General features: G+C 44.2%; 1 protein-coding gene and 1 pseudogene across 1 annotated transcript; both read left to right on the top strand.

Moving 5' to 3' along the window:
• Window positions 1-521: 521 nt before the first annotated feature.
• On the top strand, window positions 522-5979 carry LOC142776213 (uncharacterized). The gene is made up of 3 exons (XM_075879463.1): window positions 522-778; window positions 2228-2321; window positions 3362-5979. Exons 1-3 carry the CDS (start codon window positions 626-628, stop codon window positions 5782-5784), a joined length of 2670 nt encoding a protein of 889 aa, XP_075735578.1. The 5' UTR covers window positions 522-625; the 3' UTR covers window positions 5785-5979.
• Window positions 5980-40576: 34597 nt separating this feature from the next.
• LOC119162126 (eukaryotic translation initiation factor 4E-like) lies at window positions 40577-57199 on the top strand (annotated as a pseudogene).
• Window positions 57200-72089: the final 14890 nt, after the last annotated feature.

Raw genomic sequence — 72089 nt, 5'->3', positions numbered from 1 at the left:
CTGCTTTCTGCGCACGGCATTCCTATTCCTATCTCCTCGGGGGATATAAAATAATCTTACTCCTTTCTCTGACCTGCTGCTGCACTGATACGCGCAACAGCCAGGCATTGCCACGAAAAACGAAGCTCACGATTCTACGCAAAAAAAAAAAAAAACACACGTTCAGAGCGGCAGGGCTGGCGTGGCACCTTGAGGGTTCATGGCGTGCGTGATTGACGAAGAGCGCGCGAAGTTTGCTTGCGCGCGCTTTTCGTGACGTCAGGGTCACCTGACTGGGCGGTATCGCCCGCCGCAGCCATTCAGCGCTTGGGATGCGCGGGCTCCGCGAAAGAGGGGGTCAAAAAAGAGGAGGTTGCCGGCGCGCCGAGAGAGTGCCGGCGTGGATAAAGGAGCGTCGCTACTTTCCAACATCTAGGGGCTTTAGGGAGACTTAGAGTGCCTCGATGCGCGCGCCCCCTCTTAGAGTGGTGTCAGCTTTTGCAAGGGCAGATGCCGCCACCTCGGCTTCGGCGCCAGCGCGACCGCCATTTTGGCGCCTCCGGCCGGTAGTTCGTGCTTGGCGTGTGAGGTGTTGTTGGGCAGTGTTCATTCCCTTACAGTTTTATGCACCCATCTCCGCATCACCATGCCCGGCTGCTGCGTGCCGCAGTGCTCGAATCACTCGAGAAACGGATGGAAGTTGTACCGGTTTCCAAGAGACCCAAAAAGAAGGCTTCTTTGGACCGTTAAAATCAAACGAGACAAGTGGCAACCGACTGATACGTCGCACGTATGCAGCGTAAGTAAACATTTTTTTTTTAGTGCGCCGTATTCTGACTGGTCAGCATTATTTAGGGCGCCGTTGTTTTTTATTTAGGTGCGCAATGTAAACGCAGGACAGCCAAACGTCGTGCAGGGTACTGTGCGGCGTGCTCGTGTTAAAAGATCACGCTTTAAGAAAATGCGTCAAGTACGGGGGCTTCGGAAGCCCCCGTGTCGATAACATTTCATGCTGGTTCAAGGGCCTCGAGTGTGCTACTACATTCATAGGAATTGCGACTAGTTTCAGTGCCCTTGCACGGGAAAGTGTTGCCTTGGCAGCAGCGTTGTGAAATCCTTCCCACCCCCTACCCGAGGCTGTTAATTTCGTGCACTGCGCTTCGCAGCTATTTTGCTCGCGAGACCGGCTGCCGCTGTCGTGACCGTCCGCCTCGCAGCCCGAAGACAGACTTTGTGAAATTGCCGTACTCGCTCGCCAACTCGCCCCGACAGCGTACGCGTCGACCGGGTGCTGGCGGAGTTGAGCTGAACGAAAAGTAGGCAAGAGATGGGGACGCAGGAGGTGTAGTTAAACAGATGAGAATTTAGAAAGTGGAGGAGGGAGAAAATTATATGCAAGGGCAGAAAACGGGGAGTGAGTTCAGGCCGCGTGCCGGCGAGCGAGTACGGAAATCTGACGGCGCCTGACTGCTGCCGAACTTCAAGAGTACGGCACGTAGAGTTCACGTAATTCACATAAGAGGAAATTGGACGTGAAATGCGCGCATATGGCCTCGCAGGGAATTAACATAGGCTCGGGTGCGTGGTAGGGGGATTTCACAACGCTTACGAGGCCTGCCCATGTTTATTCGTGCACGCGTTGGCACTGATTGGTCGAAATTTGAACGCCTCTTGTGAAATCAAGCCGTTTGAACATAAACATGCTGTTCCTGCGAAAAACTCGTAATATTACGAGGCCGGACTTCTGCCCGTCTTGTGTGTATTGTCGTATGTATACTTGGGAATCAGGAACACTTCAGTGACGAACAAAACAAGCGCTGTTACGGAGTGTTGTCATTTTTACCTGACAAATAAATTCGATTGCATTGGGAACTTGGAGGCTTGGGTACAAAGCTTTCGATAGAACGAAATCTGTAACGCTCGCTATAAAATCAGACCTGGTCCTTTGTCGGCACAATAGACTAATATTTTATTCACATGAATTCAGGAATCCTTACAGATCTTCAGTGCGAAAATTGAAAGGGTTATTATAACAGCAGGCTGGGTCTATGATCGCGCTCACTGAAGTGGCTTACGTGAAAGCGCGCGTGAGCTCAATTAGTTTCCTTCTTTTTGTGCTTCAAAGTTGCTGCTAGTTCCTGCTGCGAATCATACTGAATGCATACATGAAATCTTGTTTATTGACAGTGACAGACATTCGTTTTTCTTCTGCCAGTGTGTTAATTTTTAATTCTGGTTTTATTTGCAGGCTCACTTTGAAGAGAACAACTATGAGCAACATCGTGCGGATGGCTGGAAGAAGTTGAAACCAAATGCCGTCCCAACTTTGTTCACATTCAAACGTAAGATTGAACTTTTTCTTGCATTACATAAAGCAGCACCAGTTGCAAGTACTCTATGTACTTGGGATTTCTACGAAGCTAACACCAAATAGGTCCTCATATGCTGCGTCCACATTAGTGCATAAATTCTGGAAATGCAGTCACGGACAAAGCTAGGAAATGCGAACACAAAAATGTGAACCAGACCACGCAAAATCGAAAAATACTGCTAATATTAGACGGTCAAATAATGGCACGCTATTAGTGCGTTTGGAAAGCTACATTTCCCAACTTTGTTTTTGTGATTACGTTGCATCACTTTGACTTGCATGTAAAAAAAAATGCGATACTTGAGTGTTGTGGTTTATATTTCTTGTTTGCATTTTTTGGTCATGACTGTATATACGTCTGGATTTCAGTGTTTACAGGCATGACCCACTGCACAACAGTTTTCCGCTACTTAGCACACAGTCGTGTACTGCTAGGATGTCAGGTGCAGTGGCTATGTTATTTACAAAGGGGGAAAACGGAAACCATTATGTATACGAGATCCACGATGCACGAGCCCCCACTACAGTGCGCCTCATTACCGGTGTTGCGTTGGCGTGTTAAGCTTGAAAAAAAAACTGCACTCTTTCCTGTCTCTCTTGTTTTTTTTTCTTCAAGTTTGTACAGCAATTCAATTTTTCAAGTATGAACCAACTAGTCTGCAAAAAAGTATTGCGTGTTAAGCCCTACAATCAAATAATCAATAAACTGCATAGGGAGCGAATGTCAGTTGAGCCCTCCACAACGGCGCACACGTGTAGCTCTGGCATATGAAGCTCCAATTTGAATTAGAGCCATTTATTGTGGGGAGAAATTTTGAGCACAATTTAATTATGGTATTTTAAGACCTTCCCCTATCCCTTGTGGAAAGGGCGGGGGAAGGACAAGTGTCTTCCTCACGTCAATAACTTAGCCGGTATCTGCTGCATGTGTTACATTTGTAAAATTAACAAGCTAGACATGAACTGGCATTGCTTGAATATGTTCATGAATACATACATTTCTGCTTGCAGCACTGCCTAAGGAACGAAAGCCACCAAAAGAAAGAACTGTGCCTGCACCCTCCAGCAACGAGACCAACAAATCTCCTCCTGGTCTGCGTCAATATCCAGCTGCAGTTAAAACTACCCTAGAGACCCCACAAAACCACGCCGTTCCTGAATCTACACGGCAAGGAACATCGTGTTATGGGCACGACACCATGGAAGTTGACGACGCCGTTGTTGAACTGTCAGCGAACACTAGTGATGCAGATTCAAGAGAAGTTAATGCAGCGGCTGGTGAGACATCAAATTCTACTGCAGAATCAGCAGAACTGAAGAAGAAGCTTGCTGACCTTACAAGAAAGTACTCTGAACTTCAGCAACATCATGACACAGCCAAGAACACCATTAGTGGTCTCAAGAAAAAAGTGCAAAAACTCGAGACTGAGGCAACAAATATTTCGCAAAATATGAAATTTCTCAACGACGATCAAGTACGCGCTCTCTCAAGGAGCAGCAGCTTGGGGAACTCTTGGTCTCCGCACACTGTCAAGCAAGGCCTTCAAATTAAGTTTGCTTGTGGAACAACCGGATATGAAACTTTGAGAAAAATGGGATATCCTCTCCCATCCAAAAGAACGCTCGCACGGAGGATTCAAAATTTGAAGTTTCTCCCAGGCGTTCTTCACGAAGTGATAGACGTTATGAAATGCAAAGCCGAGACCATGGAGGATGTAGAAAAGGACTGCATCCTTTTTTTGGATGAAATGGAGATAGTGCCGGGGTTTGAGCTAGATCGGGCTGAAGACGCACTTCTCGGAGGAATAACTCTTCCTCCGAAGCCTGAAGAGCCTGCGGTTCATGCTCTGGTATTTATGTTGGGCGGACTTAACCAGCGATGGAAGCAGGTGATTGCATATGAATTTACCGGAAGAAACATCGATGGCGGCTTGCTGAAAAACTATGTGTTGGAACTAGTACAGCTGTGCAGTCAAATATATCTGAGAGTTCACGCAATCACATGTGACATGGGCTCGGCAAACCGCGCAATGTGGAGGGAATTCGCCTTTTCCAGTCACAGAGATTCTTCCACGGTGTGCTCCATACCTCATCCGTGCATGGACGGGAAGGAACTTTTTTTCATTGCTGATCCGGCTCACGTCTTGAAGAACCTCAGAGGCCAGCTCTTGAGCTCAGAAGTTTTCACGTTGAGTGAGGCCACAGTTGCCAAACATGGCCTGCCTTCTTCACAAGTCAACTTGGAATATGTTCAGGCTGTGCTCGAAGAAGATTCTAAAAGAGAACTGAAGGTAGCCCCAAACTTATCCGAAATGCACACCAGCGCAGGCCACTTCACCAAAATGAAGGTTGGTGTCGCTGTACAACTTTTTCGGGAAGCTCCCCCAGCTATCAGATTCCTTATAAAGGAAGGAGTTCTTAAACAGGAAGCAGAAACAACAGCTTGGTTCATGGAGCTGATTTCAAAATGGTATGCACTGATGTCTTCGCGGCATCCAACACTGGCCCTGAGTCGGAGAAGTAGGGCTAAGTACTCCAAAGCCCTAGATACATTACACACAGCAATAGAAACCATCAGAACTATGAAAATGGGTGCCACATCCCATTGGAAACCGTCGCAAGCAGGTGTACTCATATCAACTACAGTTGTACTTCGCCTCCAAGACGTTCTTTTAGGAGACGAAGGCTATGAGTTTTTTCTTACGAGCAGGCTCCTTCAGGACTGCTTAGAGAACCTCTTTTCTGTGGTGCGGCTTATGAAGCCGGTTCCCAATGCCTACGATCTCAAGTGCGCTCTGAGACTGGTGAGCGTAAGCCAATTTTTGCATACACCGAGGACGACCAGCTACGAGCTTGATGACAGGGAGTACCTGGTGGACCTGCTATCCCAGGGGAAGGAAGCCTGCGTCGAGAAGGAAGCTCAAGAAATCGATGATTCAGAGATTTTGTTCATTGAAGGATTGTCGTCCACAGAATGCAGTATTCTCTTTTACCTAGGAGGATTTATTTTGAAGGGAATTTTGACATCTGTGAAGTGCGCAAAATGCAAAGATGCTCTCCTTGGAACTGCCAACGACGAGCATGCTTCGCTGACAGCACTGAAAGAGTACGTTTCAGATGGAGGCAACCTCATCTACCCCAGCAAGGGAGTTATGAAAGCCTTGATAGACTATGAGGAGCATTTTGCTGCCATAAACTCTTGGTGCACGGACAAAGTAGTCACGATGAAGTCGCCGCTTCGTTCACTCACCGCATACCTAAACAAGGTGCACCGCCGCAGCTTGTGTGTATGCGCGGAGCACGAGGACAGTATCTACCGACTGCTCACAGAGAGGTACGCAAGAATAAGGCTGCGCATTCACCTTCGGCAGGTTCCAGTCGGGAGTTGCAATGGACATGCAAGCAAAACATGTGCCGGCGTCAACCTCTCATGAGAAATGGACACGCCAAGATAAGCTGTATGCTTAAAAGGTTTCGGCTCACGTGGGCACGCTTTTGACTCTTGCATTTTTTATTTTTAAACATTTCATTTCGTACTGCATTTGGTTTGTCTTGTATCTGACTTTGATTTTCACTAGTGGGACAACGCAGCATTAAGGCGCACAAATAAATGGCCTGTTCACTGAAATCGTGGGTGTCGTTTCATAAAGGTACACTGGTAAAGCATGTTACTCTCGGGTATGCTGCCTGCACAGTGCATGAAATGGTGAGGCAGGGGAAGGTGGTACCGAATGTCAGATAATGTGTGTGTGTGTGCGTGTGCGTGTGTGTGTGTGTGTTATATATACACACACACGCAAGTATATAAAGTACAGCGATTCCTGCCTTTGCTATTCGGCTGATTCACAAAGACCCAAATATTGCATTCCTTTCAGCAAGCGTAGTAATAAAAGTTCATGCGCCCCTCCGTCTTAACGACGACAACGGTTTAACGCGAATCTTTCTGGTGTGGGAGTTCGTGGCTCATTTCATTCAGTCTATGTCAGCCCCTGGCGCATTGTACAAGCACAGGCCACCAGTTTGTATGACGTGCGTTGTTCCATTTAACAATTAGGCAACAACAGCACCAAGAGGTGCCCAAGTTGCACCAAAAAAAAAGCTCGCCAACGAGTACTTCTTTCCTACCATACGCGAGCACCGCAAGCGGTAATGCGCTTCGCATGCTGCCCCACTACGGCAGGAGCCGTAATGGCGGCCGTCGTAGCAGACGACGCGGCTGTCCTCACCCTCAGCAGAGCGCGCGGGCATCAAGGCACCCTAGGGAGACTCCGCGCTCAGCGCCACAGTCAACATCCGCGACGGGGTGAGGGGGTTGAACGTTACTCCGCTCCCCCAGCGCGGCAAGCAGCAAAGGAGGGGTGACGTGTCGGGACATGAAAACGGCAGAAAAGGTGGCAAAGCCCGCGCAAAGGCAGCATGCTAGCCTCCATTCCCACAGTCTTTATCTCTCACTTTTTATCTGTCCTGTCATCTTCTCTTTTTTGTTTACTTCTAAATTTCCTAGCGGCGAGGGTTAACCCTGTGTAGTTACCTAACGTTGGGTAGTTATATTCGGTTATAGCGGCAGTGCATGGCTGGCGTCTCCAAGTCTTTACTATTCAACCTTGTAGCGTCCCCTTGTTGGGCTCGGTTGTGGGTGGTCATCATTGCCGCCAAACTTTAAACAATTTGTATGGCCAATTTTTTTCCCCTCTCTCTGATGGCCGCCAGAAAAGGTGGCGCACCGAAGAACCGTTCTTCTTTTCAAAACCAAAGCAGTCTTTCCCAAGTTGTATGTCGTGCACAGCCAGAAAGAAAACAAAACAGTCCGAGCAATTTTATCTTTTCTTTTCTAAAAAACACTCACTGAAGCAATCGGCCCAGGATATTGTGTAACCAAGTTGGGAAGCGGCGATTTCCTTTTGTATGGTCGCGACAAGCTGCAATATGACAACTTACCTAAACTGGTAGCGTTTGGGAATGTCCCAGTTTCAGTAGGCCCCCACAGATCTATAAACACAGTCCGCGATGTCATGTCTAATGACCACCTTGGATTGTCACAGTCAATTATTGGAAGGCTGGCAAGAGCAGAATGTGGTGAAGGTTCAAAGAATAGTCATACAACGAGACAAAAAAGAAACACGAACAAAACATATAATTATCACCTTTATTACTAGGGATTACCCGATTAAATCAAAACCGGCTACTGAAAGCTTCTACTCAGGCCCTACATACCAAATCCTCGTAGGTGTTTCAAATGTCAGCGCTTTGGACAAGATCGCAAAGCTGCAGAGGGCGCGCGACTTGCGCAAACTGTAGCTTTAATGAACACCAATGGGTCAATTATACGGCTGCAGCCCACTGTGCGAATTGCAAAGGAGACTATCCCACCTACTCAGGATCGTGCCCATCCTGTAGAAAGACAACACGAATTCTTCAATTTAAAGTTAAATTCAATCTGTCTTTTCAAGAAGCGTGCCAGTGCTTCTCCCTCCATAACAAGCACTCTCCTTCTTTTGCAGATGTGACGCGCCAGGGCGCCGTGCCACATCTTTTTGCGTCTGCAAGTGTCACACGAAGTGTGACGGCGATCGCGTCATCTCCACCCAAGGTTGGTGTAGTCTGTGCTGCTCTGCCCCCTGCCAAGCAGGTCCAGCAGACTTCAGAGTCTGCTGGACCTTCAGTTATGTCCGAAACGTCTGTGAATGTGCCTGCTCATCGGGTACAATCTGCCACCTCACCGGAAGTGATAGGTACAAGTCCCACTCCTCCGGCGCCTCAGACGCCGAAGGACAGGCGCAAATCTTTCGAGCGCACCCAGAAAGAACAACGTCGAAATGCAGGGCTCCTAAAAGGCCTTGTAACCTGACGTAACACTTTTTGTACACACAGCACCACACATCTTTAGAATGGCACATATAGTACTGTGGAACGTCACAGGCCTGCTGAGGAACCTTTACAATATACAAGGACTTTTACACAAACATACACCAAAAGTGCTGCGTGTGCAATAAACACACCTAAAATCCAAGCACACAAACTTCCTGCGTAGTAACACTATTTTTCGAGAAGATCCGGATGATGCTGGCACATCATCTGGCGGTGTTGCGATTGTAGTTGATCAAGAAACAGCTTGTGCACATTTACCACTTCAGACACCCCTTGACGCGGCGGCTGTCCGAGCTGTCCTCTTCAATAAACTGGTCACACTTTGCTCATTTTACATACCCCTGCACCACCAACTCAATAAACAGGAATGCCAGTCGTTTATAAATCAACTCCCAGAACCCTATCTTGTATATAGAGGACTTTAATGCAGGTAATAGCTTACAAACGACACACGCTGCGATGCACGAGGTCGCCTGATTGAACAGTTTCTTTTTTCTTCCGGCGCGTGCCTCCTGAATCAGAAAAGGCCAACATATTACAAATTTTAGCAATACCTACTTGTCAATAGACCTCAGCATAACATCTCCATCACTCGTACCTTGATTTAAATCGGAAGTCATCAGTATTCCATACGGTAGTGACCATTTTCCTATAGTTTTCAGCACATCCATATCAAATATAAGTGCTCCACAGGTTCCCAAATGGCTCATCAATGAAGCCGATTGGACACAGTTTCAAAAAATCACCCTCCTAACTTGGACAGACGTGGGGGTGTTAGGCATAAAACCTGCTGGGAGCTACCTGTCAGCTTTTTTGATTGATGCTACAACAAAATATATACCACAAACATGTGAACTCGTAGGAAAATTACAAATCTCGTGGTGGAATATTGAGAATCGTAATGCGCGAAAAGATCAAAATACGACATGGAAGTTCCTTAGAGACTCGCCTACAACAGAGAATCTTATAAACTTTAAGAACATCAAGTCGCAAGGAAGGTGGACGCTCCGACAGGAGAGAAGAGAAAGTTGGCATAAATTCTTATCAGGCCTGAATTCATACACAGATGAGGCGAGACGCCCCGCCGCGGTGGTCTAGTGGCTAAGGTACTCGGCTGCTGACCCGCAGGGCGCGGGTTCGAATCCCGGCTGCGGCGGCTGCATTTCCGATGGAGGCGGAAATGTTGTAGGCCCGTGTGCTCAGATTTGGGTGCACGTTAAAGAACCCCAGGAGGTCTAAATTTCCGGAGCCCTTCACTACGGCGTCTCTCATAATCATATAGTGGTTTTGGGACGTTAAACCCCACATATCAATCAATCAATCAGATGAGGCGAGAGTGTGGAACATGGTTGGTAAGGTGGCAGGGCGACAAGCACATTCACTTCCTCTAGTGAACACACAAGGGGAGAGTTGGGAAGACCAGGCTAACACGCTCGGAGCGCACTTTGCACAGGTCTCCAGCTCATCACACTATAGTGAAGCGTTCCGACGATACAACACGAGAATAGAAAAAACAGTGATTAAAGTGCGAACCCACTAAACATGAGGCATACAATGAATCTTCATGTTTGGCTGAACTACAAGCCTCACTTACCAGTTACACTTATTCTACACCAGGCCCGGACCATGTGGCATATGAAATGTTAAAACACGTGCCCACTGAAACCCAGAAAGCTCTCTTCTCCCTGTATAATGTGATATGATCTTCTGGCGAGCTACCTCCACCCGGAAATATGCTATCGTTATCCCAATTCTATAACAAGGCAAGGACCCATCCTGAGCTTACAGCCACAGGCGAATAGCGTTAACCAGCTGTCTTTGCAAGGTCTTTGAGAAAATGATAAACAGGCGCCTGGTACACTACCTTGAAACTAATGGCCTACTTGACCCATACCAGTGTGGTTTTCAAGAGGCTAGGTCCACCACTGACCACCATGTCCGTATCGAGGCACTAATTTGCGACGCTTTTGTTCATAAGCATTTTTTCCTGTGTTCCTCGAAGTGCAAAAAGCATATAACACTTCAAGGCTCTTTGGCATATTGCGAGACCTGTCACATTTAGGTGGTGAGGGTAGACTGCTGACTATCATCGAAAGCTACCTGTCGAACCGGATATTCCGTGTCCGAGTTGGCACTGTCCTATCTTGAATATTTGTCCAAGAAACAGGAGTGCCACAAGGGGGTGTATTGAGCTGCACACGTTTCATAGGTAAAATTAATTCCTTGCACCTGTCTCTCCCACGTAATAGTTTTACTGCGTATATCCCGATGATGTACCGATTCGTTTCAAATCGTGCAACATCTCAATGTTTTAACGCCAGGTTCAACAACTACGGATGAACAAGGTATCTCATTGCGCCGTAGAGAATGGTTTTATACTCAACGCGCAAAAGAGCACTTGCATCTTGTTCTGCCAAAAGAGGGGCCTCCATTCTGACCCCGACATTGACCTGCATGGTCGACCTATATCAGTGAAGACCGAGCACAACTTTCTTGGACTAATATTAAACACTGAAGTAACCTTCATCCCACACATCAAGTATATAAAAGATAGGTGCTTAAAAACAATGAATATTTCGAAAGTGTTGTCATATACTACGAGGGGTAGTAACAGGAAACGTCTGATGAATTTATATAAAAGCCTCGTACGCACACGTCTAAATTACGGTGCTATAATCTATCAGTCTTTAACACCATCATCCTTAACGATTTTCAACCCTGTCCACCATCTACACATTCGCTTCTTAGCGGGTGCTTTTCGAATTAGCCCTGTGGAGAGCCAGCACGTGGATTCAAATGAATGGTAGCTCAACCTACAGAGATGTTACCTGTCCTTTGTGTACTTTCTGTAGGTGAAGGCACACAAGCAACACCCCTCACATTTCACAAGTAATGATTTGTCTTGCTCTGGCTTGTTCGAGAACTGTCCTTCGTTGAGGCAGCCCTACTCGCTCCGTGTAAGGGGCCTGGCCAAAGAAAGAGGTGTACCTCTTCTCGAACAGTTTTGTGGCTCCTGCTGCATATCTGCCACCGTGGCAGTGGCAGCCTATAAACTGTGATGTGTCTTCTGGGGAAGTCACATAGCACGCACTACTTGCACACATACTTACACACTTCTTGGAACTACAACATAAATACACATGCCCTGAGTTCTTTACCAAAGCCTGAAAGTCCAACACTTCTGTGTCATATGCAGCGGTAGGTGAATCCTTTTCCGAGGCCGGCCTTCTTCAACCTGATGCAAGCATTTTCACCGGAGAAGCTTATGAAATACTAACGGTCGTAAAATACATCAAACAGATAAAATTACAAATGGCGGTATTACACACAGAAGCCCTAAGTGCTATTAAAGCCCTGAAAACTCAAAAAAACACAAAAAACACATGCTGGTGTCACTTTACTCACTTTTGTGCACACTGTACATAACAAAACAGCATGTCGTTGTCTGCTGGGTGCGAGGGCACCGTGAAAAACAAGGAAACGTTTCGGCGGACAAACTGGCTGCTTCCGCCAACGACACCACTTTCAATGCATCAATACCAATCCCTTCACTTGACTTGAAGCCTTTTCTAAAACGAATGCTCAGGAGGTATTGGCAGAGCACGTAGGATAGACACACACACAATAAACTCCCTGCTATTAAGCCGCAATCATGTAATTAGCCGCCACTATGAAAATCACGACACACACAAGTAACACTAACAAGGCTTGGAACAGGACATACTTACTATACATATCTTCTCTCTACCGGCAAGCCACCATTGTGCTAGAAATGTAGAGAACCACTCACGGTTCTCCACATTCTCGTCCAGTGCAATGAGTTAGATACTCTAAGAAAAGAGCACTTTTTACTTCCCTACTGACTGCAGCTCCCACTACACCCTGGGATGCTCCTCGGTAGCGACCCGCTTTTTAAATTGCTCTCACTTTTCACGTTTCTAAAAGATGTTCACAACTTTCACCCCATATTTCGATTTGATCCATAGCATGACCTCTGTATTGTGGTGGTGGCCGCGGGGACTACATCTCCGTCATGATTTTATTATCATGACATTCTGCCATTCACTTTCACTGCACATATTTCACGCCACGGCCATGATTTTCTAACCTCTCTGGTTTTACGCGCGTTAGCGCGAGAAATTTTAAGGCCCCTTTACAGCCACAGATCATATCATGGTTCATATCGCTAGCTTGCTGAAATGGCACCTTTTGGCCATCAATTGGCCCTTGTGCCATAAAATATTACTCACCATTATCATCATCATCAGGAAATATGAAGCATATCAGTGCTGTCATACCGGCTAAACTGGAATAACACCGACTATATTGTTCAAACAATTCACCGTGATTCTCATCTGTGGGGTCAGGAACAGTGCCAGGACTTTTTTTCGTAGGGTAGGGTGGGGGGGCAACCACGAAAATCAGCGTCTTGCATGTGGCAGCGAGGCAGAGAACTTACGCGTGGTGTTCTGTTTGTTTGTTAAAGAAAAGAGGGAGGAGAAAGACATAGAGGGGCTACCTACTTGATCGCTGACACCACCCCTGTTAGAGGGGAAAAGGCAACCATACTCTCAGGCGATCACATGCCTAGCTCAAAATCTAAAGTAACTAAAAAATTGATACAGCGCCTATACTGTCTCAATGCACTGAACGAGTTTTCTACAACAGTGCCTTCTTTTATGTTATTAAGTAGCTGTGTAAGCGCATAAAAATTTTAAAAAAAGGGACTAGGTAAGACAGTTCAAAGTAATAATATGACTATGCTAGTCAATTTGTGAGTATTTGTTGCAAAAATCTCGGTTTTTCTTTTTTTTCTAAACTGACCCCATGTTTTTGAGAGAATGTTATGATGTGATCCAGATTTAAAATTTGTAGAGGAGCTAAAACACCTTCGTGGGCTAGTTGGTTTGCATCCCTGAATTGCGAGTAAATGCGACAGGCAATGTTCTTCAGTGTCCTTCTCTGTCACAGTTGCAGAAGAGGTCTGTGTAGGCGGTGGGGAGGGGTGAGACCTGGCCAGACAAAAATTATATTATTCCAGTCTCATAACTCAAATCATTTAACACACAGCACATGCGTGCATGTGTTTCTCAGTTGAAACAACAAGGTAGAGTTCTTAAAACATTATTCGCAGGCAATACCACGAGGATTATTCGCAGACAATACCACGAGGAGAAAGGATACAAGCTCGTCACTTCTTGTGAAGCTTTTTTAACTATTCGACTTTTTGCGTAATATCGCTATAGGTTGCGAAACTTCTCCACTGTAACGACTTCGTTTGTCACTGCATTGAGTTGTGGGAAATCGACGTAAGTAGGAACACATATTTCATTGGAAATAAATTGTGCAGACAGTGCAAGTCACCTTTTTTTTCTTTTTGTGCATGTGTATAACAGCCCATGAAGTTGTCGAGCAATGGTGGTAATGACAGGTTACAGTCTTTTCTATGTTATGGGCCTTGAGTTTTTCTGTGAGCAATATTGGAAGAATATAAAAACTCTTTTGAAGATTACACTTTTCTTTTTCAATCTAGTATGCCTGCAAAATTGTGCAATGTCTTAGGGATAGATTACGTGGAGGTTGTTGTAAATATCCTTTCACAAAACAGCCATAGAACTGGCATATACGTGTGATAAACAAGGAAAACAACACAATCAATACTAAGCATAAAATATTTATATTGCACTGACATAAAGTTTGTTGTTTCAGGAGAAAATTTGGGTGCCTACACTATCTCATTGGGAAACAAGTTCCACTCTTTGTTGAACGAATGAATACTGAAGAAAACTAATGAGACGTGGGTAGGAACTTATATTCTTAGAATTCCTATGTCTAACTTAGAGTGGTAATGAGGTTGCTTTTATTGTATGTTCTTACCAGTTCCTGTGTTACTGCTGCAGATGTCATGTAAAAGCTTTAACCCGATTGTTTTTCTGCACGCGTATCGTAACCTAGTATGAACCCTTTCAGAGGTCATCGGTACGAGCTGGGCTGGTTTTGTGTGGTTTACCCAGAGACGCGACTACGCTCACTCAACGACTGGCAAAGTCTACGACATCACGGTCCCGCACATTGAGTTCCCGCCTGACATTCCCACCAGCCTCAAACGTGAGGCGGGAGAGCGAGAACGATACGTGAGTGTGCGGGGATTCCCCGTCATGGAAGGAGCATTTCGGCATACCGTTCTGTAGGTGGGCTTTGACACAATGCTAGCCTTGTGCGAATACACTCTGACATCAGTATAACAAAGTTGACTTAACGTACCTGAACAAAAAAATTATTAACAATAAGTCGGGTGCAAATGTTCTTATTTTTTGTTTAGAGGAAGTGAAAGCAGCTTTGTATAATAGCAAGTTCTTACTTACAGTAGACTGCTAGCAATAACTTGCAGCATACGTTACGTTTTAAAATTTACTATACTTAGAGCTTATAGGCTGAAATAACAAGCTTTTCAATTAAGAAATTATTGACCGATGTGATGTTGTCATGTTTATTTAACCTTGAAGTGGGGCTTCTCGGTAGGACAGAACTTTTTCAGATAGGTGATTTTACGGAAGAGTAATTCTCCAGTGCAGTGAAACCATTTTTACAGGGTTGGTACATGCACCGCAATATACACCTTTTCGTATTATGTTGAAAACTTTGAAATTACCAGTAATATAACTTCAAATAAGAGGGAATTCGAATACTGCAATATTTTGGCGAATATTCGCTCCAGCCTGCACAACATATTTTAAGCAACAATGCATCGATGCTACCACGGGAAACGACTTCCGTACCGATCGTTATGAAATGGGCGGCCGCAGCTATGCGTCGTGTTTCTGGTGCGTCAGCATTATTGATTATAATGAGGTTCGGTCCCCGCCTACAGCAAGTCATGTTTTTGTCCACTCTTCTTTTTCTCATATGCAACGCGATTACTTCTAATAGTATTTCTATATTTTCTTTGGCATGATTGTCAGTTGGATCTCATTGACATTTTGTCTAATGAAGAAAACGAGCCCTTAAATATACGCTTCTTTCCAGCATTATCGATGGCCACACATGCCAAAGAAGCCCGATTGTTCCTCACAAGTGTTTGATCAAAGTTTCTCGTACAACTTCTTGTGCTGAAAGCACTGTTGATGACGCTGCAGTATGGCAGCACGCGAGCGAAGTCGCATGGTGTTGTTTTATATTTCACGGGCTTTCTCTGAGCGCTAGAAAAAATTATCACGTGGCATGTATTTTACCACAAAAAATTGCATTGGTCATTGTCGAAAACCCTGTACAACATAACCAAAAATGCATAGCATTAAAGAATAATTGCAAAAATCTTTCAATATTTATCTTACTTAATTAACAAAAGAAGATTTATAAATGATATCCTAACAAGTGCCACATAAGACCAAAGCAAAGCCATCAGTTTCATAAATTTTGGGTAATCATTAGCAGCTGCAGTTATTTCGATAAATCATGATTGTTAGTGCTGCGCTGTTTGCATCAACTTCAATTGTTTAATTCCAAAGGTAGGGTCAGGGCAAGCGCTTAAGTATTTTTTTTTCAATCTTTGGTAAGACTTATATGAGATTTCCTGCACATGTATGTATGCATAACTAATAAGAATTGCTAGGCACTCTGATGTCTCAGGACCACAAATTATGGTTATGAGGACCTGTGTAGTTGAGGGTTTGGGAATTTCGACTATGTGAGGTTCTTTATTATGCAGATGAAAACAAGTATAGAAGCATTTTCACCTCCATCAATAGTGTGGCTGCCACCTTCGGAATTCAGTCCCGTGACGTTCAGGTCAGCAGTAAAGCGCCATAACCGGTAAACCACCCAGACGGGTGCATGCCTGTGACTCTAACCTCAATATAAGAAAATCGCACCAGCGCGAAATTAGGTCTGCTGTATCCAAAAATTTGTTATAAAAGGGTACATTCTTAACACCATATCTTTTTCTCAGAATGGTTGATTGGGTGAGTTGGTGTTCATGTTGACCCTGTCAACGTATTGTGCTCGTATTTCAAATCAAGCTATATCTAATGCAAGGTTATTTTTCATTTACTTCGTTATAACTGATGCTTCTTTATATCTGCATTCGTTATATCAAGGTATGAGTGAATAACGAAACGTGTACGGTTTCAAAAACAGACAAAATGAAGAAATAAATTTCATGTTGGCGACCGTTTTTTGAGGGCATATCTAAGGAGGACTGGACAGCTGCGGAGTCGTCGCAACAGAACACACCACAGTCACCGGATTGGTCAGTTTACACGTGGCCAGGGAAGACCTTCGAGGACGTCATTTGCAGTAGCTTCACTGCAATTCCCTTGCAAGAAGCGCCCGAATATGTCAGCTCTCTCCAAACGCAGGTGTGACATCCTTCGGAACATTGTTTTCGTGGCCTGAATATCAAGGCACGCGACAAATTTTCCCTTGAAGCACAATCAATCCTGCACTTCGGCTACCGCAGTGTATGCTGACAGATATTCGGACTGGTTTTAATCTTCCTTTGTGGTCCATGGCCAGCATCTATGCATTTTGGTGTTCCTATTCGTGCTGTCTGCGCATTGTGTTTTTTTTTTTCAAACAGTTTTACACATTGTATATACTTGACATTTGTTCCTTCATTTTGTTCCAATTGAAAGTTGGGCACGTGAGGTGACCTGTTTTTTGCGCATTAGAACATAAATAAGAATTCGTTAAAATAGTTAATAATCTTCACTACTTCTTGAGTCAAATAATGGCCTGATTCATATGGGTTCCAAATTTTACACAGGCAGAGACACCAACGCACATTTTTGCAAAAGCCTCGCTATTACAGAATTATTTTTCTCGTAATCTTGAGCAATGTTGCAAGGTCCTCTTTACCAAGACATGTGAACGAACATACACATTCATGTTGCCAGGAATGTTTTCTTAGAAAAAAACTAGTATGTGGATTTTTAAATTTGGTTTTCGTATATCATAAAACAGAAACACACATCTCTGTAAAGCAGTTAATATAGCAGTTATTATAATAATATAGGTCACATGTAAAAAAATGGGCATATTCGTCGAACCTGCACAACATTTTCTAATTGAAACAAGGCCGGTGCAAATGACATTTTTTCAGTTCAAAGAAAGTGGAAAGCAGGATTTTATTTTTGGTAGAATATAAGTGATAACGTGTAAAATAGAAAAATTTGTAAAATTTACTATACCTAGAGCACATAAGCCAATATAACGAGCTCTCGAACTTAAAAAAAGGATCAATATGAAGATAATATCTTCATTTGACCTTAAAGTGGGGCTTCCAAGCAGTGTTGATTCCGCCTCAGTACGTGTTCTCACGGCTTAGCACTCTGTTACTGCGGTGAAAGCACCCATAGAGGCAGTTATATAATTTTTTTTGCTCATTTTGAATGCTTCTATGTTTTTAATGATTTATATTCGAATCGAAGTGAATTTCAATACTGCAATGTTCGCTCAAATATTCGAAGCATATTCGCGCAAGCCTAGCGAGCAGGGTCAATTCGCTTACCTGGCACATTTTTCGTCCCACGACAACATGGAAGAAAAAAGGAAAGGATACTGAATTCAAATACATGAGATTATTCCGATCAGCACCAAATGGCTGTTAGGAATCGAGTGTGATTTCTAAGGTCATCCGTAGGAGACATATGTGATGAAAGGTTGTTTCATGGGAGCAAAACGTTCCTAAAGCCAGGTTTATGCAAGAGTTAAGGAAAGTCCTCCTTGTGTCCTCACTAGAAGGCAGCGCCTGTGATTCTCTACCCTGTCACATGCGGCCTTTAACATTAGAAACCTGTCATACTTTCCCAGCTTTCCACTTTAATTGAAGGGACACTGAAGCGCAAAACAAGTTTTAACGTATTAGTAATTCCAGTGCCGAAAACACCGCTCTTACCGCGACAAGACACCTGGTAAGCGCGAAAATGTGCGAAAACAAAATGCAGGGGGGGGGGGGGGCACATTGACGTTCCGCAACCATGACGTCATAGGTTTTGAAGTGTCCACTGGGTCCCACGCCGCTTTTAAAATAAAGAGTGCTAAAAAATAATGTGCGTTATTATCCTTGGGTGCCATATATCCAGCATACGAAGTTTCAGAAAATTTCATCGAGATAATGTCGCGAAAATACGAAAAACACATTTTGAAATTTCTGACGTCACGCACGGACATTTAGGCACAAGGCTTAAAATCAAAATTTAACCTTTATTTTTTCTGTGAATATGATAGTGAAACGTAGGGCGTTAGAGTTCTCAGAGAGCAGCTTGTTAATCTCAACCGAGTCATTCTTTTCTTTGGCGTCCGTTTGACGCGTGCTCTTGCCTTGTCGAGGAGAAGATGGGGTGCAAGCTACGAGCGCCCACTCAGTGCCGCTCTGGGTGTTTACATTCTGCGGCCGCGCCCCGTCACGCGTTGCTGTAACCGGAGCCTAACCACGCGCAGGCATCCTCATGAATCGGCACTCCCGCATTTTTTTTCCGAAACTCACTCGTCAAACCCAGCGACAGGCCTTGTTGAACAGTTTTTGAAGAACAACAATGAAGCTTCCTTGCAGGCTGCATCGCCATCCCGCCAGGACAGTAGCGGTGTGTGTCCAATAAAGGAAGGGTTATCTGCCACTGTGAAGACGAATAAACCACTTCAATGCAAATATGATGACCAAAAATGATTTTTTTATTATAGCAGCCTGACGTCCCTCCTTCACAACATTGCATGGACGATCTGGGTGCATCAAGGTTTTAAGTAATTGATGCTACGTAAAAAAAAAAGAAATTGCAACACTTATTTTTAACTACACTGCAAAGAAACGCACGGTGAACCATAAAACAGAAAAAAAAGACCAGAACGTCGCTCAAATTGTTCCGATTTTTGTGCGTGACGGCAGAAATTATTTCTTCTGTTGTAATTTTCTCAATTTTCTTGCTGAATGTGAAGGTCAAGCGTTGAGATTTTTTCACGTTCGCGCCGTCACGCATATATAAGTAGTGTTACAATTCCAAGCATTTCGCAACGAAAAATGATCGCGGTGTGTGGTGCTCTGTGGTAAAGGTGAGAGTCAAGTATGCGTGTAGCGCCGTATATGATTTGCATGCAGGCGAAGCGCGCGTCTTGAGTGAAACTTCTGTTGGGCCTAGCTGCTACATAGCAAGGTGAAAACTTGAGCAGAATACATGAGAGCGGTCCACAAAAAATGAATGAGAGAAGTAATGGCGCTGACTAACAAATTGTGTGTATGAAAGCAGTTGCTTATATTCTGAATAAGCAAGAGCCAGCTGTTTCGGGCATGCGTATTTAGAAAAAGTCAGTTAAGGAATTGGAACACAGCCTTTATTGAAAAGAGAAAGAGACGAACACAACAGATAAGTATCCTCTATCAAACATACGATCCAGTTGGCAGGTTCACCAAGGTCGACAATTTGGCGAGATTAAGATCACCATAAACTTCGTGTGCAGTACTGCACAGAACATGAATGCATGCGGATAATGTCTTGTGTTTCCTCCGCTTAGTCATGCGCTCGCCAGAAAATCAAACCGAGTAATCTGCGCCTTACATCGCCTGTTTTCCATCTTCGACTAAATAAATCTTGTTGCCGATTCTTCACAACAGTGTGTGAAGCAGTACACAACCAACGCAGCTCGCTGTGCGAGTTGCTTCATAATATTCAGAAGAGAAATCCAACGAAAGACAGCAAGAGAAAACAGCCACACAGAGCAAACGCTGGACTTCACAAACACAATGGTTATTGCAGGAAGTTTACCTACACACAACCCAGCGACGCGTGCATAAATAGGCGGTCTGAACCATTTCACAGTTGCACAGGTGTTAAGGTGTTACAAATGGCGCATTTACAGAGAATCGACGCTACCCTGCAATCACTATGTAGCAACGCGAATTTTTCATTTGTAAGAAAAACTGATGGACGATTTACACATGATGATTTGCCATGTTTTGTTATATTTTGAAGTATTTAAATACTTTACGTTCAAGCTTATTTTCATTTTTTACCAATGACACTTATTGATTTAAAATCAGGGACGCAGAGCCATTGCAGTGCAGAGTTGAGTTTCGACCAGTACTTGTAGGGTGTATAATGCGGCATTCACGCTGTCTGTCACTGAAGCTGATGTGCTCTTCTGACCTTTGTGGACACGGCCGCATGATCAGCAAATTTCGAATCTCACGTATGTCTGCGCTGCAAAGGCTGTAGCTGCGTCCCTGATTTCAAATCGGGGTCGTCATAAAAAAGAAATTAGAAATACATTTAACATGAAAGTTGCGAAGTCTTTCGAAATGATAAAAAAGGCTACGTGACATATGTGATGCGAACCCTTAATTTTAGTCAACAGGTGCACGTGGTGTCAATATTTTGGCGTTTTGTGTAAATGAGCTATTTGCACGACACATTTACATGCTTAATTCATGGATTTGTATTGTTAAATACGCAACGTCCTAGGCCCAGAAAGCCCATTTACGCATGCACTAATGGTTCATGCCTGTGGGGGTTTTTATTATAAATATTTAGTTGTAAGTCCAGCAATTGTCCTGTCTTTTCTTTCACTGTTTTGGTGCTCTTGGTTGGTTTCTTACAAAGTATAGGTCACTAAAGATCATCACTTTTATCGTCATGCGAGTGACGTAACAACCATTCTCGCATTTTTGCTCTTCTCCCAATAACTTTCCATCATGGGCATATACGAAATTACTTCATCAACGCACGACGTGATTTATTTCACCATTCATTCAACAACTATACAGATCGATTGACCTCTTTTCAGAATGTTGTACGAGATATTCACAAAGATCATCTGAATTGTTCTTGGTGTTTTACCACAAATCATCGCCGTCCGAGTACTCAAATAATTGAGAAATCTGCCAAATAAAAAAGGGCCCTCTATGACAAATTACGAAACGGCTATATACTCTGTAGAGATGTATAACTGCGTTTCTATAGGTTGTTAAAGTGTTGTGTCCGGTCGTTCAGGCACTGGAGATTCGCAAAGATAGGGTCGAGACAGCTTGCAGATATCAAATTTCTTTCAGTATATATAAACTTGACATTCATTTAGAATAATTACAGTACAAGCATTATGCTACGGGACGAACAAATCGTGAAACCAGATGAAGATGTCTCCACTTAGCCCACGCCCGCCCAGGTCGACGTTTTTGACTAGACATTGCCACCACGCTTTAGCTATGTTGCCAACGTGTCCCTTTCTTGATGTGAGAATAGAAAGCGGCTGAGTCATAGGTCACACGCTCGTGCAACGGAGCAAGAAAAGCGCCCAAGCTCACCACGCTCAATTGCCGGGCCTTGTTGTCATCCGCCGGGACACCACTCTCCTCAAGCAGGGCGTTGTGACCGGGAAACATTGTAGTAGTATTCATTGAACACCTTGCCTCGTCGGGCAGCATAGCGCCCCACTTCCCGTGTCAGGAGTTTTGTCTTGGTCATTCGCCTTATGCTGTCTGAAAAATTATGGGAACCATCGAAATCACCTCTAGTGCAGCTATACTGGGCACTTTTTGTTGGGCGGATACTTTCACTACAGTGATCCTGTTCTCTCCTGTGTTTGCACATGTGCTGTACTTACACTCAAGGGAGCTCAGGTGCGTGCCCCAAATTTTGCCTAGGAGTACCCCGATGTACTTCTACATGGGGCACAATTGCAGAATCACGTGCATGTCCAGCTCGTGTTTATCTTCAACGCGAGCCACTGTGAGTACATGTGAAGCCACTGAGAAGGCATCGAGACCACCCACTGAAAGACGCTTTTAAGACTTCACCCAATGCTGCATACTCAGAAGCTGCTATATATGTCGCACCGAGATCTGCTGCCTTCAAACTATGCACCACGTGTTATCTCTGACATACCACTCTGGACGATGCATAAGCCGATCGTGCGATTTTCGAATCCAGGAATAACAAAGCAGCCAAAAACACGAACTGCTGTACTTAAGTATTTCGGTTTGCCGTATAATGCCTATATGTGCGAATATACAGTGCACAATTTTGCAGATGGCTTTGTCACGCAGACCTCCTCGGTAGCAGCTTTCACTGTGCCTCACATGGAAATCACTCAACGCTTCAAAATAGTACACCAGACATCATCTACTCCCAATGAGCTGACCGGCGTCCGACGAGCTGCGTGCTACATTTTACTACAGAGTCCAGCGAAATGGACATTATTTTGTGACTCCAAGCCGGAACTTCAGCTAATTAGAAACTACATGAAGCAACACATTGCATACAGTGCCTGGTGTGTGACATATATTGAATATGCTGAATGAGGCATTTCGATCTGTAAATACCGTTGCATTGCGATGGATTCCCAGTCAAAGTGGCATAGAAAGCTGATAAAGAAGCAAAAATGGTGCACACTAACGGTGAAGTGATATCAACTTACTTTTACAGATAAGGCATCAATGCCTTGCTGTCTAATGGTATGAAGACATCTGTGCAACGACTATGGAATGATCCGGATTGTCACCCCGAGCGCATTTATAGGCTTCATTCGTGGCGTGCTTTTGACCTTCCGTTCAGACTATAAGGTAAGACCAGGACCTAAGGAGACCTGAGCAAGTCTGAATATAAGTATGTATAAATGGCTTCTTGATGTGTCGCTATGGGCTTTGATTTAGCATCCAAAAACGCCGAAGCGATTTCAACCAGGGACTTCAATACAATACGACAAAAAGCTCGGTGGTGACACATCAGCATCCGGTATACAGAATTCGACATCAGACCTGTGCCGTGCTCTGAATGCCTAATTCACACCTATAGCAGGACAGGCAATATCACACACGGCTATTTCCCAAGATGAAGTGCAGCCTAATTGCTCATATGGTGTCTCGCATCGCGCACGATCGCTTTTAGAATGTTCAAAGAAAATAAATGCGCAGATGCGTACAGAACAATCAAACGCAGCTATTCCGAGAATTCAAAGCATTTATGTCAAGAGTACAGGGGCAGTCTCGTTTTTGAAATGATTTTCTTAGTGGATTTCGGCGGACTCTAGTGTGTCTATCTATCTATCTATCTATCTATCTATCTATCTATCTATCTATCTATCTATCTATCTATCTATCTATCTATCTATCTATCTATCTATCTATCTATCTTGTCGCCTACAACTTTTAGCTCTCCTGGCCGTTTCGATGAAGGAATATATAGTAACACTTTTATGGCATAACATAAGTGTATGACGAACATAAGTGACTAGTCATAACATAAAAATCATGTATCTTATGACTTACATGTCACAGTCTTGCTGCTCTTCTGGTGGTTTCATTCACATGGCACATTGCAAAACTGGTATAGCATGACATGACTGCATACCGAACATAAGTGGAGGCCGTAACGTGGAAATCTTGACATTCATGCCATGTAAGTGATGACTACACGTCATACGCTTATAATGTGCTCCGTTCGTTTAGCTAGCTTCAAATATACCAAATTTGGTATTACGTGAAGTGAAGGAATGATGAAGGTATATGATTGATTTAAACGCGATAATCATGACATGCATGTCATGTAAGAACATGCATACATGTCATGCTTATGATGCGCTCGTGGCCGTTTGGCTAGCTTCACTTATACCAAATTTGGTTTTAAATGATGCGAACGGACGACGAAAGTAAATCACATGTCCGAACATGACTTCCTGACATGCGTGTCATGTAAAACATGCCTACATGCTACGCTCATGAAGTGCTCTTGGCAGTTTCACTAGATTAGCAAATAGCAAATTTGGTAGCTTCGCCGCGGTGGTCTAGTGGCTAAGGTACTCGGCTGCTGACCCGCAGGTCGCGGGTTCGAATCCCGGCTGCGGCGGCTGCATTTCCGATGAAGGCGGAAATGTTGTAGGCCCGCGTGCTCAGATTTGGGTGCACGTTAAAGAACCCCAGGTGGTCGAAATTTTCTGAGCCCTCCACTACGGCGTCTCTCATAATCATATGGTGGTTTTGGGACGTTAAACCCCACATATCAATCAATTATCAAATTTGGTATTACGTGTCGCGAATAGATGGCGAAGGTAAATTACTGATGCAAAAATGATAATTGTGACATGCGTATCATGTAAGAACATGGCTACTTGATGTGCTCATACGCGCTCGCGACTGTTTCGCTAGCTTAGGGTATACCAAATTTGGCATTACGTGATGCGAAAGGACGGCGAAGGAAATTACATGTCCTAACATATAATCATGACATGCGAGTGATGAAAAACATTGCGACATGCTACGCTCATAGAGTGCTCGCGGCCGTTTCACTAGCTTCACATATCCCTAATTCGGTATCAAGAGACGTGAATGGACGGTGAACACAAACACCAGGTACAAACATGACAATCATTAAATGGAAGTCATGTACGGCATAATTTACAGCCCTACCAGTGCTAGCACTGTTGGGGCTCGTATTGCAAACGACAGTGGTGCCGTCGTTACATGACTCTAAACATCTTACTTGTATCTCATCCAGATACCTGAGTGCGCAAAACATTTATACTTGCGTTTACTGAGTACTGCATCTATGCACCTCGAAATGTTGTGGTAGTTTTAAAGTGGCATATGAACCTTGATAATTCGTGCTTCCCATATCCTCGATTCCCACTGGGCGTGTGATCGGCTTTTTTTTTCTTTGGAGTCACGATTAGCATGCATGCGCGCATACGATCATGAGTGAAATCGAAAATAAAAGTTAAGTTCTAAATACATTTTTCAGAATTTCTGATTTTCGGTCATGTCCCAATAACCAGAGCCTTCACTCAAATCAAAATAAATTGATGCCGCGAAACTTCTGAAGTGCTAACCAAAACAACGATAACCTAATTTTCAGAAGCATGATATCATTTCTGCAGCTCTAACCCTAACTGAAAACATGTCGTTCTACCGTGTTGAGTCTGTGCTGCCATAGCCTCCTAGATTTCTAAATTAAGGTGCTGCTCACACGCTGCCTTAGGTTCCAAAACGAAACTGTGCCTTTCGCCGTCAGCTGGCTTAACATAGATCATCGTCTCTCACAAAACTGGGCAGGTACGACACCAGGGTGGGGGAAGAACATTTTCAGTTGAGCTAAGCTGAGTGCATCTGCTGGTCGCACGCCACTGCCTTTTAAAGCTAGGACCATGTAACCGAACTATGTAACTAAAGTATGTAACTCAAAAAAATTGGAATCCGATTATTGTAACTTCTTTATTAAATTAATCAAAGTTTGATTAAAGTCCTGTCGTTATCTACCAGGATCGAGGATGTGTTACGGCTACGTCCAACGCTGCCTTCCGGGCCTTAATAGCAAAAGGCAAGGCTCACGCTTCGGACATTATTTCACAAGAGGCAACCTTTCTATGCTTTGAAAGCCTATGCAACTTGTGGACGTCAACAAAGCCTTCAGGACGCCAACGCGACGCACGCCACCTAAGGGATTCGTCACAACCGCAACGTACTTCTCTACTTGTCCACGACAGTCGCCATCAAAAGCATGGTGCATGCAACAAACGTCCGAGCTCCCGACGCACAAGCAACGCAAGGTGGGCTCACATTACCATCCCGGGTAAACGCGCTTTCAAGCACGCGCATTGAGCAAGACGAGCACGCTGTATAAACAGTCGGTCCAATATTAACACGAAACCGACGGCCGAGGCAGCAGGCGCCATTGATGTTATAAGCATTGAGACCGGCACTCGACCGCGGAGAGCTGCTCCTCTTTCTTTAGGGGCCAAAAAAACACTACGAGGCCAATCGTGAGAAATACTGCAGAGAACTTGACGAAGCATAGAAGAAAGTGGAGTACGCTATGCGGGAGTTTTCCGGCACGGATAAGAAAGAAGTTAACAGCCAAGAATACTCTGCGCGATAGTTTCAAGCAGTACAAGCACGTATGCGCCAGGTGCGAAGCCTGCTTGGTCAAGACGAACTGCCCCGCGAATTGAGAAGAGCTGGATCAACGATGACAAATTGAAGAGGAGCGTTGCGTTCTTGTCACGAACAGCCTGAAAGGACAAAATCAGGTTTTATGCGTCAGAGACGAGACACCATCGAGGCGTTGCTTTTCAGTTCCCTCCTCGCGCTCTTCGTCATCACGGCTCACCGGTTCATCAACTATCAGCCTGGCTGCCGTACAAGCTCGTGCGGAGGCAGAGGCTGCCGAAACGAGGGCTCACTTTGGTCGCTAGAAGGAATGCTAAAAAGTGACCAACGACCGCTGAACCAGGCAGGCAGACCGATATGGGCTGATCACAACTAATCGCAACAATTTATCTACGACTACTTTGAGTACGACGATAAAGAATGAAAAAAAAAACAATCCTAGACGGAAAAAAAAGATTTATTACATAAATGCATGTCCCCATCTTCTCCCACGATAAAGATGACAAACGTCGCAATAGTGCGGCCACGGTCGTTTTCTAGATGCACCGTTCACGTCATCTTTTCGGGTCACTATCTATAGTTAAAGAGGCTCAATGCTGATCTTGGGGTTTTGGGCGTTGGTTTCGAGCTTCCACTATTCAGTGACCTGACTCTTCTTTCGCGATGCTCTTTGCTCTCTAGATGTTCCGCCAAGTAGCCGATGTGTTCAAACTGCACGATGCCGCAGACTCGGCAGGAGAGGTCAAACGCTTTGTCGTTCTCTTCCTTCAGCTCCTGTGGCTCAGACATGGTCGCCATCGGTTGTGACATCGGCGGTGTCGTTGCCGACGGCAGCGATGTTTTAGGCGGCGATGACCCGGCCAATGGCAGGGGCGAGGTCTCAGCAGAGGCGAGCTTCCTCAGGCCTTCTTTCCTCTGTAGTGTCTTCTTATGCTTTTTGCCCTCAACGTGAGCAATTAGGTCATCCTCGCAGTACGTGGTCACATCACATAACTCGCTGATCAAGGGCTTTGAAGCGATCTGGGGCGACGGTTGCCCCGCGGCAGAAGGACCGGCTGCTCTTTTGACATCCGGGCTGCAGTTCAGCGGGCTTTCACTCGCGGCCCCCGCAACTAACATTTCGTGGATTTCAACTCTTTTCTTATGTTCCAGGCTCCCTAGAAAGGCACGGGCCCGCTGAACTGCATGCTGCATTCGCGGCAAACGAACAGCGGCAATGACATCTGCGGAAAAAGAAAACAGGCGGCGCCTTAGCATAACGGATTACAGGTGTTCCGCGGATTCAACCCTCGAGTCCCTATTTCTGAAAAATTGCGCGTTGTTGTCAATACCGTGCTTTTATTGTGGATAGCACCACGGCTGTGTGGCCAAGAAACAGTGGTAGCGGTAGCTCGAGAGCTACGAAATTAGGCCGGGTTGTGCAACTCCCAAACTACACAACGAACGTCTGAAGGCAGAAGACGAAGCGAGCGTTCCCTCCACCACTTTTATGTCGTCTGTTTCTTTCTTTCGCCGTTTCGTTGTGCTGTCAAGGTAAGTTGGCTTTTATTTTTAAATATAATAGGCATAAATGAGATCCAGCCATAAATTTTGTGTTTTTGAAAAGTTTTTTTTACGCAGTTGTATGCGCTTTCGAGCCGAAGCCTCGCTCAACAACCAACAACACAAGCCTCGCAAACACGTATATCGTCATTTCCAGCCCCCTTATGAAGTTCGCATAGACAGTGGCGCCACACTTTCGTGTAAGTCTTTTTATGAAAAACTCTCATGCCACAGTATTAGCCAATAGTAAGAATAAATAATGCGCGGTTTTGACCAGGCACGCTTCTTCCCTCAGGATGCAAGCACTCTATAGCCTGTCAACAGTTCACAGTGAGTAACACTCAGTGACAAAAGTAACACGAGAGAACGATCACGTTTCATGACGCATACCCAAGGTGATGCCACCCATTGACGTGACTGCTTTTGCCATTGCCATTTCTCTATTCTTTCTTTGCAGCACACTCGCGGGGACGAGAGAAGAGAGAAAGCGATAAAAGTGTGTGGTAAAACCCGTAACGCCGCTCGTTATGAATGGGCTCCAGTAAATTTTGCAACTATCGATTTATGAGATAATACACTCCAACGCGTCTGCCTCGGTGGATCAGTGGCTCTAGGGTACAAGGCTGCTGACTCAAAAGTCGCGGGATTGATCCCGGCCACGGCGGTCGCATTTCCGTAGTGGCGAAATGGCATAGGATGATGTAGTGTTTATATCAGGGCACTTTAAAGAGCATGAGGGGGTCGATTGTTCTTGAGCCCGCCACTACGGCGTCCCTCGAAAGCACATATATGGTGGTTTTGAGACGTAAAATCTTGCATATTATTATTATTATTATCTATTACCCTCCAACATTACGGTCAATATGTGAATACTAGGTAAAGTAGGTCCCAACCATTTTTAAAGATTGATGGGTGACGCTGTCCCCACTTTCTGAATAACCTGTACGTTGTACGTTCAATCCGTTAATAAGTTTTATCGCAAAATGCACCGCGGACGACACCAAACTCTCACGGAGAAGCCACAACTACAGGGGCTAATTTCTCCGCCTAATTTGGCTGCAGTCTCGACAGAACCACCATAAAGTGTGGAAACTGTGGAAAGAGACAACAAACAGAACCTTTGGTGCAGGATTGTGTGCATCAGCCTTTGAGGAAGAAATGCTGCTGACTTAGAAGCGACTATAGCTACTGTGGCGCTGACTGGTTTCATAAGAGTATCTGTGGTCATGAGTCATGACACTTCGTAGCACAAGCTTTGTAGAGATCGCAAGCAACGTATAGTTTGGATACGTGCAGCTCAACCATCATGCAAAACCTGGACACCTTTACAAATTGACCTCACTGGCTAGCTGAGAACACCGTTTGTTGCTTTACATTGTTGTATTCGGCAAAAATGTTGCATTCAGCCAATGGATGGTATGCAGGCAAACCAGTCTCGCTTTCGAATATTTCATGCACTCTATTGTGACGAAGTCAACCAATTTTGATTCAATGAAGCTGTAAATGGCTTGCGGTAGCATGGACGTATGAGTAGCCGTCGTATGCACATAGCTATAAAACTGCTGATAAACTCACACAGGTAGTGCCTCTCGCACAAAGAAACTGCACAGTGATCACCACGCAGACTCCATAGCTACACACAAAATTACGAACTACGATGGCATAATTCAGGTTTATTAACAGCCTTTCTGTCTCACCAAAGCTGATGAAACAATGCATTTCACATCCTACATAATAGCCACTTCTACCATTGGTCACTGGTAGAAGGACCACGACATTATTGCATACTGTGTTGCGACGTCACTGTGCGCCCTTCAAAGTAGTGTGGCCGGCCAGCTGTCAAATAAGAGACTCACAACATCACGGCTTTGAACTCGCATGGGCCGAGTGGCTTGGTACACGCTTGCAAACACGTAGAAAATAAGACCACCCACTAAATATTTCAATAAGTGACGACTTTTACTCGGTGTAAATGTACACTGAGAATCAATTTCCAGCATTTTTGCAAACTTTTCGTATTTTGGTTCAGTATTAGGGAGATGAACAGCACAGTGTGCAGCTCCTCGAATAGTAGGGAAATATACACCTGCACGTACGCACCCTATTACGCTGCACTTCAGCAACACGTAGCTCGATCAGCGATTGCGCACAGTCGGTATGAGTCCCGTCCCGCTGGTGTCTGCCTAGCTTCCCCAAGGCACGCTTTTTGCTTTCTGAGCTTCCGTCGGAGCTTTATTTGTAAGCGACTCGAATCAGTCGGCAGCGTAGAAACAGTTTTGCTGCATGTGGAAGCTGTACTACTGTGATAGCTGTCGCACGCTAACACAAAGCGAAAGGTACAGAACATAACTGCGTCAAAGATGACTCGCGCTGCTAGCAAGGTCAGTGTTTTTGACTGTCATGGACACTTTAACCACAGCCTTTGGAGGCCATTTATTATATGAGTCCTTGCCGAAACGTTCTCCTTCAGCGCTGCTAAATGACATGCCACATTACTTCCTCTGACAGCTCAAAGAAAGCGTCACCCCGCCGCCCTGCCTAACTTGTCAAACACAGAGCACAGTGCCAGCGACGCAGGTGTCACCACGCAGCTTTCCTTCGAACCTGGCACATGATGAAAAGTCTACAACGCAGTTTGGTCTGCCGTAGTCATAAGCGCTAATTACATTTTCATTCAAACATCTATGCGTCTGTTCAACGCGAGAAATTGTGGTCTGCAGCGAAACTAGACGTGTTGTCAAGCTTTGCTGCCTGAGAAGTGCACCTCATCACCGTCTCGTCCACCATTTTGACCCACTGTCATGACACCTATATTCGCTGTAATGATGAAAGTGCGTTTGTGGTGCATCGAGTGCTTGGCGTCACGGGCCGAGAGGTCGTACGTTCGATTCCCGGCGGTGGATTTTCTTCTTGGTTTTTTTCTCGTTCGTCAATGTCAATCGTATCACCTCATATCCGAGACTAAAATTCGTTACTGGAGTCCTGGTAGACCCCCACAAGAAACACTTTCGATTAGAAAAAATGCGGGTGGTGACATCACCCTGAAATTTTCACATTACTGTGACGCCTGGGACGCGATTCACAGTGAGTCCACATAGTGGCCAATAGTTCAGCGGAGCACTTTGAACTAGTTGAAAACATGGTGAGTCGCGACATCATGGTGCTCTTGGGCACACTGATGCAACAAGACCCGCCAACATAATCCTAGGGTACAAAGAAAGAAAGTGGACGAAAGGTACTGTAACGTGACTTTCAACAGTAACAGAAGAAAAGCCTGAACTTGCGTGTGAACATGCTCAGATGTTTCAAAATTATGCAGAGATTGTTTCACTTTAATGTACCAACAATGTCCAAAAAGCGATGCGTCAAGGAAGGTATTTGAAGTTTTAATATAAGGTTGAATATCGATGAAGCAAACCAATGCACATGATATCTTGGCTTACTAGGCCTGTAGCTTTGGCTGGTACAGCAAACTTACGGCTTACAATTGCAACAGCATCAATGCGGTTATGCAAAACAGTTTTTTAAAACAATCTCTTTAATATTAACCTGAATAATTTTTTTAAAGAATGAAGTCCACACTAAGCCTGATTGCATCTTACAAAACCTGGACGGCATCCCGCTACCGTACAAATTCTTATGAAACATGCGTTTTCGAAAATTGCCACCTTATTCAAAAAGCCCTCTCACTTAATGATTGGTCACTCAGCCACGCAAACAGACAGCAAAGCACAGATTCTTAATTCACCTACATGCTACATAGCATATAGCTATGTCGGACGCGCAGCCATGACTGGCAACGCCCGTAGTCAGCGCCGGCTTCAGCTAGAAACACGCAAACTACGCATAATTTCAAAGAGGCGACTATCCTGGGGCGAGACTTGGACACGTCAAGAAGCATCATGCGACGGCAAAGCGCGTCCACAAGGCGCTCTCGGTGATGCTCGTGATGCGACACTTTCCCGGGTCATGTCGCCGCGCGCGGGCACCCACTGGGCCGCATACTACGGTTTGTAGAACACGAAAAAAGGGGGCGCCTCAACGATCTACAGGAGTGTCAGAAGCGTATGTTACTTAACTAAAAGCTCATAACACCGAAATGGGGACACAATCAAGAAGGAAATACTACCTCACAGTGCTTAAGCCTATCCACGAAATCCGGTGCAGTGACGCAACATAGCTGGGAGCACTAGCCGACAGTCTCCAATGTCAAACAAAAGATAAATGGTTGAAAATATGAACCTGTATCAACCGGTAACCTTTGCGAGATTCACAAGCACAAAACGTGGTAAAAATAGCATTGACATACCTTCGAAAGGTCATCCTCCGCCGCCGCCATGGTTGAAAATTATCCGACGGGGTCCCCTATTTCGAGTGTGCCACGACCGAATGAGCACGAGAGTGGCATGCGCAGCATGCGCAGCATGCGCAGCATGCGGTGACGTTCGGTGGCCTACTATTGCCTACTAGTGCTACTACAGGGTTTCTCACAATGGTGTTCAGACCATTATGTGGCGCGTGGTGGCGACACCAAGGAGTATTTCGAAACAACTGCTAAGTCCATATACACGGCCGACGCAGTGGCTGGCCTAGTGAGGGAACAGACATAAGTGGCTGTTCACGATAAATGTGTGTCGCAACTTCTACTTAGGAAAAACTGACAGTTTTAGGGGCAAAGCTTCTTAAGCTGTGGGTAGTGCGTCTGCGATGTATGTAGTAGTAGCAGTAGTAGTAGTCGTATTAGTAGGTTGCCACCTCTAGTTTGGCCCTTGAAATGTCCGCTGTATGGTGGTAGTTCTATATGATGAATATATGATGAAAATATGTCAGATGGTGGTACATGAATTGTTCACTAGATGGACGAATGGACAGGAGCACTTACGGGTGGACAAACGGAAGCAAGAACTAAAGGGCGGACGAAACCGTGGACGGACGGATGGACACTTCGCCCACTCATCATCATTCACTCCGCGGATATTCTGTGATTTTTTATTTTGATAGCATTTATAGAGACAGTCTCGGCTGGTTTTTACCGTCGCCGCCTCCGTCATTCACATATATCTATATATGCATGTGTACTGCTATGTACGAGTGGCATAGTGATTCACACGATGAAGAGGAGGACGACAGTGGACAGACTGGAGCGAGCATCAAACAGATGTGCACTATGCCATAGAGGAATTGTTCAGTCAGACTAAAGGTACATTTCATTAAATCATTCATCCTTTTAAACATTTCAGTACTAACATTTAGTAATTGAATTTGCTGTACAACAGAAGAAGAAGAAGAAGAAGAAGAAGAAGAATAAGAAGAAGAAGAAGAAGAAGAAGAAGAAGAAGAAGAAGAAGAAGAAGAAGAAGAAGAAGAAGAAGAAGAAGAAGAAGAAGAAGAAGAAGAAGAAGAAGAAGAAGAAGAAGAAGAAGAAGAAGAAGAAGCATTGGCAATTCACACCGCAAAAAGCCTGGAAGAAAAATAATCAATAAGGAAATTTTGGCCAAATTTCGCTATTTGTTAACATAGCCTCGCAACATTTTCATTCTACCTTAACATAATTGAGTGATTACTGTGTGACAAAAATTTGCCTTATTAGTTTCCTCAAAGTGCAACCGACAGTGAAAATTTTCGAAAGGGGAAAGGCTCAGCCCCCCCCCCCCCCCACCCAAAGTTTGTCAACAGGACTCGCGCCCCCCTTGCCCTCCACCCCCCCTGGCTGATAAGCCTATAGCGTTCGCGAGCATAAGTGTGGTATCCAACTTGTAAGTGACGCTGGCGCATTCGTAGAGGGGAAGCCATTGGTCGACGTCGGAACCGTCGCGGCCTGAGAATACAGTGAACTAGATAGTACCGAGAACACGTCAAGATCTTTGAGGGCGAGAAGCGTCACGAAAGCTGCTGCGGCTGCTGGATTGGCAGGCAGGGTAGGAGACCGGGCGACCGGAGAGGATGTAGGCGAGTCTTGAGTGGTCGTGTTGAAAGCCGCGAGTGAGCGTTCGCTTCAGAGTTCCGTGGCGAGGACGGGGATCGCACAACTCCTCTAAATATGTTACGAGAACGAGACAGACTCGGTAGAGTAGGCACACATATATGTACAGCCGATTAAGCGAGGAGCACCAGCTTGTTAGTTTGTTTGTTGCCTGTAAAATACTGTTTGCTTGTTTGTTTGTTCCTTTTATCATGGCGTGACCCACCATGGGGGATAGACACTGAAACGAACGTTGCCTTGCTATTTAAAAGTAAATGTTCATAATTTCGAAATGTTAAATTTTTGTTGAACAAGCTTGAATGTGATCATTTTTAACGATGAATTGATCATTCTATTTTTCCCGTCTCCCGAAGGAAATCGCAAATGGCTTCGCAAACGCTCCTATGGCTAAAACCCAACACGGTAGCCCCAAAAGAAGAGCCGGGCACATACCCCCTCTGGGGGACTGGCCATGAAATCTTGTAGTAGCCTATATGTGAGACACTGATTAAGAGCCTGTTCCTAAAAAACGAAAATAATGAAATAATAAAAATAATGAAATTGAAATTATTAACTTACTAAAAAATGGAGATGAATCAATGAGAGAAAAAGAGAGCTATTAGTGTATTAGAAGTCTGAAATTTTTAGTAGACCAGACATTCGAGTTCATCTCACCCCGGTCAAAATCAAGTGCATGTGCGACTTGCATTCACATTATCAATCATATCACAAATAGTCGTGGAGAATGTACTCAAGCAGGCGTTCTAATGATATGTGCTTAGATTCTTGAATAAAATTGCATACAGCATGAAATCCGTTTCTTTGGCAATGTCCCAAGCAAGAGGCGCCGAAACTAAGAAAATTATTTGTAGTTAAATTTACGCCAACTGTGGAAGATGGAACAACTAGAAGTTTTTTCCTAATTAATAAATAGTTTCTACCTTATATAAAAAAAGCTCTTTTGTTTCCGTTTCTTCGCAGAATGGGCACAGGGGAGTTATCGCGAGACCAGCTGTGTGCAAATAAAAGTCAAATGGGAGGACACGACGTCTAAATTTGGTTAAATAATCTCTATCTTTCTAGATTGACTCCACTGAGGTTTCCAGGAATATCTGAGGCGCTGATAGTTTGTCAATTTAGTAATATTTTCCATCACATTTGTATAAGTAGCTTATTTTCATACCTGATTACCCTATGCTCCAGTCATGCCCCAATTCTTCTTCTTCTTCTTCTTCTTCTTCTTCTTCTTCTTCTTCTTCTTCTTCTTCTTTTTCTTCTTCTTCTTCTTCTTCTTCTTCTTCTTCTTCTTCTTCTTCTTCTTCGTTTGTACAGCAAATTCATTTACAAAATGTTAGTACTGAAATGTTTAAATGAATGAATGATTTAACGAACTATACTTTTAGTATGACTGAGCAATTCCTCTATGACATAGTGCACACCCCTTTGATGCTCACGCCAGTCTGTTCACTGTCGTCCTCCTCTTCATCGTGTGGATTACTATGCCACTCGTACGTAGCAGTATACATCATATATTGATATATGTGAATGACGGAGGCGGCGACGGCATAAACCAGCCGAGACTGTCTCTATAAATGCTATCAAAATAAAAAATCACAGAATATCCGCGGAGTGAATGATGATGAGTGGGGCGAAGTGTCCATCAGTCCGTCCACGCCTTCATCCGCCCTTTAGTTCTTGCGTCCGTTTGTCCATCCGTAAGTGCGCCTGTCCGTTCGTCCATCTAGTGAGCAATTCATGTACCACCATCTGACATATTTTCATCATATATTCATCATATAGAACTACCACCATACAGCGGACATTTCAAGGGCCAAACTAGAGGTGGCAACCTACTAATACGACTACTACTACTGCTACTACTACATACATCGCAGACGCACTACCCACAGCTTAAGAAGCTTTGCCCCTAAAACTGTCAGTTTTTCCTAAGTAGAAGTTGCGACACACATTTATCGTGAACAGCCACTTAAGTCTGTTCCGTCACTAGGCCAGCCACTGCGTCGGCCGTGTATATGGAATTAGCAGTTGTTTCGAAATACTTCTGGTGTCGCCACGCCGTGCCACATAGTGGTCCCAAGACCATTGTGAGAAACTCTGATAGTAGCACTAGTAGGCAACAGTACGCCACCGAACGTCACCGCATGATGCGCATGCTGCGCATGCCACTCTCGTGCTCATTCGGTCGTGGCACACTCGGAATAGGGGACCCCGTCGGATAATTTTCAACCACGGCGGCGGCGGAGGACGACATTTCGAAGGTATGTCAATGCTATTTTTACCACGTTTTGTGCTTGTGAATCTCACAAAGGTTACCGGTGGATACAGGTTCATATTTTCGACCATTTATCTTTTGTTTGACATTGGAGACTGTCGGCTAGTGCTCCCAGCTATGTTGCGTTACTGCACCGGATTTCGTGGATAGGCTTACGCACTGTGAGGTAGTATTTCCTTCTTGATTGCGTCCCCGTTTCGGTGTTATGAGCTTTTAGTTAAGTAACATACGCTTCTGACACTCCTGTAGATCGTTGAGGCGCCCCCTTTTTTCGTGTTCTACAAACCGTAGTATGCGGCCCAGTGGGTGCCCGCGCGCGGCGACATGACCCGGGAAAGTGTCGCATCACGAGCATCACCGAGAGCGCCTTGTGGACGCGCTTTGCCGTCGCATGATGCTTCTTGACGTGTCGGAGTCTCGCCCCACGACAGTCGCCTCTTTGAAATTATGCGTAGTTTGCGTGTTTCTAGCTGAAGCCGGCGCTGACCACGGGCGTTGCCAGTCATGGCTGCGCGTCTAACATAGTTATATGCTATGTAGCATGTAGACGAATTAAGAATCTGTGCTTTGCTGTCTGTTTGCGTGGCTGAGTGACCAATCATTAAGTGAAAGGGCTTTTTGGATAAGGTGGCAATTTTCGAAAATGCATGTTTCATAAGAATTTGTACCGCAGCAGGATGCCGTCCAGGTTTTTTCAGATGCAATCAGGCTTAGTGGGGACTTCATTCTTTTAACAAATTATTCAGGTTAATATAAAGAGATTGTTTTGAAAAACTGTTTTGCATAACCGCATTGATGCTGTGCAATTGTCAGCCGTAAGTTTGCTGTACCAGCCAAAGCTTCAGGCCTAGTAAGCCAAGATATCATAGGCATTAGTTTGCTTCATCGATATTCAACCTTATATTATAACTTCAAACACCTTCCTTGAGGCATCGATTTTTGGACATTGTTGGTACATTAAAGCGAAACAATCTCTGCATAATTTTGAAACATCTGAACATGTTTATATGCAAGTGCAGGCTTTTCTTCTGTTACTGTTAAAAGTCACGTTACAGTACCTTTCGTCCACTTTCTTTCTTTGTACCCTAGGATTATGTTGGCGGGTCTTGTTGCATCAATGTGGCCAAGAGCACCATGATGTCGCGACTCACCATGTTTTCAACTAATTCAAAGCGCTCCGCTGAAGTGTTGGCCACTATGTGGACTCACTGTGAATCGTGTGCCAGGCGTCACAGTAATGTGAAAATTTCAGGGTGCTGTCACCGCCCGCATTTTTTCTACACGAAAGTGTTCCGTGTGGGGGTCCACCCGGGCTCCAGTAACGAATTTTAGTCTCGGATATGAGGTGATACGATTGACATTGACGAACGAGAAAAAAACCAAGAAGTAAATCCACCGCCGAGAATCGAACGTACGACCTCTCGGCCCTTGACGCCAAGCACTCGGTGCACCACAAACGCACTTTCATCATTACAGCGAATATAGGTGTCATGAAAGTGGGTCAAAATGACGGACGAGACGGTGATGAGGTGCACTTCTCAGGCAGCCATGGAGGAAGGCAGGCAGCAAAGCTTGACAAGGCGTCTAGTTTTGCTGCAGACCACCATTTCTCGTGTTGAAGAGACGCATAGATGTTTGAATGAAAATGTAATCAGCGCTTATGACTACGGCAGACCGAACTGCGTTGTAGACTTTTCACCATGTGCCAGGTTCGGAGGAAAGCCGCGTGGTGTCACCTGCGTCGCTGGCACTGTGCTCTCTGTTTGACAAGTTAGGCAGGGCGGCGGGGTGACGCTTTCTTTGAGCTGTCAGAGAAAGTAATGTGGCATGTCATTTAGTAGCGCTGAAAGAGAACGTTTCGGCAAGGACTCATATAATAAATGGCCTCCAAAGGCTGTGGTTAAAATGTCCATGACAGTCAAAAACACTGACCTTGCTAGCAGCGCGAGTCATCTTTGACGCAGTTATCTTCCGTACCTTTCGCTTTGTGTTAGCCTGCGACGGCTATCACGGTAGTACATCTTCCACATGCAGCAAAAGTGTTTCTACGCTGCCGACTGATTCGAGTCGCTTACAAATAAAGTTCCGACGGAAGCTCAGAAAGCAAAAAGCGTGCCTTGAGGAAGCTAGGCAGACACCAGCGGGACGGTACTCATACCAACTGTGCGCAATCGCTGATCGAGCTACGAGTTGCTGAAGCGCAGCGTAATAGGGTGCGTACGCGCAGGTGTATATTTCATTACTATTCGAGGAGCTGCACACTGTGCTGTTCATCTACCTAATACTGAACCAAAATATGAAAAGTTCGCAAAAATGCTGGAAATTGATTCTCAGTGTACAATTTCACCGAGTAGAAGTCGTCGCTTATTGAAGTATTGAGTGGGTGGTCTTATTTTCTACGTGTTTGCAAGCGTGTATCAGGCCACTCGGCCCATGCGAGTTCAAAGCCGTGATGTCGTGACTCTCCTATTTGACAGCTGGCCGGCCACACGTCTTTGAAGCGCGCACAGTGACGTCGCAACACAGTATGCAATTATGTCGTGGTCCTTCTACCAGTGACCAATGGTAGAAGTGGCTATTATGTAGGATGTGAAATGCATTGTTTTATCAGCTTTGGTGAGACAGAAAGGCTGGTAATAAACCTGAATTATGCCATCGTAGTTCGTAATTTTGTGTGTAGCTATGGAGTCTGGTGGTGATCACTGTGCAGTTTCTTTGTGCGAGAGGCACTGCCTGTGTAAGTTTATCAGCAGTTTTATAGCTCTGTGCATACGACGGCTACTCATACGTCCATGCTACCGCAAGCCATTTACAGGTTCAATGAATCAAAATTGGTTGACTTCGTCACGATGGAGTGCATGAAATATTCGAAAGCGAGACTGGTTTGCCTGCATACCATTCATTGGCTGTTTTTTTTTTTTGCTGAATGCAATAATTAAAGCAACAAACTGTGTTGTCAGCTAGCCAGTGAGGTCAATTTGTAGAGGTGTCCAGGTTTCGCAGGATGGCTGAGCTGCACGTATCCAAACTATACGCTGCTTGCGATCTCTACAAAGCTTGTGCGACAATGTGTCATGACTCATGACCAATGATCTTCCTATGAAACCAGTCAGCGCCACATTAGCTATAGTCGCTTCTAAGTCAGTGGCATTTCCTCCCTAAATGCTGATGCACACAAGCCTGCACCAAAGGTTCTGTTTGGCGTTTCTTCCCACACTTTCTACACTTTCTGATGATTCTGTCCAGACTGCAGCCAAATTGAGTGGAGAAATTAGCCCCTGTAGTTGTGCCTTCTCCGTGAGAATTTGGGGTCGTCCGTGGTGCATTTCGCGACAAAATATCATAACGGAATGAACATACAACGCGCGTTGCAGATGTCGGGCGCGTTCTTTTGGTGCGTGCGCTGCTGTGAAATTAAGAGGTTGTGTCTCAGAGTTAGGGAATGTCTTGCTGATTTTTCGTCATATTCGTTAACCTCTAAACATTTGTGTCCAGTTTACCTCAGAATGTGTCAGAGCCTCGCGCTGTGTTATACCATGATGAAAATGAATTGCAGCTCGAATGGAATATCAAGCCTGCGGTGTGGCTAAAGGCATACTGACGCAAAAACTTTGGCCTAGCGTTTTTCTGCTACATTGAGTCGTTTGGGGCCTGTTAGTCATAAGACGACACATCTTTTGCAGCATGTGACAGATAAATAATTACAGGCCCCTAATTACTGGTAGGTTTTCTTGTGAGAGAGCTCCAAAAATTAGAAGCCGACGGGTGAAACTATTGCCACATATTGTGTGCAGCTCTCGACCATGTCAGCGCACAGAAGTCTGACACATTCCCGCACGCTCAGCATAAAGAATTACTTCTGAATAGGAAATGGGACTGCAGTATCTCCATAAACAGAACCTTCAAAGGGTTCACCACAGCCACAAACTCGTAACCAACCGCTGAGAAGTAGAGACTACGGTAACAATACTGTAGCGGGAACAAACCCGGTGACGGAAAAAGGGCAGAAATGACGTCATCATAACTTGATTGTATTGAGTGTGGTGAGGGGACGTGGGAAAACTAAGAGGTTTTTAAAGGATCCCTTTCCAGGATGTCAATGGCACCATTAAGTCAAGTGCCCACGCAAACTTCAAAATCAATATAAATACCTTCAAAGCTATATTCGTTGTTGATATTTTGCAGAGGATATACGAATGCTCATTCGAATCGATCCCACAGGCTATCTCGGCCATGAATATTTGTGTCAGTACCTTTTGAAAAAAGGCTTTGGAACAAGTTTGTGCTCAAGAAGTGGAAATTTATCTGGAGTCCTTCATTTTGCTTACCTTCATAACCCACCGAGTATACTTGGGACCTTGCAAGCTTTAAAGTAATATGAATATCTAGTGTTTTTTACATTAACCGTTTGATGCTTGAATCATGAAACAACAATTTTTTCCCTTTTCAACAACAAATATCACAGTTTACTTAATTCTGCAAATTAATTGTCCAAAATGCAACTTAAATGCATGCATCTAGGTATGTTGCAGATCTAAAACAACAGGCACTTAAGCCAGTAGGTGGCTCAATACACAGATGTGTTCAGAGCCAAGCCTTAAAAAGAGGTTTTTGATCGTCGATTGTCACTTGCTTGAACGCGAATTTGACTAGTTTTTTTTTTCATAGTGATCACATGACATCGTGTCGGGGACCATGGAGGAACTCTCGACTTCGCCGCCTGAAGTAACATACTTTGTGGGTGTTGAAAATGTGCCAATAATGTGACAGCGCCAAAATATTCATCTAGCCCATCATGAGGCAGAGTCAGTTCTTTGTTAAGATCATTTTTTTGCTTTGCAAAAAGATTGCTCTGCTCAACAATAAAGCTCTGCTCAACCAATGACAGTTTCACGAAAAAAAGTTTTGAAATATTCTCTGAGACTTAAGATAGCGTCATTAAGAAAGATTGGCTTTTCAGGGTGGTATTCCTTGCTGTTCTTTCTTGACATTTTTTTTCATCCCATTGCATGTGCTAGAGAGGAACTCGGTTCACGTACCGCATCTTTACTTTCATCCTCACTGCTTGCTGAAGGAAAACTTGTGCATGTGCATGAGGATCAGCATCGATATACAGACAGCTATTGCTACTATTATCTTCAAGTGGCAACCACGTGCGAAGGCCTATTTTTGCATGAATTGAGTGGACGTCGGTCCACAGAATTCATTGAAAAATAGGGCTTCGCTAAATATAGGGTCCACTATTATAGGAAAAACACGAAGTTGTCATACCGGCATTCACCCCTTACAGCCTCAATTGCCGAATGTCATGAATTTACGACATACCACAAAAGCGATCATTGTGAAATAAACGTTTTTCAGAAAGTGACATGTGTGCATCTTCTTGGATGTGTGCACACTATTAAAAAATTCATAAAACATACACCTTTGGTCACTCAAGTGAGAAAGAAACGAAGAAGTGAGAGCTGCTTCAAGTGCTTCTAGTCTCCGTGATTAGCTTGAGATCATTTGGGTTTATCCCAGAATACTTTGTATGAGATGGCGTAAATGTCTCGTGCTGAAAGGAACGTATTTTACGAGTACGTGGCAATCGGCATCGAAGGCAAAACACGTTTTGTTGCTTGCTGGGTTGGCGTTTTTCTGGATATCGAATACGTGACACGTGGCAATAAAAGTGTAAACTGGCACCGAAGAAAAGTAATCTCAGTTGTATTTTTGCAAATTACCTTTCCATTTTATCAAAACAATCATTCTTGCTTTGAGAAGACACTTCATGAGCCCGAAAACATTAAAAATAAATTATTTGGGTTGACGCACTCTGATTATTGATGCAATATAGCAGTGGAGTTTACATGCAGTATGTTAATCTTGCTACATCAGAGCTTTTCTTTTATCCAAATGATGAACCATAAAAGCAAAAGAGCTTACTGCAGTACTACGAGCGAATCGTTCTAAGCTCATTGTTTCATGGTAGTGTTCATTGAAATACTAATATAAGTGCCTAGAATCCTGTGTAATTCGGGAATGAAAGCACACCCTGTGTTTAACCCTATTTTCTGCAGAGTAATGCTGGCAATTCTCGCCCTGCTAAAAAAGTCCCTCTTCCACATCTTCCACTTCATGCGATAAAGCACCTGCTTCAACATCGATGGAGCAAGTGGTACTTCAAGAACGAGAAAAAACGCCGCTGGGTGGATAACGAATATGAAGTCGCCTCCTTTGACACTGTGCAGGATTTCTGGGCCCTCTTTAACCACTTGGAGGTTGCAAGTAAAGTTCGTCTTGGATGTGACTATTCACTTTTCAAGGTAAACACACCAGTTCCTTATGTTGCATTATAGTTTCCTTGTCTTGTGGTATATTCTGGACATCCCGGCAAATAAAAAGTTGTTTGCCATATTGTGTGCCTTTTGAGGGTAGGTAGGGGGTAGCCACATAGCATATGGGGCCATGCTTGAGTGTTCTCTAGCAGCATAGTGATATAACTGACTTTGTCCAAACCTACCTGCATGTGTTGAGAAAGCGTACTTGACTGACCCACTTGAGGGAAATCCCCGTCACTCATGAGGATGCATCAGTTTCCAATTTTTGTAGTTACATGAACCCTTGCGTGTCATATAATAAATTACAGTGTCAGCTTGGAAATCTGAGTGTAGGCAGTAATAATTGCCCATTGCTGAAGGTTTTACATGTGAATAACATCTGAAGGTGTTCTTTTCAGCCAATTTCAAACCGCTTTGCTTTAGCTTCTCTTGTTAAATCTGACAGGGGTGCATCCGGTGTCGCGAGTTTCTTCTATGGTGGTGGTGTCACGCATGCATGGGTGTGACTGCACCGTGAGAAACGCGTGCCTTCTTGCAACTGCACCTGAAGCGAGTGACGAGCAAGCAATGTTTGAGTTTGAAGACAAAGCCTCAGTTTCGATATCTCACAGTGACAACGTTTTGTGTCAGTTTGAGACATAGCAGCCGTTCAGGGGTTTGTTTGTTTAGGGTCCCAAATGGTCTCCTCCGCAGCACGTGCTTAGGTTCTGACCTTTGTGGCCAATCTTAGAGCTAGTGTGGTTAGGTGTGAGGTTCACACATCACTTGGGGGTGCGATGTGCTGGGGCTGGCTGGAAAGCTCTTCCCGCCCAGAAGGCCCCCCTGGAGAGCACTTTGGCTTCCTTAGGGCTGCATGAGAAGGTTCACGACCGGGTATGAAACTTACACCTTGAATTTCTCCTCTTATAGTGAATTTACGATTGCAACACATGTGGAATTAGAGTACGTCAATATGAACCAAATCAATATTTCTTAGTGTCCCTCTAACCCTCCCCGCACACTGGAGCAAGCAAATATTTATAAAAATTTTATATGCTTTTAAAGTGATCGTCTCTGAACATCAGCAAGCTAGCCCCCTTGCAATGGACGTTATCCAAATGAGTCAACATTATTCTACTGCGTTTGCTAATGTGCGTCCCACATACAGCCTAAATTGGAAGTCACTGTCGGAGTAACTGGTTGTTAATTAACTCATTATTTGCGTGTACCATGAATATATAATGGATATGCTGTTTTAACGTTGTGAATTACTGCCTTCCCTTGACCTAACGCTGTTAATACATGTCACTGAGAAACTGCTTCCTCGATATCGAATTCAAAAGTATTCTTTAAGGCAGCAGTATTAAAAATACATGCAGTTTATTTCGAGGCACCATAATACCCAAACAAAACTCCCGGGAAAATTCAGTTTCCCGCCATGCTAAAGTATTTCTCGAGCGATGCATCATGATCTCAGAAGGCTCAGTGGAGGGGTTTGGTTGGAACTCGTACCATGACATGCCTAGTTGTGCAACCACTGCGCAATTCTACCAAAGTGATATAATTCCCTACTGTTAAAGACAACTGCACCAAACCGATGAGATTTGCCGAAATTACACCGCTCTGAGCGAAAATGTCCGACAGCCATAAAATTATCTCTGGTGCGCTAATATCTAAGAGGAATGGAGGCTACATTGGCCCCCTGTATTTTACGTCGTCTATCAAAGCAAGCACGCCGACCCTAAGCTTAAGCCACGGTGTAAGGCCCCGCTGGGGTGGTCTAGTTGCTAGGTGATTGGCTGGTGAGCAGCAGGTCACAGGACCGAATCGCGGTTGCAGCGGCTGAATTTTTGGTGGAGGAGAAAATGCTGTAGGCCCGTGTGCTCAGCTCTGGGTGAACATTTAAAAACCCCTTGTAGTCGAAATTACCGGAGCCTTCCACTACATCATCTCTCATAATCATATGGTGGTTTTCAACGTTAAACCTCACATAATAATAAATTAAGCCACGGTGTATTTATGCGCTCATTAAGTGAGAACACTTGTGAGATGCGATCGACCGGATAGAGTATAAGATGAAGTGAGGCTGGTGACCACGGTGATTACTTATCGGTGGGACGGCGGAACTTCATGCGGAATAAAAAAGGGGAGCTGTAGCTACGAACACTTCGCGAGAAATATGAATTTGCTAGTCAGCAAACGCGGTTATGGCGTGCCAGGAACGTATGCCGTGTTGTCGCGCGTGAACAAGGCCAACGTGCTGCCAATGCCATCATTGCCAGCCACCATGTTGGTTCCCATAGCAATGGCACATGAGAAATTTTTAAGCTTGAATTCGGGTCGTCTCGGCGATCCAGCGCCATCGCCGGGCCAACGCGCGTGCACGTTGTTACTTTATCTGGTTAAATGTTCTTTGTAAGCGAGCCAAGAAGTTGTGCCCTAAACAAGGAAAGAAAATAAGAAAGGTTGAGGTGGGATTCAGGGGGGCGGGGTGGGAGGTGTAGCGGTTTGACGATTGGCTGACCTTGTTCAAAATCATGCAGAACGCTGCTTTGCGACCTTCGCCACTGTACACCCATCCTTCGCAGAAAAGTGTGTTCTGACTTGGAAGGGGCTATTGGCGCCAGTCACGGGACACAGCACATTTTGTTCAATTATTGATGTGCTTATGCACCACATAATTAGGTGCTCGCATGATCACTGACATCTAAAAAAGTTAGTGGCAATCATTTGGGGCAGTGAAGCGAATGACGTTTTGGCTGCCCTAAAAAAGAAAAACAGACACACCTGTTCGGCAGTTTTTTTCTTTTGTCGCCACACCTGCTCCTTGGATTTACTAATCTCCTGAAGATAAAGGACTCTAGCTTGACAGATCCACGTGTGAATTTGCAGAGTTGGTCAAGGGTTTCGACAGAGACGGGGAATGCTGATGCGGACTTCGTTGTTTGCTTTCAGAATTCTACTTTCTTTGAAATAGCAGCACCCATGTTCATATTGCAGCATTTAGGTGGTCGATTGTTTTGCAAATATATTTATTCCTTCCAAATGTAAGCCTTCTTTTTCGTTATGCTCCAAATTGTCTCTTTCATGATTAAACATTTATTTTTCCCGCAACCTGCTTCAAATTCTAATTGCAGTGCTCCAAAAGTAATATTTTGCTGCTCCAAAAATCTTCAAGTTCAATTTCGGCAGCTGCACCCTTCCCCCCCCCCCCCCCTTACTGCCAAAGCATATGTGAATGGTTGCTGAGGTTGGTGGACTTGTACCTTATATGGGTGGCTGGCTAGTTCCTTTTTACAGACTGATATTTCTATTACAGTACGGTATCAAGCTCATGTGGGAAGACAGCCGGAACAAACACGAAGGCCATTAGCTTTTCAGCTTGCACAAAAGCCAGAGGACTATTGACACTGGACACTACTGGCTCGAAATAGTAAGTTATCTCTTCACAAAAAGTAGAAAGAGGTTTGATGTTGCAAGTGTACCCACTACTACTTCATAGGTTGTGAATATAATACAGTCTAGCCTGCATATAATCCGTAAGAACTGGTATTCGATAAATTGTATATTTCAGTATAAATCATTTAAAGAAGTTACTGTTCTTTTATGTGCAAATTTCGATGTGCATGTTGGCTCTATGGCACTGCTTTAGAATTACTGTATTTACTGGTATAACTTGTGCACATTTTTTGTGATTTAGGAGCACTGAAAAGGGGTTGCACAAATTACGCAGATTTCACAAAATCATTTAAACTGATTGGCAATAGTATATTCAGTCGCCGACCCATCTTGCGGAGTTGGCGAAGACCGTGAAATAGCCTAAAAAAATCAAACAGTCAAAAAAAACGGTCAAGCCTGAATAAAAAAATCACAAATAATGCAATGTTTTCTGCTGTTCATCGGGACGAGCAATTTTGGTTATTTTTGGGCTATGGTAACATTGTTAGCAAGCGTGTTAGTATCGGTGCCGCTGACCATTGTGGGCGGCAAAGTTAGTGGCTCTACGGAACCAAGCAAACAAAACTTGATACCAGTCGCAAAACCATGCATGCAACGTCTCACCTGTTTGGTGTTATTTAACAAGATGGTCTTAAATTTTTTTACCGGCACAGACACTGTACATTATCTTAGGCTTCAGCGACCATCAAAATAGCACTCTCGTGGCCGTGAAGAAACCCACGTGTTCCAGGACAACTATTCTCACAGTGTACTCCAATTCGTGGACATGTACAATTCGGCCTCCCCTGAATGGCTGGAGGTGGCGAGCATTGCGTTGCATCTTTACCATCTTTCTTTTTTTGCGCAACGTCATTTTGACGCTGCACAGTTTTCACAACTCTTGAGACAATGAGATTGATGGAATGCGTTTCACCACAACCAATGCTGCCCCAAGAGACCCGCTTTAGGAAGCACATCTATGAGTCCGTGCATTGACTCTAAAAGTGTTAGCCCTTGAATTGATTGATTTATGATGTTTAACATCCCCAAACCACAATATGATTATGAGAGGCGCCGTTGTGGAGGGCTCCGGAAATTTCGACCACCTGGGTTTTTTTTAACCTGCACCCAAATCTGAGCACACAGGTCTACAACATTCCCGCCTCCATCGGAAATGCAGCCGCCGCAGCCGGGATTCGATCCCGCGACCTGCGAGTCAACAGCCGAGTACCTTAGCCACTAGACCACCTCGCCTGGGAAGCCCTTGAATTACGTTTAACAAGGCCGCCCCCCTGACGCCCCTGAAAGGTCTGTACGCAGTCTCTGCGTACAGGTCTGCGTTTAGGTCTGCGTACAGGTCTGCGTACAGACCAAGCATATGTGTCGCACGGCGGCTAAAAAAAACACTTGGCAGATTACTAACACGACTAAATCTACGTGCGCAATGACGGCTGAAAAAAAGAAACTCACAGAAAATAAAAAAACCTACCATTGTAGTATTGGTGATAAGGTTGACTGAAAAAGAAACTCTGCCATTTTTCTTAGCCAAGGGAGATAAGACATGGTTTCCAAAGTCAAAAGATAGTGCGTGCAAAGAAGATCAGGCATGGCCTCTGGAATTGAAAGCTAGCACGCGCTTCCAATTTTGTAGGCCGCACAACTAGCTACTGCAAGCCCAACTCAACCAAGCCAACAAAAGATCCAGCAAGGCGGTTTCGAAAGTTGAGAGGCATAGCTCAAAAGAAACTATTTAGTCTAGAAATTCAATGTTTTGAATATTAATTCGTTCATAAAATAAGTCGCGAAAGTGCATTACTGCATGGGAACATTGACAGTGCATTTGTGAAATCCGAAAGTTCGAATTTTTGGAGTCCAAAAAATCTGTCAACGACTGTAGTCCCAACACAGGCAGTATATAAATAAAATACTGAAAAGAAATGGGAGCACAAATAAAGTGTACTTGTTTTTTTTTCACAAGGTTGGTCCAGAGGTAAACCAGCGAAATTTTTTCACACACGATGTAGTCAGAATTCCTGATTGAGATGTCCGATAGGGAATCGTCGCGACCGCTGTGTCACCGTTCTCCCAAAGCTCGTCATTCTCAGTGCCATTAGGTACGTTTGAACGCCCCCTTTTTGTTTTGAAGCTCCTTTCGACAATGCTGAGAGGAACCGTGTCTCACAACACAGTGATATCGGAGAACCTAACTTTTCGCACGTAGTTCAAGAGGTCTTTTTTAATGGCAGAAAACTAGGGTAAGGTCAACTACCATTAATGGGAAGTTCACTGGAATCACAAAAAGTTTCGAAATGGTGGAACTTTGAATTAGACGAAATGCACAAAAACTGTACTTTTATTGCTTCAAAACTGACAGTTCTCAAAGAAAATAGTCTGCCATCCTCTCTTCCTGACCCTAGCTATCGCTAGCAAGCTTTCCAAGCAGATGGGGGCAAGAGCTGCACCAATTTCACCAATTTGATACAATTTTCATTTGTCGCGAATGTGCCAAAACTGCAAAGTTTGATGAAATTGTGCCACACTGCGCGGAAATGCCCAGCCAGCCTCAAGTTTTTTTTCAGGAGTGTTTATTTCCGCGAGAATCACCGGCCACGTTGGCCACCTGCAGCTTGCTTATCAGTCAAAGTGCACAGACCCTCACGATAGATCCGAGAAAATAGTTGAAATATTCTAGGCACCCACCCTGCGCTTGTGAGATCCTATCGACCAGATAAAGTTACGACGCTGTTCGCCTATATGTTCACTGACTGCAGCGGATACCTATCGGTGAGACGATGGAACTTAAGTAAAAAACTCGTTGCTTTAGCCACCAACGTCACCATGAACGCTTTGCGGAAAATGTAAATTTCCTAGCCTTAACTTGCAGCTATCAATCAATCAATCAATCAATCAGTTTTATTTTCACACTCGAGAAGAGAGGGGACAACACTAAGAGCTACTGAAGCTTGACAGAGGCCCTGCCTCATTTTATATATGACAGCAGCACATTGCCGAGGAAGATTAAGTGCAGCACACTGAAAACAGTGTAATGTGCGATAAAAAATACAGTTGCATTACCAAAACAAAAATGTATAGGCATCAATACATATTTTAAAAATCACACAAAAATATGTACGAACGAAATATGAACGAAAATGCGGATTTCATGGATTTAAATTTTGTACTCAATAAACAAATATATATAATTAGGTCTACATACGCATATGTATACGCTCTTTCGTAACGTGTTTACCGCAATTTCAACACGAGGATAAGAAAAGAAAGATAGATATCCTGTGCAACGTTAGTAATCCCTGTGGCGTGACGAACAAATTAGTCTTATTTCTTGATTACAGTTGCACAGTGTGTTTTAATGGTTGTTTTTAATTGAACTCAGCCAGCGAACGTTTAATGGAATGATTGAACTTTAAGTATGACCATTAGGCTAAAATTAAGCGGTAATTGTATAAGAATACAGATAGAATCTCAAATTCACGAGGAGATTCTTCGTAGTTAAATGAGTGTGGAACATTGGCAATGGAGTGCACAGCTCTTTTTTGGAGCAAGTGCAATTTTGTTAGACTTTTCTTGGTAGTCATGCATCAAACAATGTCGCAATAATGTGTAATCGAAAATACTAGGGCATTGCAAAGCAAAACGTTAATGTTAACTGGAAGAAGACATTTTAAGCGAGCTATAGTTGCTACAGCAGAAGACAGCATTTTACTAAAGCGTTTGACGTTGTTACCAAATGACTGGCTCTCAAACCGTAAGAGAAAACGCGACTTAGAAATTATGCGGTCATGGCAAACTATCTCTTTTGTCGTCCCTCGCAAGCTCTCTGTCCTCAGCTTTCTCTTCTTCCTTCCCGGTGCCGCGCGTTCTAGTTGCTCCGTTCCGGTTCATTTTTTCAACATCATCCGAGGCGGGAAAAGGTGAATTGGAGGCTTCGAGCAAGTAAATCTTTTACACGATGTAATTCACAACAAAACCATTGGCGAGACGGATGGAGCGAGTGCGTACAATGTTATCTCTCCTTGGCAATAGCTCAAGCACTCTGCCTATTTTCATGACGTCGCTGGTGCCGTGTCTTCTTGCAAGAGCACTACATCACCAACCTGGAGCTTTGTTGTCGGGCATGTCGAGCGATTGTGTACCAACCACAGCAATAGCAGGTACGCTCGTTCCCATCTCTTCCAAAATTCCACTTTTAGACGCTGGTGATGACGAGCCTTTCGTTTCAGATCAACGAATACGTGAGGCTCTGATGGGCACTGTTGTTGTAATTATGTGCTGTGTTTACACAGCCAGAAATGCGATGGAGTCAAGGGCTGTAGCTCGTTGGGTTCACTTCCAAGACAGGTGAGGGGTCTGCTGTTGATCGCAGCTTTAACCTCACACAGCATCGTTTTGAGGCCTTCCACGTTGAGACTACTGCGTCGGAGTGACTTGAGCGCAGTTTTTTTTGGTACGAATGAAGTGCCCCCACCATTCACCTCACCACAAAGCGCGTTCTGTGATAAACTTCCATTGTATCCTGATCTCTTCAGTGTACTCATGAAGAGCACTTAGTGCAGATGCAAACCATCTAGCCCAACACCGAATTGTCTGGGCGTTGTCAGAGGAGGGTACACCGCGGCGTGCGGCGAAACGACTCACCGCGAGCGAAGTTGTGCCGGGAGTCATGTCTGACGTTACCTCAAGGCGAAGGGCGCGTGTGACGGCGCACGAAAACAAAAATATGCAAGTCCTTCTTGGACCGCTCTTACTCCCCGTATAGCGGCCCGCAGTAATCAAGCCCAACGACCGTGAAGGGGCTGGTTTCCGTAATTGTTTCGCGAGTAAGTTGAGCTATGGGTGCTATCTCGACTGTTGTTTTCCAGCGTTGGCACAATCTACGTTGAAAAATGAACCTCTTCACACCTTTACGCCTTCTCAATACCAAGGAACGCTCTCGAAGCTCAGTGAGGATTGCTTCAGAACCACGGTCGATAGTACGCATATGTGCGGCGGAAACAAGCAATCGGGTGAGCTTATGGTCACTTGATAATAAGATGTGGTGACGAATGTCCTGTCCAGCGTGCAGCGCTTGCAGTCACCCACCGGCGCGAAGTAGGCCGTCCTTATCCATAAAGGGGCACAAACGAAGTGCAGGGGATGTTGAAGGTAATGGCAGACCTTTCTGCAGCGCTTGGATCTCGATTGAGAACGAGTCTTCCTGCATTATCTGCAACCAATAATGCTCAGCTTGAAATAATTCTTCTGCTGTCACAGGACCAGACGCTGATGGGAAGCATCTTGCACGGCGGCTGAAGCGGTGGATCCATACAGTTACTCTTAGCAGTCTTGCAAAAGAGCTGTAGGTTTCCAGGGGCATGACATCGTGGTGAACATTATTGGCGAATGAACAAACGGATGCAATTTCTGCGGAAAATCCTCGATCATTCTTTGGGGTCTGCGGTTCGGTGAACAGTATTTTGTCGTAATATTCGCTGACGTCTATACCTTCGTAAGACCTTGTTCTGTCACGCAGTCAGCTTGAGCCATGCCACCACTTAGACGATTTGGTAAGATCCGAAGGTTATTTATTTTATTTATTTATTTATTTATTTATTTATTTATTTATTTATTTATTTATTTATTTAAGGAATACTGCAGACACTTTTTCACCATCCTAGCAGAAGAGGGTTAGATAAGGTTCCTAACACAGAGGTCAAAACTAAAAGAAGTCGAAGCGTGCACGCAGTCGGAAGGCAGTGAATTCCAGTCTTCAATGGTTCTTACAAAAAAACGAGTACTTGAATGTGTTATCTTTAGGAGCATATGGTCTTACAGTTTTTGAAATATTCAACCTTGCTGAGCGCTGAGGAGGTGGCAGAATGTACAATTCTTCATTTAAACCAGATTGATTGTTGTATAGTTGTTGTTATTGTTGTTGTTGTTGTAGTTGTTGTTATAGTCCTCGAGTGATGACACGGGCGACATTTTTTTCGCTGCTACAGTTAAACCATTGGGAAGGTCTGGTATGCTGACGAATTTCAGTGACATGGTGCGCTACAAAAGGTTCCAACTTGGTCACTGATCTTTTCTTCAAATTTAGTGCCACAAGCGAGTCCGTCAAGAAGGCAACAGTGGCCTGTTGGAAAAAGAGGGACCTTCTGCACATAGCGTATCAGCCGCACCACTATGGTGCATGCGAGGAGCTCCAGGCGTGGAAGCGATACCATTTTCAAAGAAGCAAGTCAGCCCTTGATAATCGAGAGTCACGTGAAGCACGTTTCGGGCTGCGAGTTCACTCGTACGTAAATGCAAGCACCGTAAGCTTTAGGACTGGCTTCTGAAGATTGTGTACCTCAAATAAAAAGCGCTTATTTTTGTCTCGTAAGAATATATATCGTGGAATAGTGACAGATGAGTCGGACAGCTCAGAACACCAACTATTACATTTGGCCTGTTCACCTTTAGGCATACAAGCATCCCATGCAAGACTTTTCTTCCATAGATTCTGGAATGGTTGAGTGAGGTAACCCAGTAGGTCGTATACTCTGACCAAGGTATCCAGTCCTGTACGTTTGGTAGCCGGCTTTCCAGCGGCAAACATAGCTGCGCGTCGGTGCCCAGGATAAGCTGATCGTCCGAACGTTCCCAGAGAACACCTAAAACCTTCATCATTAGAGTGTCTCCAGCTTCATTTCCTATGGCGCAGCTGTCACGCAAGAAGCTTTCTTTCAACTCGTCGCAATGCGAGGCTCACTAGCCAATTTCCATGTGCTTGCGTCGTAGATTATTTGTTTCGTTTCATCAAATAGCGTCATTGCCATTTGCGTGCAGGGTAGCCCGATGATAAAATCATCTACGTAGGACACGTGCTCCAATAAGGCTACGGTTTCTGGATGGTTCTGCTGACAAAATAACAGGTTATGACGAATTGCTGCCGCCAAAAGAAACGGGCGTGATGCACATCCAAACGGTACTCTGGTCATTCTCCAAGTTTTAATCGGTGGCATGGGCTCTTCCTTAGTTGGCCGTCGTTCCAGTCACAAAAACCTTAGAAGGTGATTACTGTCTTCGGCTGGTAGTTCTGAATATTCCACCTTGAGCAGCCCCTGATAACTTCTACCTTGCTTCGTTATAGAGTGCTCAAATGCGGAGTGGTGCACGTCGATCTCCAATGGTTGTGAATAGCTTTCATCGATTCCGATGGCGTAAAGACACCACATCGACGATACGTCTATGTCTGGTCGAGAAGAATATCGGCTCAATATGAACAGTGCGCTAGACGGGTACTGGATGTCCAATGATAAAGGTCTTTGTACCATCAATCCAAACGTTGTTTCAATCGCTGTTAGCGTCTCGTGGATGTGGTCAATCCTGCCGGTGGTCGCCTTCGATTAGGCGTCAGATCCTATCAGCATGGTGATGTCGCCTTCTTGCCACGTATTTGATTGACATGCGTCAGCCACATGGTACTCTTTTTCGAGGATCGTCTGCAAGATATGGTGCTCTAGTGGTGGAGTCGTTACGGAGCAGATCTCTGGAATCGTCAAGGCTTCTAACTCCACTTCAGCATCGCTAAATCGACAGCTTATGAAAACGTTCGTCTGCATCAACTATATTGAACGCCAGTTTAGGGAGGTCATTTGAACGCCAGTTTAGGAACGCCAGTTTAGGAACGCCAGTTTAGGTAGGTCATCGTCAGTGTTAGTTTATTCAGCTATAAAAGATGCAAGCGTCTGCAAATATTTGGTTGGACGATGAAATTCCTGATGCAAGATCGTTCACATACATAAGGAAGAGTAATTGGCTGAGCACTGACCACTGACGGGCAAGCGATTTAACAGGCACTGCAGTGGTATGAAGACCGGCAATGTCAGTGAGCTGAGAAGAATGTGCTAGGTATAGCATCGGATTCAGGGCGGTACCCAAGAATAACTTCCGAGAAGTGTTTTTGTGTAGAACGGCTAACTTTGGCAACTGGTAGTTGATGTGGAGCCACGTAAATACTTGAGATCACTCAAAAAACTAAAACAATAAATATTTCAGGGGGCGTCAGAACCCCGTATACCCCCGTCTAGTTACGGCCCTGATCGCATCCACGACAAAGCTAAAAGATCCAGGTTCCAACAGCAGAGTTTGTTTATTAGTTGTTGATGCGTGACAGAATCGAAGGCTTTAGAGATGTCAATGTATATGACGAGAGTTTGAGCCACCCTTTCCCAGTGCATAGACTCTAGCGGAGAGGTTGCTAACCATACGTTTGAATCTTCGACACAAATAAGAGTCAGCTCCACCAGTACAGCATTGTAACCTTGTTCAAGACTGAAAAAAATCACTGGCTAGAGTTTCAATGAACATTGCAAAGTTTTTGTTAGTAGGATGAGGGTTCAGTTCGCTCTCTTCTTACATCAGAAGCTAAAGACGATCATCATGAAAATTGTTACATAAAAAGTACAATGCCTGGCATTGCGATCCACATAGGCAACCATACAGGCCTAGTAGGGGGCATGGCACCGCCAGATCACAACGGTCATTAAATAGAATGCTGATGTTGTACGGTAACTGACTAAAATAAGCATTTATATTGTGTTGAAATCTGTCTAGTTCTAGTTCTTTATTCTGAAAAAAGAAATTGTTGTATGGCGGGCTTGTTATAATCAGCGTAGACTGTATTTCGAGTTGCTTTCTTCAATGTAGACACCAACTTTCCCGTGCATTGGCGTTAAAACAGCATCATGTTTGAAACTATTTGCGTATATAGGATAATTCTATCTGCACTCTAGTTGTGTTAGAAGTTTCAAGAGCATTGCAGAAGGTCAGAAATAGTTGTTCATTAACAATGGGAGTCATGCCAATGACAAAGCTGATTGACCTTTAGGTGCTCTCCACCATCAAATCGGCAATCTCTTCCGAGGTCTAAATTTGTGCACGCCTGGAAAAGAACCGATAAAAACATGCAGTCCTGCCTCCAGTGTGCTTTTATTGCTTGTCACTTTCAATTTTAGATTTCTTTAACTGAAAAGGGCAAAAAGTTTGGAGATCAACAACACTACGAATCACTAAAGAACAAATCACTGCTACCAACTCTTCGATAACATCTTTTAAACTGTCTCTTCAAAAGGATTCTCTCGACATCACAAAATTTTCATACTACCAACCGTTACGAATTTTAGCCGCTAATAATCTAGGAGTTGTGCCCTTAATATCCCTGAATGTGCCCATTTTATCTCGAGGATTTATGTTTTTATTTATTTAGAAATACTGTAAACCTTCCATTGAGGTTCATTACAGGAAAGATGCGACACACTGTACAAATAAATTGGGCTCATAGCTATACATCTCACAATAAAAAACCAAGTATACATAAATACAAACCCGTTAAAGCTCTGCGTTCCAAACAAAAAAACACACTTGCTGATTCGCAATGCAACAGATAACAATCGCATTAATCTTTAGGTAAATCACATAAATGTAAATCAAGTAAGTGCACAAATTCAATAACATCACCTACACGTTTCACGAATTGCTTCCTGTCATTTTGGTACGCTTTAATCAATATATGTAAAAGTTGACCGAGTCCAGCACAGCGAAGCTTATACAGTAATCTGTCGTGAGGTACCTTATCGAAGGCCTTGGCGAAATCCATGCAGAACATCAATTTGTTCATTCATACCTATGCTGTCGCAAAGTCATGGATAGTTTCATTATGCAGTGTTGGAATGGAGACTTTACTGCACGATTTTGATACAGGTATCATTCTTCTCGTTTGACATCCCAGCCGTATGTATCACCGTTTATTTTAACCTTATCATGCACCAACATTACGTGTGCATCATTAGGCCTATCTGAAGGTGTACTTTTCCATAAATTGTACCTCACTTTAACCGTTTCTCAGGGGTAGTCTTGGCGTGCATCTATGCATCTTATGTGGTTACCCCTCTGAGAAGCACGAAGCGGTGGTGGTGCACACGGCACGCATGAAGATCAGGCATAAAGTCGTGACCAGGCATGAAAGCCAGCGCCATCGAAACATCCGCGTAGGTGCCCTTCTTCTCCTCTTCAAGCCAAAAACAAAAAAAAATTAAAGAGAGAGAGAAAATTAAAACTACTTTTGCGTTTGCAGCAGTACTCTGCAATTGCTGCAAGAGTCTCTGAACTGCACCCCGTTAAAGTGACAATAGATACTGCCTTACAGAAATGTGGTGCTGCGTTTGAGAGTTTGTGTTTCTGGAGAGCACTTTTCCTAGTGATATTGCGTTGTTCCACTGCCCCTGCATAAAGTGGCACCCGCCATTCAACTTTTTTTTATTGTGTGTAATCGTGTGTTCGTTCTCGAGAAGTGAGATTAGGCACTGGTGGAAAATCTGAGACCACAGTGACGACAACGGATCTTCGGAGGTTGATTTTTCACACGCTTTGCCGTCTTAGGCCTCACCACGGGTTCGATACACTGTTTTCGGTGGTTTCGAATTGTGACGTAACCTTACCACCATTCTCGGCAGTAACAATGGGTAGGCATAATCCACTTCCATGACTATGCCTTATTGGCCATCAGCACGACGTCTGTACTTACGTCATCGGTATGCAACCTTATGTCATCGGTACTTTACAAGGCATTTTCCATGTATTGCTTCTGTCAGAACGGCGTACGGGTCCCCCTAGGAGTGTGCTGAAGAACCGAAGCAAATGTGTGGCCAAAGACGCATTCCTGCAGAGCCAACGCACCATTACATAGTGAAAGAAACCAATTCACAAAGTAGGTGGTACATAAGCCTGCCCGTAGCCAAGTTCACGTCACTCCGCATAAAAGGAGGATAGAATTTGCACAGGAGAGAGGCGGGGAAATCGTGTTTTGAAGTGGGGAATCTGCGTTGCACGCAGCGCTGTCAAAAGGTGATCATTGTGACTGTCTTCACAAATTGACGAGTTTGTTGGGGAATGTGTTATTTGAAGGATTTAGGTTCGATCCCCCGTGGCAAGTTATGTTTTCGCCCACTTTACTTTCTTACCATGTACAGCATAATTATTAGAAATAACGTCCTCTATACTTCATTTGGCGTTATTTTGTAAGTTCCCTTTATTTATTGTACAACAAAGAAAAACGAGCCCTTAGAAAATCTAGGGTATTCTGACGCAGTTTGCGACTTGAAAGTTTCATATAGCAAATCATTGCAAAATTTTTACGACTATTTTTGTTGATCTAGAGGCCACAAGGTAGGAATTTGATTCCTATTAGAAAAAAATCTGGATTTGCACACCTCTACTACTTGCTTTTTATTCCTAAAGCCTGCAGCCATATCATGACGCAATACGTTTTGTTAGTTTTGTAGCATTGTTCATGAAACCCTGTAAGTTTTATGACATCTGTCAAGTTGGCCAAGTTTGTATTTTTAGTTACCATACTGCTGAAATGCTTGTGCTTTATATCTTTTACCAGTTGCTGTGCCTGATAGGAGAGGGCTTCGACGAGGAGATCAGCGACAATGTAAATGGCGCAGTCTTGCAGGTGCGTGCCAAGTTCGACAAGCTTGCCGTCTGGAGTGCTGATGTGCACCGAGCTGGCAACAACATTAGGATCAAGTGAGTTCGTTTTTATTTATTTATTTACATAGTTCCTTAAACACCACAGTGACATTACTGCAGTGGGTGTATATACAAAATCAGTACAGTTAATGGCATTTCTGTGTAGAGAGCAGCAACATAATGAAAAACCTATTCATAACAACATGCAACAATCTCAGTGCATAAACAAAAAATGGGTACTTTATGGCACATAGCAAACAGGTACAAAAGGTGAAATACACTAGTCATATTATAACAATAAAAAAAGCACCGTTGTCCCTAAGGTGTACTTTATCTTCTGGATGTTCATTTCACTCTATATTTTTTTCAAAAAGTTGGCTTTCTTTATGAGCTTATATTTCCATCTGGGGCCTACACGGACTGTCTTACATGCTGAAAAGTTGCTACGTGTCAGACAGTTGACAGTAAAAGCTAATCTCCCAAACTGTGGCCCCAGAAGGGGTTGAGGGGAGAAACTGGTCTTCTGGACCAAAATATTACCATAAAACAAACTTTCTCGAACATTTTTCTCAACATTTTTCTGTTTATAAATATCAAAGAGAACCTAATAATGTTATATAGTTACATTCTGATGAATCCTAATTTTTGTTACTACGTTCTAAAGTTACCTTCATGTTTATTGTCCACTCAAAAACACCCTTCAAAATATGGGCAACTTTGTTCAATATTCTGTGCTTTTTATTGCATCATCTTTTGATCCAGTGGTCAGATCTTGATGATAGTTGCTAATGCAAGGTTATGAGTCCAACACACAAGAAAACCAAAATTGTAAAACGTCTAGTAGAGAAATTATTGTATGAACAAATTGCCAAAAACACTGGGGTTCCCAACCATACCTGCCTGTGGCGAAAACGTCTACAGTTGCTGTCTGATTTATCCGAGCTCGCAGGGACCACAATATAGTCCAAGATATGGTATCCCTGTCACAGGGCGCGTGTGATGTCATTCACAGCGAATTACAGTCCAAACGAATGTTGTGCAATCTTGCGTTCCGCGTCTAAATAGTCATGTAAAATAACATTTGCCATTGATGTAAATGTTTATCTGCAGGCTTAAATGCCGAGAAGTTGGCAACTTATTTACATAGCATTGTCTAGATAATTTAACACGTAGTGCGATGCTATGAAACATCATCAGTGAAAATAAAAATGCTCGTACACTTCCAAAGCAAAACTACCTTAAAGCCACTCACAACTTGCAGACGGCAATATTAGGAACCATGGCCATATTTGGAACCATGACAGCATTCATAATTTTATGATCGTGATGAATGAAGATCAGTGCAACCGAATATTACTTCTCTCCGGCTGCTGCGAATGAAGCGTCAGAACCGACTGAAGCGCCTCAAGCTTGCCATTGAAAAAAATATCACCGATGACGAGGGATGTGTAGCTGCGCCTACACCCCGATTTATTTATTTATTTATTCAGTTACCCTCAAGGCCCGAGGGCATTACAGAGGGGAGTGGGTACATACATACATGTACAGCATACAGAGCAAAATACAACAACAGAAAAATTGCAATCGTCGCTTGCTACGGGGTTTAACTGAAGCTACGTACAAATAAAATTAGTGACGGCAATTTTAAATAAAGCAGCATCTTTTATACCAACAATATCACAAGGAAGATGATTCCAGCATACAGATGTTTTTGGCACAAATGAATTATGAAAACACTTGGTGTGCGCTAAAGGAAGTCCTACTTTATGGCGATGATCAATGCGAGTGGAAACGTAAGTTGGTTGGGCCAATAATCTGCTTCTGAGTAACGGATTGGTGAAATAAATTTTATGGAATATACATAGCCGAGACACTTTCCTGCGAAGAGACAGTAGGGGTAATGCTAGTGTAGTTTTCATTGATGTGACGCTCGAGGTGCGATGGTATTTGAAAGGATGAAGCGCGCTGCCCGATTCTGCACTCGTTCTAATTCATAGATAAGCGAGTCATGACCAGGGTTCCAAACAGATGCTGCATATTCTAATCTGCTACGTACCAATACTTTGTAGAGTAAGAGTTTCAAGGAAACGGGTGGCTGATTAAAATTTCTTCGAAGGTAACCCAACGTGCTATTAGCTTTACCTGCAATATATTCAATGTGTGTCTTCCAAGACAATGTAGAAGTTATGTGGATACCTAGATACTTATAAGAATTTACTACTTCGAAAAGAACATTATTAATATGATACGACCTGATACTAGTGCTGTGTCGGTTAACATGCATGTACTTGCATTTGTTAACGTTTAACGTCATGCCCCAAGTCTCACACCATTCCTGAACCCGATCCATATCAGCCTGCAAATCTAGAACGTCTGAATGTCCCTTAATTGCCCGATAAATTACGCAGTCATCTGCGAAAAGACTCACTGAAGAAGTAATGTTTAGAGGCAAATCATTTATATAGACCAGAAAGAGCAATGGTCCCAACACGGAGCCCTGTGGAACCCCAGAGCCAACCGGGACCCTGGGTGAATCAAAGTTATTAACAGTTACAAATTGGGAACGGTTACTGAGAAAAGCAATCACCCACGCGAGGACGTTATCATCTATATGGAGGCTCCGTAATTTTAGAATGAGTAAATCATGAGGTACTTTGTCAAACGCTTTTGAGAAATCTAAAAAGATACAGTCAATGGGTGTGCCGTTGTCGAGAATAGAATGCATATCATGTATAAAACATATTAGTTGCGTTTCACAGGAAAAGTTTTTACGAAATCCATGCTGCGAATCAGTAAAGAAAGAATTGCCCTCTAAAAATTTTACAAGCTGCGAATAAATTACGTGTTCCATTATTTTGCATGGTATCGAAGTGATTGATACTGGTCTGTAATTTTCCGGACAAAGTTTATCACCTGACTTAAAGAATGGAATAATTCTTCCCACACTCCAATCATCCGGAAGACAGCCCGCTTCCAGAGATTGCTCAAATATTTTTGTTAAGATTATGGCGCTGTAGACTTTAGTGTTGATTAAAAACTTGGAAGTAATGTTGTCAATTCCGGCGGAAGACGAGACTTTAAGATTTTCTATTATTTTTTGTACACCTGCTGTGTCAAAACGAACTGCTTCCATCGGGAGATAACCACTAGCTTGACAAACAGGGTTTGAACCTTTGTTGAGGAGACCTGACACTGCCGCCGCGAAGGTGTCACAGAGAATAACAGCGCAATCATCTTTATGGGTTACCCCGTCCGAAGTTTTAAGTGTTATTTCATGAGTATCTTTTTTATTCACCACCCTCCAAAATTGTCTCGGGTTGTTGACTAACATATTGGGGAGTGTGTTATTAAAGTAGGTTTCCTTTGCTGCTTTTGTGGCCCTCCTATATTCCCCATTAGCAACGTAGTAAGAGTCCCATCTGGCCTGCGAGTTAGAAACTTTAGCGGACCGAAACAGCCTTTTTTTTTTATTAGCCAACCTTTTCAAAGATTGGCTATACCAGGGAGCATGCTTATTGGTGGTGACTAGCCTCAGGGGAACAAACGCTTCAGTCAGGTATGCTACTTTTTCTTTGAACAAAATCCAGTTCGAATTAACGGAACGAGCCTCGAATTCATCAAGATAGCTGTCCAGAAATAAACAAAGTTCTCTATTGATGGCATCAAAATCGGCAGCAGCGTAATCTCTAATGTGCTTAGTATAATTTTCATGGTGAGGAACGAAAACATCCATAGTGAAATGGAGCAAAGAATGATCACTTAATTGAGGCAAACAAAGTGGAGACATGAACAGGTCAGGCACGTTGGTTAACACGAGATCTAAAACGCTCGAAGTTCTAGGTGTAATGAGAGTTGGTTGGGTGACAATTTGCGTAAAGTTGAAATCAGAACAAAAGCTCAAAAAATTATAACTGTCAGTAGAGAACGGACTTAACTGAGGTACATCACTGGACCAATATATATTTGGGTAGTTAAAGTCTCCGGCTAAAAGGACTGGTACATTAGGAAAACGTTCCATAACTATGTTAACCGCATCGTGAACGCTATTGACAAAGCTCGGATCGCAGGACGGTGGACGGTAGCAGATACCCAAGATAATCTTTTTATAACATGTGCAAATTTCAACAAATATGATCTCTAAATTGGTTACAACAGGCACAAAAGACGAAGAAATATGATCCGCTACAGCAACAAGTACACCACCGCCGCATCTATCACCTCTATCACGACGATACACATTGAAACGCTTTGTAGAATCAAACAATTCACTGCTGTTAATTTAAGTAAGCCACGTTTCAGTTAACAATACAACATCAGCGTCACATGAGTCGACCGCCGCATTTAGTTCATCGCGTTTCGATAAGACACTCCTGATGTTCGTGAAAAGAAAAGAAAGCGAATTTTTTAGGCACCGCCCCCCACCACTCGCGTGTCGCTACTGCGGCGAGTTTGCAGCTGATAACGGTGCCCTGGATACTGAGGGTTCGCCTGAAAGCTGCCGATTAACGAATTCCCCAGAGGCGCCGCCAAGTTCGTACACACTGTCGTCAGAAAAATTGTAACTGTAACGTTTATCACCTATGTGCAACTTATTGTACCGAAGCTTGAAAGAAACGTCCCGTTGTTTGGCAAATTCTACAAGCTTCTTTCGCGCCTGCCGTGTTTGAAGGGAATAATCCTCACTTACAGTGATGCCATTCTCTTTGAATTTTCCGCTGAGCGATAGTAATTCCTGCTTTAGCTTAAAAGATGCAAACTTAGCAATAACTGGTCTATTTTGGTTGGGCCTGTACGTTCCTAGCCTTTGTACTCGCTCAAGAGCTTCGCTCGGCACTGATGACTTAAAAACGGTACTGATCTCTTTAACCAGTTTTTCTTCAGTTTGGTTCCATTTCTTCTACGGACAGTCTGTCAAACCGTAAAACAAGAGGTTACTGCGTCTCATTCTATCCTCAAGCTGAGAATGTTCATCGTGTAACCTAGCGTTTTCTCTGCTCAGATGGTCGGTTAGCTGCTTTAGCTGCAAAAGTTCATCCCCGACTTCGGCGTTGTCACACGCTTTTGCTTCGACAGCGGCGAGCCTACGGTCGATGTCGTTAACTTTGCGCTCGATTGCTTCCTGGTTGTTTTTAATTTCATTCACGCTAGATATTAACTTCACTTGGTCCTGTTCCATTTTTTCGGTTCGAGAGTTCACGCTCTGCAGAAGAGCAAACATGTCACTAAATTTTGGCTCATGAGCCCTGTTCGATACGTCAGACTCAGGAACCTTTTTATTGGGCCCTGGGTTTTCTTCAACGTCGCCAGATAGCAAAACAAGCATAGATATAACATCTACACATTCACTTAACAGAGACAACAAGACTCCCGGGCGTGGGAACAGCATCAAGCACACATTGTTGGACTTCTTTGCATATGAAGGAGTATTGTTACTAACCTGTGTGAACAAGCGAGCAAGGTTACGGTGCCGCATTTCTGCGCTGTTCCCACGCCCACTGGAGAGGCCAGGTTCGTGCCATCCGTTTTTATCCTGGGCTTGCGATGACGTAACGACCGATGAAGTGGCCGCCTGGCTCGAGAAGTTGTTGCAGGGGTGTTTCCGGCCAAATCCTGGACTGGCCGAAAACTGGTCGCTATCAGGCAGAAGCACTGTCCGTGGCTCATGCCCAGCAGTCGGTGATAGCCACGAGCAGAAGTGAAGAATTGAAGCAACCTGTGTGAACAAGCGAGCAAGGTTATGGTGCCGCATTTCTGCGCTGTTCCCACGCCCACTGGAGAGGCCAGGTTCGTGCCATCCGTTTTTATCCTGGGCTTTCGATGACGTCACGACCGATGAAGTGGCCGCCTGGCTCGGGAAGATGTTGCAGGGGTGTTTCCGGCCAAATCCTGGACTGGCCGAAAACTGGTCGCTATCAGGCAGAAGCAGTGTCCGTGGCTCATGCCCAGCAGTCGGTGATAGCCACGAGCAGAAGTGAAGAAGTGAAGCAACCTGTGTGAACAAGCGAGCAAGGTTACGGTGCCGCATTTCTGCGCTGTTCCCACGCCCACTCTTCACGTTTGGCTTCGACTTGGCCGGTGATTAATAGAGCGTTGTGGTAACCAATTATCCATGAAGGATAATTGGTTTGAAAACACTCTTCCTAAACTGGTGTCCCACACTTCTGTATTCTGGTGATAGCAACAATGGAACGCTGCAACAAATCAGCGAGCGTTTTTAAAAGCGGCCTACAGGAGGCGCCGTAGCGTTAGGTCAAAGTCTGGGAAAGAGAGTACAGCTGCACCCATTGCTTTTATTATCGCCTCCTACGTTCAAAAGTTACCGAAAAGGTGATAACTACTTTTAATAAACATTTGAACATCCCTTACACTTGCTTTAGGCGTCGTTTTGTAACCTGTTGTCAAGCGCCTGTTGACGAGAGTACACATGTCACGCACGCTTCCACAAGTTCAGTGAACACATTCGACGGGCAAATGTCATTAGGTGTGAAAGTCATTCCCAGCGCCCATGTAGCAGCCACAAAAATGACATAAAAACTAATGTCTTTCGCAGCGAGTGAATATACAGGTGCCGTGTGACAGGAGTATGACCGTCCAAAAAAGGTCAGGACATGATTGATAACAAAGCTAAATTAGATTATAACAGCCGAAAAAATCCCCGATAATGCCTTTAGTGATGCTGTAATTGGGGACGAGCAGATTTGGTTGTACTTGGGCTACGATAACATCGTCGGTTCATTGGGCGGCACAATTGATGTCTTCATGGCACCAAGCAAACAAATTATGATGCTGGTCGCAAAAACGCGCATGCAACGTCAAGTATGTCTGGTTGGATTTAATAATGTGCTCTGGTTTTTCTAAACCTGCACTGACATTGCATATACGCGAGCTTCCAGCATTTCGCCCCCACTGAAACACTGCGGCCGCAGCCAAGACCAAGCCTGCATGTTGTTTCAGGTCAGTATCCAAGCACCATAACCACCGATTTCTTCTGAGCAAACACAAGGGCAGAGGACATGTGACATGCAGGACTGCTCAAATACACTTGATCACCACCAACATGACCACGTGCAAAATGATAGAACACTCCCCCCCCCCTTATATCCTATTGATGATGACGATAAGGCTGACTGGATGTATAAGGTTGCAGCATTGAGATCAGGCAGTGGCTCATGCCACCTAGCCATGATAGTACATAGTAAAGGTAAGTACTAACACTGTCCAGTAAAGGAATAAATTTTATTCGTGCCTTGATTGTAGCAACGAAATCCTCCTGGTTGTTTTTACCCACTTAGTCTATTAATCCGTAACTTTCCCTAAGCCCCAATGTTTTCAAAAAGTGTGCACCCTTGTCTTGGACCATAGAGTGGAGCCCTTTGTGTTATAGAACATTATAAAATGATAAGCTGTTTCTAGCTCCTCTCCACACACACTACATAACGAGTGTATGCTTTTGTATTTGGCTCAGTATGTCTTGATCCGTAATACTCTCATCCTGCTTTCAAACAGCAGAGAACTACCCCAAGAATTATCAAGGATCTGTTCTCTTGCAATTTCCTGTGCTTGAATGTTCGGTAGCTGTCCAGCGAAGATTTCCTGAGATCTCCCATTTTTCACACGCCCCTTTCTGTTTCATTCACCTTCTTCTTATCTGGTATTTTCTTTTGGCTTGGTGTCCTGCTGTTGTGTATGTTGCCTTATGTACTCCCATGATAGGTACACTGTTTTTCCGGAAAATTCGGCTCTAAGTTCTATTAGGCAGAGTAAAATATCCGAAAATTTCATTTTCATCAACAGAGCGTTGATATTGCACACGTTGCCGAAGTCATGAATATCCGCTCTGCAGCCGAAACAACCTTCTTCATAGGATCCACTAGGGCAAAACCTGTTAAGCGTACAGTCTCCCGTGTCGCAGAATTGAGGCAGGCAATGCATTCAAATTTCAAAAATATTGACATCTGAAAACCCGTCTTGCCAACAAAATGAACTCGAAAAAACTACGAAAATAAAGTGCTATCACAGAAATTCACCGATTATGTTGCAGGCCACATAGATAATTATTGCACTGAACAGTACCAATGTTTAATTTCAAGGGCTCGTACTTCATATCCATGACGTTTCAATCGAACCGCAAACCATTTTTCGAGTCTTACAAGGGCCACCAAAGCCCGCTTTGGCTTAGGTAGAGCCACTGAAAATAGTTACGTTGATTCCGTACATAACCGCAATATGATTGCTCACGGCCGCCTACGAAAGACGCAAATAGTGATTAGGCTTAGCCTACCATTCAGCATGTTGTCGTTAAAAGTTTGTGCAAGACAAAATGAAGATTTATTATTAAAAATATTGCACTCAAGCACCGATCCAAAAGCAGCGTACGTGATACAATCATGGGTAGAAAGGCTGCGCGAATAGCGTCATGTTGCGCCAATGTGACCTGCTTCGTGAAGCCGCGTCTAAACGGAAATTCGCACGTGCAACGCCAAAATTAGTCGAGCTTGTGCAAGTCCGCGTAGTGGCAGGACAGCCAAAAGCTCACGTGAGGAAGTTGAAAAGCTTTTAATTTTGTGGACGAGGTAGCAAACGGGATAATGACGATGTTTTTCCTGGCAGGAAACTCAATGCACACTTGACGAGGACGCGTGTTCCATACGGAGAGTGCGCGGCCGGCTAGAAGTTGGAGCTACACTTGCTCGTCAGTGCAATTACTCTGACGCCCAAGCAACCGTCCTTTTTCCTGACTGAGCGAGCCTGCGAAATGTGTGCAATACTGTCGTGGGCATCTTTTCGTGGCTATCTGCGGTGGCCATTTGCCGTGCTCATCTTTTCTAAATGAACTTCAAATCTAACCTTTCTCTTTCATTACCACTGATGTCTATCAATCCCTGTAGATTTTTTTTCCGGTCAATATTACTACATATCTGTATACATCAATGCTGGTAAACTGTTCAACATGTTTTCGTTGCTTGGGAAATTAGAGGCTCAAGCCGAGACGACGCCCGTCTAATTTGGTTTCTAATCCTTTTAGATACAGTGGAACCCGGAATATACGACTTTCAGGGGACCACGCAATACCTTTGTGTATAATTCAGGTGGGCATTACATAATGGTAAAGCTAAGATGATAGTCAGCGAAACTAAGCCTTCCCAAAAAACTGGTACAGACTGCCTGATTAAGCGCACAGAAGGACCTTGTGCTTCTGCATGAAAGTAAATTAAATTATTCTTGCCAGGAGTAGCTAATGGTAGCATTACATACTAGCTAGAGGAGCTGCGAGCGAATCTCTATTCTCAACCTAATAAAAAATTGAATACAACCCGCATCTTTTCACGAATAAACATGATCTGAAAATTGCCTGTGTGTCAAACCAAAACCGTATTGGCAACCGCCTCCCTTCGGAAGAGTCACGCACAGTGTCATTGCTATCATATAATGGCGACGGACCACGAGTTTGCACAGAGTGCCTTCGTTTGTGACTAAGCTGTGCGCGTTAAAATTTGTTGGCTTCTGAACTGCAACTATTAATGTCCCGCTGTTAGTATGAACATCAACGTCAAGTGAAAGTAATCTTGCACGGTGAAAACAGCGGCGTCGCGCCCTTGTGCGCATGCAAGGCTATGACTGCAAATGCGAACAAGGCCAGAGACCAGCTCTATGTTGACTAGGGAACGTTTCTATGCACCAAAGATAAGAAATATAAGCTTCTCAGGCGGCTGATATACTCTGTGCGGATAGAGTTTGACTAGGTAACGACCCCGGATACATACTTGAATGATTGAGGCATATGGAGAAGCGCATGAACTTCCAAAAGAATTTTCAATTTTAAGAAAACATGCTGTCTCACTCTCAACTTTTCTAATTGTCAACCTAGGGGAATTCAAGTTCATATTTTGCAATCGCCACATTTGGCTGACGATTGATTCTAGTAAATCTGCTTTTTTTTCTCAAATGGAATCTGAAACTGTTCGTAAGGTGCGGGGTCGGCGTAAAAGTGTGTCGTATAACAGGGTTTTAAATACATCATTTTTGTAGAGAAAGTTTGGGACTAAATTGATTCGTCATGAAATGTGGGTGGTTGCCAAACCAGGGGACATTTAATCAAAGTTATACTGTACAGCATGAAAAACAAAGGTGCCAAGAGACTCCCTTGTCACAAAAGTAGCGTCCCTTTGACAGTTTTGCCCAGACAAGAATGATTGATCACGGCCTCCAATACTGGAAGCTTGTGTTTCTTCTAATCCTGGAAACCACACAACTATGGTAGCCACTAAAACCCTAAGTCTACCACACCAACGCAAACTTCAACACGGCAGCTTACAAAACTGAGAGGCTTGGCTCAAACTTAGTAATTTAGTACAAAAAATTATGCTTTCGGGCATAGGTTCGTCCAAAACATCTTTAAAGAAAATGCATTTGTGCTCCGATAACCTGGACAGTGGATTTTTAAAGCCCAAAATATCCAGCAATTTCAAATTTTTGGAGTCTAAAGAATCTGTCGGCTACTGTACAAAAACTGAGCTATAATTGCAGTGATGGTCTACTTGTTTTACCATATAGAAAAGTTTTGTTTAGCGCCCGCAACGACCCAGTGTAGACAACGTACAAGAGGGAGAAAAAATGCGCATGCTTTGAACCTAAGAGAGATGCTTGCATTGGCACATGTAGTGAATGCGTACGTCTGATCTTGGCGCTTACATTGCACCCCCTACTGTCCTTGTGTGCCTTACAGGCAGCTGTCTCACGATATCTTGATCTGCCGAGACAAAAACAGACAAGAAGACTGCAACAGACAATGGTACGTTGGTCAAGGCAGCAAATGAAGTCCTTGGCGTTGCCCTTGATTTAGAGCCTAAATAAGTAACCTGATGTGAATTGGTGAGCATGTGCATTGGATTGGGATTGCTGCTAAGCTGCTGCTCCACTTACGACGACATTATATGTGTTACAAACTAGAAACCAGATGTTGACACGACTCACCGTGGCGAATTCGTGGATTTTGTGGGGTCTCGAAGTGAAGAGCGCCACGCTCCTGCAGTGAACGGACACAGTAGACACGGTCGGACTGAACCGAAACAACAGATGTATTTAAACGCTTTTTGATCCACGATATTGTCAGCCGAACTAATACACGTCCATTGTGATCAACACGGTAAATCAACCTTACACAATATTACCATACAATCAATAGCATAGCACAGACAAAATAGTGGGAAGGTGGTGCCACCAATGCTCGACTCACCACAAGGGCTAACGGCAGACGACCCGTGGTGCCGTCCACCACGGACCCTCCGCAAGAGATAACCGTACGCGCCAACCACCACGCACCAGAAAGGGCCACTTACCTCTCATAGGCTGCCACCCAGGCTTGCGCCAGGCATCACTGCCGGCACCACTGGACTAACAATGTTGATGATGGTGGTAATAAACGCTCGCGAGCACACCAACACCTACCCTTCGATAGTTGTGAACCCTGAATGCGGCCTATGCGCAAAACTAGTGCGCCACGATGCGCAAACTACTTTACAGAAGGTGTTAGCCCCCACCCCCTCTTCGCAATGTTTACGGGGCATCGAGTCTCTGATCCTTTTGAACTATGTGTGCCTCTTCTTCAGATGTCGGAATAATCGCCTGCAAAAGCATGCCAAGTGTTTAGGAGTAAAAGTGCAGTTTTATCAATGGAATACACTATACATACAATTTAGAAAGCACTACAACAACAAATCAACAATATGTGCCATTTGTACTGCCCAGCAATGGAGGCCTGCTGGAAAATCTGTGAAGGGCATTTATGCGCACACCCTCCAAATGTGCAATTGTAGAGTCTATGCAATCGTAGAGTCTGTGGACGCCCGTGTATGTTCTACTAAGCTCAGCTTGGTTTTTTTCGCACACTGATGAGTGATAACCTATACGGCACCCTCATCATTGTTAAAGCAGCTTTGATGACATTCGTAATCTCTGTGTATCTTATGCTGCTTGTTCATTTAGCCCCAACAGCCGAAACCGCTGCTCGTCATCAGAAACGATCGGCTTGCCTCATGCGTTGACTGAAGAAGCATGCACCACGTTGTCAGTGACTGTCTTTTTGCTAGAAAAAAAAGGGGGAGTTTCACAAGTTTGTGATAGGCCTGTGATAGTTCCGGCAATATCGTCACTTGCAAATCGGGAACTTGGACCAGACAGCCATCAATTTCAAAATTCTGATGAGTGGGATGGTGCATGAAGGGAAAGTACACAGCGGGCGTGGTAAAGCTACGTACACAGAAAATGCATTCACATGTAGTGGTATTCTAGTTTCTTTTAATGCTACTCAACAGCCGTTCCCTCTGTGGTGGTTCATTTAAATTTTTGAACTAAGAGACATGCTACTTGCTCTAACGTGTGTTTGCTCATTGTGTTCATCTTTTGTTTCTTACTGTAACTCAACTGCTGTTCTCTATTTTTTAAAACAGACAAATGTCTTCCTCGACAAAGCTAATATATGACGGTATATATTAGGGTATGGAAGCCACACACAACTAGATTTCTGCACTGAAACGCCGAGTGAACAACGTCCCTTACAAAACTTTGCGATAGGATTTACTGCCTTGGAAAATTGTACGATCACTGCAGTCTTGTGGGATGTGGACATGCTGCTCCAAGAATTTTGTTTAAATGGTATAACAAGAAAAATTACAAGAGATAATACATCCATTACAGCAGGTTTTGCTTTTTCGCTCATCCTCTCCACCCTTTTCGGTGGTGCAATGAATAGGAGTAGCTTATTGTCATGACTATGCCCACATCGGCAACGTAACGCGAGATCACTGATTTGGTCATAGGCGCTTAGCCATAGACTGAGCAAGGCTTCCCGCATGTGTCGCTCCCAGATTCGCTCGCAGGATTTCAAGCTGGACGGTTGTGCCCTCGCGATCTCCGACTTCAGCGTAGCTCCCGCCGACTGGTTCGCCCTCCGCGGTCTCCTGAAGCCGTGCAGCTCTCGCATTGTGGCACCCCACCCTTGGACTGCTTCGACCGGATCCCCACTTTCCTATCTCCTTCTTTTTCTCTCTCGTTGGCTGGCTTCTTCTCCGTCTATTTTCCTTCTATTCTTTTTATCCCTCCTTCTTTTTCCCTATATCTCTTATTCCCCATATCCCATTCCTCTGCTGACCTGTTGAGGTGTCCTCGTAAGGAGAGACAGTTACGGGTCGGCACCTTTCTTTTCTTTTCTTTTGTTATAACCACTTATATATATGTGTCGCTCGTGTCAGCTTCTTGTAGGCGATGCAGTGAGAAGTGCAGTTAGGCATTGTCGAGGTTAATGTGGTAAACAACTACGTGACATGGGATACACAAAGTTTACACAATATTACCATTCGCGTCAAGTCGAGGTGTCACCGCCAACTCTCGACTCACCACGAGGGCCAGCGGCAGACGACCCGCGGTGCCGTCAACCACAGATGCGCCGCAAGAGACAACCGTTTGCGCAAACATCTACGCACCAAAAAGAACCGCGCACCTCTGATATGCCGCCACCCAGGCTTACCGCCAGGCATAACTGCCGGCACTACCGCACTAGCCATAATGGTGATGGTGGTAATAAACGCTCGCGAGCACAATGCCACCTACCGCTCCGTAGTTGTGAATCCTCAATGTGGCCTATGTGCGAACCACGTGCGTCACGAGGCGCAAAAGACTTTACAGTGGAGTGTTCAAGTCGCTCAGTGCTATCAGTTTTGCAATGGTGATAACCCTGTGTCTGAACCCATTGAGTTCAGCTGCACTCTGGGTTTACATTAGGGCGCATTGTAATCATGGTTTATCTGTGTCCTCTTTGATCCTCTTCAGGAAGACATTGAAGGAGAGGCTATACTTGCACCCATGTTACATCGTTTCATACCAGGTATGTTCTTATACAATACTATTTCGCATATTCTGGCATCACTTATAAGGACACCTGCTGCTTGTTTCTGCACTGGTAACGCCTTAGGTCGGCATGCAGCGTGAGTCATTTGTAGGTGGAATGTTGAAGGTCGTTGATGTCACTTTGGACTAGTGCGTGGCCATGCTACTTTTTCACGCCTAAAGCGATTCCTTTGAAGATTCAAAACCGAAGTATAGCAGCTATTTTTGCGCTAAAAAGTTGCTTAACGTTTAAGCTCTTGCAGATTTGTGTAATGCGATGCATTAGATGTTTGTTCTGCATAGCTGATTATGATCATTCATAATGAAGGACTTGCTAGGTTACTTGAGAGGATAATGAAAAATACTTAGTCATTTTCTGACAGTGCGCTGCAGCACTTCATCAGCTTGCCACTAGTTATGTAAAAAATTTCACGGTGGATGCTATCTGCTGAAAAAGAAGCGGATTTCGACTGCCTATTTTACTAATTTCAGTGCAATTCCTCAATGAAATTGGCAGGACCCGCTAAAAGGCTTGTTGTTGCAAAATTTTATACGAGGTCTGTTAGAAATGTATGCGACATTATTCTTAAAGACGATAGTCTTTCTTGGGGACCTTCCACGCAAAAATTTTGGTCTGTCTGTCTGTCTGTCTGTCTGTGCTATTCTCTGTCCACTCTTAACGGCTCCCGGTACTTGAAACGGCCGACCCTATCCGCAGCGGCCATCAATGTTGCACAAGATGCAGCGTTCACACTTGTACAATTGTCAATTAAAAAGCACTCATGGCGCATGTCTGGGGCATCATAACAACACGTACATATTGTGAATGTGCGTCTTTTACTAGAAAATGCATACATAAGTAACTTTAAGGACGATAGCGCTTGTCACACTGCGCATACCATGCAATCCTTGCACGAAAAGGCGAATGTTTCCAACGCTTTGCTAAGGTTGTGGCACCTACCCGTCGCCTAGCGTTCTACACCTTATCACCTCTGAGACGGGCGCGCACACCCGTCTCAGAGCCATGTGCTTTCTTTTTACAAAAAACTGCCAGATGGCGCTCATAC

Source organism: Rhipicephalus microplus, chromosome X, assembly GCF_043290135.1.
Source record: "Rhipicephalus microplus isolate Deutch F79 chromosome X, USDA_Rmic, whole genome shotgun sequence".
Classification (NCBI taxonomy): Eukaryota; Metazoa; Arthropoda; class Arachnida; order Ixodida; family Ixodidae; genus Rhipicephalus; species Rhipicephalus microplus.
This window is presented reverse-complemented; position numbering and strand designations above follow the sequence as displayed.

Bases quoted from the DNA above. Each gene is read 5' to 3' on its own strand.
- LOC142776213 (XM_075879463.1), top strand. From the start codon at position 626: ATGCCCGGCTGCTGCGTGCCGCAGTGCTCGAATCACTCGAGAAACGGA. The intron at 779-2,227 runs GTAAGTAAACAT...TTTTATTTGCAG, and splicing joins ATACGTCGCACGTATGCAGC to GCTCACTTTGAAGAGAACAA. The intron at 2,322-3,361 runs GTAAGATTGAAC...TTCTGCTTGCAG, and splicing joins AACTTTGTTCACATTCAAAC to CACTGCCTAAGGAACGAAAG.